Raw genomic sequence first — 72089 nt, forward strand, 5'->3', positions numbered from 1 at the left:
TGACACTGGTATAACTTAGATATTCCATATTTCATTTGAACTCCTCAGATGTCCTTAAGTTGATTTATGCGTAATCTGTTTTCCAGTATTTATGCAATTTAGGCTCCTCCATACATCAGGGTTTGATTAATAAAGTCTTTATGACCATATAAGCATGCTCCTCTGGGAAAGGGGTGATACATACTCCCCATGGGGACTCACAGTATCTTTTATTTTTTCTTTTCAAATAAAAGGCACTTCAAAACTTTCAGGATCACAAAACCTCAGTAAACATTGGGAGGCCCACACAGGGAGAGGATTCTATAATGACATATATGTATTCTTTGGAATTCCTGTTTTGTTTTTCCCGACAGTCCACTAATACTGTAAACACCACAATACTGTACTGAATTATATTGTGGTACATTTTCTGCAAGAATGCAGGGTTAATATGGGATAGACTAGCTGCCATATGAAATACAAGACATTAGTGTACAAATGGCAAGAGTGAAAAACCCTGTTTCTCTGCTTTAGCTGTATGACAAAAGTCCCTAGACATTTCATATTACATTGCCACAGCTATGTAATCAGCATATCATATTACATTGAAGCAGGATTACCACTTCGTACCCCGATCTTGTCGATCACAGAGGTTAAGCAAGGATGGGCCTGGTAAATGCTTGGAGGGGGAGACCCCCCATCCAGAAAAAAACAAAAAAACTTTGCATCTGCCAGTGGTGGTGCTCTTTCCTCTGGGCAAGAATGTCCAAATCAGTGCCCTGTTCTGGTCACTGCGGTGCTGTAGGAGGTGCTGTCCTACTGTATATTTGAGTTGTTAAACTGAAGTTTTGACTGTTTTATGAAGTCATTTAAGATCCCATAGCATGTTTTGGGAGAGTAGGGGTGTTAATCCCGGTGTCATGGTGAAACTCATGTTGAAAGTTCCTCCTTCTTTCCTTTCATGAAGGCCATGTATGCTGTCTCATGGGGCTACATGTGTATAATAGCTATAGTACATCATCCCCTATGAGTGACAGTTCTACAGTACCATGGACATCATGTACGACGGGCTTAAGTCCCATTGAACCTTTGTGAGATGAGATGAGTAGTGTCTAGGGCTCAGTGAGAGGAATGGCACAGAATCCCACAAGGCTATATCTGCAACCAGCTATTTCCTTTTCTCTCTTCTTGGTTTATTTGTCAATTCTGAGAAGAGCAACATCTCACTTTCTTCTTTTCTTCTTACACATCGTTATGTTTTTGTCAGCAAGACCGTCGATTTTCAATCTTCTTTTTAATCTATTTTTAATGGATGGAGAATTGTCCCTTGGCTCTTCCATTTTTATCACACAGGATGTTTATAAATCCCTCATATTGTTTTAATACTCCTCAGCTGCTGATTGTGGCAGCACATCATCCGTCAGAAGAAAAACATCAATGTCTCTGTCAAATGATAATATAGTCCTCAAGAATGACCTCACATAATGAATGAACCAAAAAGGAGCAGGAAACACAAACTGAAACCAGTCAGAGAAAGTTGGATTTCTGTATGTTGTGCGTGTTCCTATCAAGTATGCTGCAGTAGACAGGGCTGGTGCTTGTAAAGGTGAACTTTTAGCCAGAGAGACTCAGCCTGGACATTTCCCGCTTCTAAACTAATCAGGGTGTTTTGAAGTTATATTTGTAGACAGAATAAGTTCTCATATTCTTACCTTTCACCATCTGTGATGTTATGAGGGCTTATCAGACTAGAAAATCACAAATATTTTAAAAGAGTGGCATGTGTACTAATGATATCCCTTTTAATGGGTAGATGATCTTGAATGCGCCTTTAAGTAAAAATAATTTGTCACACCTGAAATTTGTCTTTAGAGGGAAAATGAATTTTTACGGTATAGAAATTATAGTAAATGGATACAGTAGATTTGAGACTGTATAATTTCTTTATGCAACACGTAAAGTAAAAAATACAATAAAACAGGTTTTGTAAAGAAATGCTGGAAGCCTAAATGTAACAGCTGTCACAGAATCAGCTATAGCTACAGAAAGTTTGGATAAAGCCCTTTAAACACCATTGTTTCAGTACCTTGGGTCATATTTAAAGTACCTGTGAGTATTTTGTTGTTGTTTTTTTTTACTGTATCCATAATAAAACCATCATAGCGTTCTTTCACCAGCACTCCCACAGTCTGTACAATTTTATTTACTGTTGCAACATATGACTTCACTCTTTCATTGCTTTCTTCAAGATGTTTTGCCTGTTGTGTAATGAACTTCCTCAATACAGACTGTCACCGCAGAAATTGACATGGCAGTAACCCAAAGCCACAGAAACCATAAGTGGTAGGAGTCAGTATCTCTCCAATTTACACTATATACAGATGCCCCCCCCCATATTAGCAGGTATTGGCATGCCTTGTTCTAAAAAATAATGTAATTCAGCCTTCTTTTATTTCTCGTGTTTAGACTAACAGTTTTGGGTTACTCTAGAGACAGAAGCTGAAGCCATTTAGTTGCTTTGTTCATTTCAGAAGACTACAATTAAGATATGCCAATTTATGATTAGTTAAAAAAAGCCCTCCTTCACAAACACACACTCGTATTTCAATGTTTTGGGGGAGAATTCCCATTTATTCACGTTCTTTTCTCAATTCTTTTTCTTTTTCTCCCTAAATGCAACTCCACGGGGATTAATAACAGAGAAACAAATGTTTTGGACACCTTTAGATTTAAAAGACAATGTCACTTGGTTTTAAAAAGAAATCGGTTATTCCATGGGGAGTTTGTAAGGTCTTTCTATCTCTAGGTTGACATTGTCTCAAGCTTTGTACCCAAATTAATAGATACACAAGCCTATACACATACAAGTTGTACATTGCATCCCTAAATATAGTTAAGTGTTATCTGTATGGTACACAAATAAAGCTTCTATTGTATACACCTGTTACAAGCTGCCATGGGGTCTTCACACAGCAGGCAGAAGCACTACATGTGAGGATTTCCTGTGCCACATTAATTTGAGCCTCTAAAAGCAGCTAGAACAGCCTGGTCCTGACATGACATGCATTCAAGAGGACTTTGAAATATTTTCATCCCCAGTTTCATCCTTTTCATCTCTCACCCACTCACCACTCCCATCACGTTCTCATCTTCCAATAAGGATCTGAGGGCAGTGATGTGGGGGGTTGAGCTGCACTTTTATCCAATCCATCAGCTTTCAATAGTTCACGGTAGGTGATGGATATCTGAGCTATTTTCTCAAGTCATTTGTGGATTGCCTGCCACGTAGATGGTCTATTTGATTGACGGGAGGTGTGTGTGGGAAGTCATTATAATTTAAGCACTGAGTCGTTTGCGTCGTGTATTTTGAGTATGTTGTTACAAGTGGGTGAGAATGCTTGCTGTCATTTTTCAAGCATTTTCTCATGAAGTCACATCCGTTGCATCCTGACATGACCTTTCGTTTTCTCCACGCTGTGCTTGGAAGGGGCTCCTGCTTCAACATTGACTTTGTGTCTACTGACAGCAATTTATAGCAATGTCGACCAAGTAATCACACTAAATGGAACAACTATATTATTAAAATCTGATTCATTCAGATCTACAAAGAATAGGCAGCCATCTTGTTGGAACATGTCTTCTGGGAATCGATAGATTGATATTGTCTGTTTTCTCCCAGATTGCCTTTACTACAAATGACTTACCCCATGCCATGTCATACACTGCTTAAGCAGCACGTTAAACCTGCCTGTTGTTTTTCTGGAAGACACGCTTAATATTCTTTTTCTTTGATTCTGAAGTAGATATGGCAGATAGTGTATTTTAGATTTAGGAAGGCAGTGTCAGCACCTACTGTATGGAGTGTTACATACTACATGTGGAATATATTGTACTTTTATTATTAAATTTTGAATTATTTTATGCAATTTTATGTAATTTTGTATCTCAAGAAAAAAATTGACAGATTAAAGGTGAGTGGTCCTTTTCTCAGCTTTTGCATTTGATTTTACTAAATCAAGAGTTTTCTATTCTTTTTGAAGGGTAATCAGTGCTTGGCCATACTGTTGCAGGTATGATCTAATGGAATTGTCTCCTTTTTCCTTTTCTTCCCGTCTTTGCTGACATCTGAATCCGAATGTGGCCATGTTTTCATTGGAAAGGATCTAAACTTCTGGTCAGGTTCCTTAAATCGGAATCAGATCCACATATTTAACATTTTCCAGAATTCCTTTCAGGCTCACGTGCCAAGGAAGTCGAAACATAAAACTTTAAGATGTCGTTATTTCCCCAGTAGAAAACATGCATCTATGTGCTTAACAAAGACACACAGATGTTTTTTTTTCCTTTTGCTTTTAGTCACGGTTTGAACCGTGAATGAAACGTAAAACCTGAAATTATTTCAGTCTGGAGCTTTGGGATTGAAACACCCACAGAACATATTTAAATATTAATGAGACGTCAATGGAAACAATCTCTGCATATACTGTAAGTTTTCTGTAAAGAGTTTTTTTATTTTTGAGGTGAGTTATTTTCTACCTCTCTTTTCAGGTTTAGTATGTTAATGCTAAACCGGAGATGTTTTGTTTTATTTATAATCCCATTAAAATCAGTTATTGTCTTTACTCTTTAAACATGACAATAGTAATAGTAGTATAATAGTATAATAAATATTATATAATTAATATATAATAGTATATATACAGTGTATATATTATATGTACAGTATATATTATATATACAGCATATATTATATTATATAGTACATTATGTAATAGTCTCTATATTAGACCCCTGGGAAGCAGGCTGACCTGAACCACTCAGCTGGTCAATGTGATGCCGTGAGGGCTGTTGATAGGCTAAATGTCAGGATCCATCAATGAAGAGAACGTTCTGTGGCATGGCGGCGGTGAGTCAAGAGAACCCTGTGAGCAAATGTTTGTAGCTACAGAAGCCACATATGCGAGGAGAGTGTTAGGCCAGGAAGCCCGCGCTCTCCTCTGTAGCATGTGCGCCTGAGGCCTGCGCAGACCACAATAATGGCCCACAAAGCCTGGCAGAGAGCGGACCTCACTGACGCTGCACAACAATGCTACAGTATGTTTGTTTATCTGCCATCCTGCCCCATCCCACGCCCTCTACAGCTGGACCTCTGTTCTCCCTGTCATCGTCCCAGGGAGAGCCGCGTCTGATCGGCGGGGCCGCACTACGCCCTCCCTGTGCTATTTCAGTCGAGCCCAGTCTTCCTGTGGCTCTGATTTGGCCGTCTTCAGCCGCAGGATGGTTTTGTCATTTAATGAAAGCTTGTCGTTTCTCATCTCGTCCGGTGTTCAGCACTCTCAGAATGCTGAATGGGCTTGTCTTCCTTTTCGGTGGAAAAGCAGATGAGGTAATTGATGGAGGCAGAATGCACTACAAGGAGAAGTTGAGATAAGAACACCAAAGCTGAACAAAACAACAACGACGTTCTTCAGCTGAGCAATCTGAGCCCATATATAATGTAATGTTATCACTTCAGACGGTGGTCCAAGAAAAAACAAATTGCCATGCTGTTCCACACCTGAAATGCATTAATTTATCCTCTCGGTCTTTTATTTGCTGGAGCTCAAATTACACAATTCCATTTTTGAAAAGCGATATTAGAAGCTTTTGAGATGCATTCTATTTTTATTGTGATGTGATTGTTCAGTCACAGACCATAATGGCTCGCAATAAGGTTACAATAATAAAATTGACATTTACAACAATTAGAAGTACTGTAGTGGGCGCATCATAGTTTGGGTTACACTATGCTTACTTTGGATTCCCCTTTCAGATCATGCTATTTTTAAAAAATGATTTCAAGTAGCCAACTTTAAGACATAGTCTTTGGTACGAGTTGGCAGTATCAAAAAAATAAGGTTGCTTGTATAAACTGGTTGTCTCTTTCAACTAATTTCAGTGCTATAATTTCATTCCACATGTAGCTGCATGGTACATGACATCATGCCTGGGTCCTTTGTTCACTGAAACAGAATGATCTATTATTGATCTGCACTCGAAACATTACCAGGCACAAACATGTGGAAAATGTGAAAATCCTAATCATTTTCTCATGTTTTTCTTGGGGAAGAAGTCGCTTTTCGATGTTGAAAATGTCTTGGAGGTTATATTAATGCCATTTTGAATTGTCTGATCCTGCAATGAACTAATGCAGTGAAAATAAAACCTAAACAGTGGTTTTCGTGATACATTATCTTGACACTCCAACATATGAAAAGCATATGACTATTTTTGCCAGTGATTTGCTATCACTGCCATTAAGATTTTTTCCTCAAGTGATCAGGATGCATCAGCATTAGTGTTTTTGGCTTGGGCAATTAAGAAGTTGGCTGAGGCTTTTTTTTTCTTTCTGTTCTGGATTAAGTGGCCAGAACATGAAAGCCACAGGCTCAAACATTGTTCAGTGATTGTAATTCAAATTATTCCAACAATAAATTAATAGCAGTTGGGTGTTTGAAATATGGATGATAAATGCAGTTAAGCCAGACAAAGAATGTAATGTCCAGTCAAGGCGCTGCTTAAATGATCTTAGAAGTGACATGGTTTCATTAAAAATAAAAAGTCAGAGTGAATTGGTCTTCTAAGATACATATACATTTTCTCTTTAAGTTGTTTGCTTCTGTAAGTAGTTATTTTTTATTTTTAGAGTTTAGAGTTTCCTTTTGTTATTAAAATCTTCTCAAATGTTTCACTTAAATGGATTAAACTATATTTTTTTGTATTTCATAGTAAAAATGCTGCTGCCTTGTATTATTATATTATAAAACTACAGGCTTCTCTTGAAACGGTTGGAACAAATGAATGTCATGTTGAAACTTTCCGAATCTGCTGTTGTAGTGGACCAGGATTAACACCCTCTAGTGTCAAAAGTGGGAGTCAGAAACCTAGAACGAAGACAGAAGTCAAACTAGGTCCTTTTCCACACTGGTGCGCAATTTCATTAAAGGAGGTTTCTCCTGGGGTCCTGGCCATATCCAATGAATGTTTCAAAATCTGAAATTTTCAAAAACCTCAGTACTTTGATTTCGATTAAATGATCTGTTCCCCTCCCTCTTTGAGCTCCAATGTATTTAATAATTATTTGGCGGAAGTGGCCTGGCTGACGGTCTAGAGGGACAAGGCTGTCTTGATACTTCCCCAATTCACATGACAGGGAATGAGCCTGGGAGCTGCTGCAAGGGTGAAGATGGGGTGCAAGAAAAGAAGCCCAAGAGGTACTCAGGTGAGACATTTATACTTAGGAGAGTGCAAGTGGGCATTAGAAGGGTGTCGACCTCCTCCTGCACTTAAACTGCCTATAATTTGCAAATTACTTGAGGTCCTAGCCACTAACAGTATCCAAATTACTTGAGTTTTCTCAATAGGAGTTTAGGAGAGGACTAGTTCTTTAAAATTAGAAAGGCAATGCTTTCCCCTGAGAAAGGGGTGTTTTAGTTAGATTAATTAAAATGGATTTGCTGTCTAAGGACTTTGTTCCGTTTCATTTTTCTTTTCTCTGGAGCTGAGTGTGCAGTCTTTTGTGCTTAAATTCTTTGCTGACACTCCTTCTCCTTTTCGCTTTTACAAACCTGAGGTCAGCGTTTCGAAGTGGCAACAAATCACCAAACACTCTCCCTTAGCTTGGCCGTTCTCCTGAAAGTGCATGCTGGGATATCCGTCTGTGCCTTCTATCATTTATCTCACAGCTGATCTCTGTATATTTCTGTGTCTGCCTGGATTTTAATCTGTCTGTCCTCCCACATTAATGGTAATGAGCATTTGAATAATGGAAATCTACTTATTTAGAAACAGTAGAACTTTTGTTAGCATGGAAAGTGCTTTAGATTACAGCAGGAGCCCCTGAGCAGTAGGTGCACGATAAACATAAAGTGCAAAATATTTGTTTATAGGCATTTTGGGCTTCTTTATTCCATAATCTTTTCACTTTGGATTTTGCTTTTATTTCTTTCTATCTACTTTCAATTAAACCTCCCAACACAGAATTATGTGCCCAAAAATGCCCATGAAAATCATATAAACTCTTTTTCATAACTCTTAATGCAACACACATAGGGGAACATTATTTTTAGTACTTGAATATTTGTTTTGTTCTGTTTTTATTCTTGCAGATGTGTTCTTTTAAGAGGAAAACACTTGTTCATGTTTATTGTTCACCATGTTTGGTGGCCAATTTATGAGAAAAATAAAGCAGACATCAAGCACATGCTTTTGTAGTACTGTATTTTTCCAATACTGTTTTTAAGAAAAGTTAAATAGAATAAATACTACGTCGATCTTCACCCTAATTTGAATCTCATAAGGATTGTATATGGATATGAAATGTGTATTTCATTTGCAAAGTGTAATTTCACTTGGCTTTCAAAATCATTAATATCTTTTATAAGTAGCATTTGTAAAACATGGATACAGTGGTTCATTATTTTATTATTGCAAATGCACAGTTTAGCTTTATTTAAATAATATTCACCTTTATGATCTCATGTTCATAGACTGAAATTATCCCTGCTTTAAATGTTTTATATGATTGAATGACGTCCGTAAAAGAACTGCAGTCTTTCCTCTCAAAGTGCAGAGAGCTGTATTTTGCCTTCATAAAAATAGTGCCCTTGTGACCTTGTGTTCATTCAGAACATTAGCTTCTTTTTGCACATTCTCCTTAAACATTTCAACAGGTTACATACTTTGACAAAACCCATAATTAAAAACTCCACTAAAGGTGATTTAGTGACATTTTAACAAACCATAAAATATTACCTAAAATATGTAACCATTTTTGGTTAATTACAAGGTGTGCTGGTGCACATTGGTGTGGTTTTATTTTTCCTGTTTCATTACAGAACCTCCATCTGCAGTCGATCCAGGGGAGATACAGTATATTATTAATCTATCCATGATCAGAAAGCTGCCTGTTACTTGAGCAGCATCCCAGTGCACATCACAGAACACAAGGAGGGTCCATCACAGAGCTCACACACGCACAAGGGGACTTAGAACATGGAGAGACTGTTTAATTTAGCCCGCATGTTTTCGGAATGTGGAGGGACACTGAACCACCTGGAAACCCTCATGAGCACAGAAAGAGCAAGGAAACACCACACAGAAGGGCCATTCTAGTCCAGAGCCAAATTCAAACCCCAAGTGTTCTTAGATAGCAGTGCTAGTTGCCTCATCCATGTGCCACCGGATTTTTTTTTAAGTAATACATATTGTGAAATGGAAATTAGATGAGCATCTTCAATTTTCTTTCTGCAGGCTAACACCACATTTCTTGGATTCTGTGAGCACCAGTTATATTTTATGCACTGCATTTTCTTCTAGCGCAGCTCAGTCCAATAATTCACACAGATTTCAAAGATGAGGACAAAATTTGAATGCATGACAGGTTTAGATAAAGAGTTTTAAGGGAAGCACTGATCACTGGCTATTCTTGTTTCTTCCCACCTCCCTGAGTAATGGTGGATAGATGTGATTGGCTGTTCTCTACTGTCCCTTTCTCTGTAGGCTTGCAGTGGTTGTGTGTTCTTTATGCTACTTTGCTTTACTATTTTCCATAACTAAAATCCCTACCAGAAGAAGCGATAAGTTTGAAAAGGTTAAAAAAAGGTTGATAAGGTTAAAAAACAAGGTTTGCAATTATTTAATTTGGTCTAGTGTGTGTAATGTACTCCATCAATCTGGTTATTAATGGTATTTTATTTTTTTCCCTCTTCAGCTGATATAAGTGCTCCATGCTTGATTTGCCTGCGTTATGTACACTAACCAAAACTAAAGCCATCCATCAAGTGTGTTTACTCCCAGATTTAATTTTCAGTTAACAATGACAATCTTTAAAAATGCTGTTATTGTTCTTAATTGAATTGGGTGATGCAAACATTCATAAATCACACATTCGGAAATGTGTTTTAATTTGCGTGGTGTTTCCGTGTTAGTTTCTTTACAATGTACTGTATGTGGCATCAGAGGTTCAGTTCATGGGTCTCATCATTGTCACAGTGCCTTTGAGAAATAACCAGCCCACTAAAGCAGCGGTTTGAGTGAAGTCAGGTTTTGACAGCCATTCAGTTTCCAGAGAAAGGATTCTCAGCTCTGGGCTCTGGACAGGGTCAGCCTGTGAGCAGCTACTTCTTTGTAAAGGTCAGGGAGAGAGACAGACATCATGGCACAATTGCTGTGCTTCGGTGTGGGATGGGATTTTTTTTAAGTTTCAAATAGCTGATGTGATGAGTGCGTTGCAGAGGTGCAGATGCCAGTAGTTTTTCTACATTCAACAGAATTTTTAGTTTCCGATAGATTCGTTTTTTCTCTAATGGTATAGCAGTTTCGAAGCAACTAGCTTTAGTGAAATACGAATGACCGCATAACTTACTTACTCATAATCCAAGAAAGATGTGGGAATGATGTACTGTATGTATTCGCATTATCAGAAAGTTTGAGAGTCATTCTGTGTGGAATGATTGTGATGATGCACAAAAATACTTTACAGTGTGGCTGATCTTCTGGAAGATTCTTTATGGCAATTTTGTATTCGCAAATATTTATGGTTCTTTCCTGCTCTGCCCACACTTATTTGCTCAGCAGACATGCTTATTTAAATTTGTGCAGCGGTTAGCAATGTTAAATGATTAATAAATTGGTGAAATGCACCAGCTCAATTTGAAAACAGTTTCAAGTAAATTGACTAATCAGTAGCAAATAAATAAAATGGAAAGCAATATGTAAAGCATACTGTATAGTGCAATACATATGCTACAGTGACAGACTGAAAGAAGTACAGGTATGAATTTATTTAATCTCCCTTCCTGACAGTATATTCCTTTGACCTCATTATCACTGAAATGTGTTTTTCTATATCGATTTCCTTGACTACTGAAAGCTCAAATATCAAATTTTACACCGTAGCCTCCTGTCTATGATAGTTTTTTTTTTCCTGGCAAAGGAAATCCAGAACAGTGAATCCCTTTCTGAATTAGGGACATGAAACTTTACAGGATTCTGCTCTTAGTCAGATGTTGCCAAAAGTTGCCTGACTGTTATTGCTAATTATTCCCGGAGTCGTCCGCTTATTGTTGACGATGTTGCTGTAGCCGCAGTCCAGCCAGAGCGAAGCTGGGGCATTCTCCCCTTCCCCACACAAAACACACCTTTTTGACAATCGAGCTAAAATGTAGAGAAGGGGGCAGGAATAAAGAATTGGGTTTATAGGTCAGTTACTTTCAACAGGAAATATAAGGGCATACTGGTGAGTAGGATTTTCCCTGTGCTGAAGAATTCCATTTCCCTTCCATCTTGTCATTAGCTGGCCAGAGACTCCAGCAGACTTTTTGGCTCTGAGATTCGTATCCAGTTGTCTGTGTGTGACCCAATAAAAAAGTGAGTTAGGAATAGCAGGATCAGGATGAGAGGACATACACTGTATAGTTCCACGGGACCCAAAGCCACATCTTTGACGTTACCCCAATGTGCAGTGAGTCGCAATAAACCTAGGAGCAGCCTGTATTCTCATCACAATGAAGCTGGATTAACTGGCATGATGTGTTTGGTCTGTGACTAATTTTCCAGGGTATTTAAATGGCTAATTCAGCTAAATTCTAAAGTCTATCATCAAATTCTATCAGCTCTCTGGTATCATACTCTTGATATATATAACCCATTGGGAGGCAGATAAGCAGGCATGTTGTGGCAAAGATGTTAAGCCCTTGCTTTTGCGTGAGTAAGGTCAAGAGTTCAAACCCTAGTGGGAAACAGACAGCATTAGCTCAGCTATCTAACCTTATTCGCATAGAGGGTGTGTGAAGATCGGGCAGCCATGCTTAGGTCATGTTGTCTACTCAAAATAAAATGGAGACATAAACTGCTTTTTCCACATGACTTTCATGAATCCCTCCAGAAAGTTCTACCTAACACGTTTTTAAAGCTTTTCAGGTGAATTAACTTGAAAGTTTTGTATTTTTAGAATGCTAAACAAAAAGGTTCTAAGATGCCTTCACTGTACTTTACCATGATCCATATCTCTAAAAAAATGACCAGCAAAAGTTGACCTGGGTTGACTCATGTACTTACATCCATCAAGGAGAAAAAGCACAGTAAAGGCATGTCTAACCACTGGGAATCACTGCAAAGGAAATGTAAAACCTTAGCGAATGTTTGAAAATATTATGAGAAATTCAAGAAATATTCATAAGGGAGTTTACTGCTATGCGTGCAGGACTGTCTTTCTCATCTAGCCATTAAAGGGTTTAGCAGTTTTGAGATTTGGGGTTTAGCTTTACTGGGAGCATGGGTGTTTCTCATCTCAGCTGTGCCTATTATAAAAGGGTGTGCTGGTCAGAGAACCAGGCTCAGGATGTGAAGGAGGAACAGGGACAGAAAATAAATCTACCTTTCAGGTCTTCTACGAAGTTAAGACAGTGTTTCCCAGCAAACAGTTTGTTCCTCCTGAACCTGTAAGCATCGGTGTACTTTTATCCTGAGATAAACTTAAAATGTGTGAACTGTAAAATGCATGGGATGCCAAAAGACATGGTCTTTGCTGTTTGTGAATGTTAAACATTCATCACACTGAAGACTATTAGTGTTTAACACTGTGAGCCTTCAGTGTAACGGACATGTTATTTCATGAAACCTATTGAGACTACTCCAATGACCGGGCTCATTTATAGTAATTGTCTTTTTGTATCATAATAAAACAATAAAAAGTTTCGGTTTGAAGTTAGGTTACATAAACACATTCATCCATCAATTTGTTAACTGCTTTATCCAATACAGGGTTGTGGGAGAGCCAGATCCTTTTCTGCAAATATCAGGGGCAAGGCAGGGTACACCCTGGGTGTAACACCAGTGTTCATTTTCCCAGAAGCCAATTAACGTTTTTGCGCCGAGCAAAAACCCAAGTGAGCATGGGGAGAACATACAAACTCTACAGAGATAGAAGCCCAGGAATTGCACTCAGGGCCTCAGTGCTGCAAGGCAACAATGTCAGCCACTGTGCCACAGTGCTACTGTATTTCCAAATTTGATTATGAACCCAGGTGAATGGATATGCCTTGATACACAGTGCGACACAGGGAGGGAAACAAATGCCATTCGTTAATAGTTCTGATATATGTCCTAAATTAAGGGGATTCGTGATGTAACCATTTATTTCCTTTGTACTTCTATCTGCATGACCTGTATTAAATGAACACACATCAAAGGTTCTGTTAGTCTCTTTCACTGTAAGAATACAGTTGCACTGCAAAAACACAGCGTAGTGTCTGCTGACACAGGAGTAAAAGGAAAAATCCCTAATAGGACATTGCAGCCTGGAGAGAGATTCCTTTGCCTTATATTTGAAATATATCCAGAGAGATTTGATTGGAATGCTTGATTTTTTTCCACAAATAATCTCGTCTCAATATGTGGTGGATAATGAGCCAAAAATAGGGTTGAGCTGATGGGCAGTTACTCCCTTCAGATTAGGTTCTTTTTGGATCCCGTTTGTCATTGTTTTTTTAAATCTGAATCTGCAGCAGCAGCAGTTTTTATGAAGTATCCACCCAATTTGAAATCACTAATTGTTTTCTGACTTGGCTGTCTAGCAGTGACTCCTGTACATATTTGGGAAATCACGAGAATATGGACAATCCCCACTGGCACACCACAGACGCCCTGACACATGAGTTAGTGCCAGTTGTAGGGAGGGCTTATTATACTATAACACAGATTTAACTAAAATTTCTGTTTAAAACAGATAGGTTAATAACGATGCATCTTTCAAAATCAATCTATTTGTTTTAAATGTCTGCAGCTACACCCAGCTAACTCAAAGTAAGAACTTTCCCTGGGTATTTCTCCATCTCACTTCCCAACTGCCTGCTCAGTTTTCTCTCTGAAATTATGCTGGATCCTTATGCTGAAACTTGGAATGATAACCCAAGCAATTGATAATTTAAGACTGTGGCTGTCACTAGATATATTTTTGATATATCACTGATATATTTTTACCCAGTTTGTCAGAGATGGTGAATAAGGATATTTTCTCATGCTGTGTGTTTGGCTATTCCAACTTCTTTTGGCATGAAAAAGGCCATACATTAATTTTCTGCCTGGAGGAAACACCCTTTTGTCAAGCAATATGAAACTTCCTTATATCACCTGACTAATTTAGCTGCAGTTCAGGATTCTGGTGATTTTAGACCAATATATGGATGAATAATTATTTTATTAATCACTTAAAGCTCCATGAGAACCTTAATTTCAGGGCTAAAGAAAACAAGTTCTATTTTTTTCAGTATTATAGACCAATAACAGGTGGCTTGTTTTATAGCGACCGAAAAATCTGTGCTTCGGTGCAAGATTTTCAGTATGCCGAGCGTGCTAACAAAAATTCCTGCTTCTCCCAGGAAAAGAGTCAATTGCCAAAACCACTCCAATTTTGATGATTTCATTATTCTTGACATTTCAATGTTGAATACACTCAGTTAAGGTGTTCATAGAACTTGTGTGCCTGGTTGGGAGTTACTGAGAATGTCATTTAATGACCATGGTAAAGACATAAAACAAATGCTGTATGATAATGTGTCCTGCAATGGATGTAGTATTTACATAAATATGAAACATGACCATTTAAATTTATTGTTAAGTTCACAATTGCTATTTCACATCAAATGGCATACCTGGAATATACCTGTGGCATTGAACTGCTTACAGAAATAGATTCCCTACAGAAATACTGTATTTATTTGCAGTGCCAATATTAAATTCCTGTGGTAGCTGTATGTGACATGGTATGTGAGGATATTTAAAATATTTTTGATCGTCCTTCTACGAATCAGCTTTTTTCATGTTTAAAAACCAACATTACTTTGAATGCAAAAAAGGCTTCAAAGTGTTTTTTCATTTCTAAATGAACTTTCACTTATTCATGATTTCATAGATGTCTAAATGTGGAGCAAGGCAGGTTCCAAAAAAGAATTTCTAAATGATTTTATTTTGAATAAATACTTGGAAATGTCACAGACAATTCAAAACGTCGACTGTAAACTAAAACTTCTTTTTACATTATTTTATTGGTGCACTGCTGAATGGATGTATACATAGTATACAGAGCAGCCAGTACAAAAGGTGTAAAGTCTTTTGCTGTACAATGTGCAAAAGAAAACAAAATTACAAGTAATAAAGGAACCATCTTTTAGATGGAAGATGTGGTCCCCTCGAACCAAAAAAAACAAAACAGCAAAAATATGTGGTTTAATGGAATACAGGATTCTCATTTAAAATAGTTATAAAAAACTCAGCACATACAGTGGGAGAAACTACATGTCAGATTTGAGGATGCGCATTGACCAAAACTAGGCCTTTAACCGATTTGTTGTTTGAAATAATTTACGTTTTTGACGGCAACTGTACCAGACAGGGCTTGACATTAGCAGCTGCACTGCTGGCAAGGAACAGAAAGGATAAGGACCAACTAAAGCAGTATCTGCCAAAATCCTAAAGTTCAACAACTGCAAGAAAACCAGGTAGAGGAGTAAATCCGAGACAGGGACTGTTCTCAGTGAGCGTGCAGTCATCGTCAGGTGTCTCTGTGTCTAACTGCCTTTTTTCCTTTTATCCCTCTGATTATCATTCGACATGGTACAGTATATAACCATCCTGCAAACCTCAGCCAAACTACGCATGGACAAGTAATGTGGAGGAGACCCAATATTACTGTCTGCATATATTCCTTTTTGTCCGTGTCCCATGACTTTTTTTGTTGTAAGGCCCTGGTTAATATTCCTCAGATTATTTCCATTCATTTAACTTTTGATTACCTTTCTGTGCAGGTTGTTTTGCTGAAAAAGTTACTTTGTGAGGTGAATTGAACCATGATGAGAAGCACCTTTGTTTAATCACACCAAGTGCTTCAACTGAAGAAGGCATTTTGTAAAGAAGAAATGGCTTAATGCATCAGTCCTTTATGCTTTTGCTAAGGGGACTTCAAGCAGTGATAAAGTGACTGAGTAGAGTGAGCTCCTTGCAGTACATAGGCATTTTATAACCTTACACACATATATCTACACTGAGAGGGAAGAAAAGGAAAGCTGAATCAATACAGCTTTTTCAAGACACAGTTGACCACACCAGGTAAGAAAGCATTAGTACAGCAATACAATTTTTTTCAAGAAAAGAAATATATGTATGATACAGTACATACTTTCATTCTGTATTGCATTGGTAACATTTGAGTCCCTAAAATAAAAGACAAAAAAGTGTTACTTTCTGCATACACAAACCTATATATGTAATCTATAAATAATTTAATGCACATTTTATCCATGCATTGTTCCAGGGTTTGACAGGCATTTATTAATACCTCTGTTTTAAGTCATATTTTTAAAATTTGTTGTTTTTGTGTACACTTTCATTTCCTTATAGGAAGGACTTTTGCTTTCATGTTTCAAAGTACAGCGTTCTTCATATACAGAATTCTAATCACATGTATAATTTGTTTTATACAAAACACTAAATTTTATCAGTCTAATAAACTGGACACTTAATTTTCATTAGGCATGCACATCAGTAAAGGGATAATCCCATTTTGCATTGAGCATTGGGATTTGTACATTTGTGATACAGAAACATTATTTGTAACATTATGAAAATGGTGAATAAATTAAACTTTTAAGCAACACATTTATACATTTAGGAAATATATATCTTTGGATTTTTTCTGTATTTTTTAATGTTTTGTGCAAGAAGAATGGTTTAGAAAAATATATAAAGAATTGTATTTACACTGATGCGGGCATTTCAAATTTCAAAATTATTTTGGTAGGGTTCATTTTTTTTCAGAGTGAATTTAAATTTTGAGAATCTAATATTGTGTGATTATACTAATACACTGCTAAAAATAAATCTTGTAAACGACATTTATTTAGAGATATTTACCTTATGCATTTAGGACTTCAAAGAAGTGCTTGAATCAAAATTTGGTTGCTTTTCAAGTATAGGCTTGTATTCAATCACCCATAACAATTAGTATGTTTATCGACACTTGTCACTCCAATCTCTACTTTTAAAAGTTTTGGGGGTCAAAACATTGAGGGGTGTGTCAGTTTCATTATTTAATCCTAGACGTAGTCACAGTACACACATTTTATGCAGCATCCCTTTCTGTGGATCTTAGCAGAAAACAACAAGAAGAGATATAACTGTTTTTCTTTTGCAGAAAAATTGTTAAAAAACATTTGCTTATTTGAAGTGAGGGGAAGTCAAGACCTTATGTGGAACAATATATGCTTTCCTAAAATTCCAGTGATTCTTAATTCATTTCATGTACTTTCTTTGGCATCTTATCGGTTTCTAAAAGACTGAATCCCAAAAACACTGTCAGTGTCCAAATCACAATATTTTTTTTTCTTTATTAGAGGTAGACTTCTGTGTGTAACTCCCACTCTGTGTCATTTGAATCGATGGCCTACAGTTCGTACCTCTCTCGATTTACTGCTCCTCTCAGCAAGTTTTGCCCCCGTATAAGCCGATGCACCAGAGCACATCGGTCTGGATCATTGACTTTTGTGCCGAATGCGTTTGACAGATCCTGTAAGCGATGGGCCTGGCGGCTGGGGTTCATTAACATGGCCGCAACGTGCAGAAGTCAAGTTCCTGCGGTTTCTTCTTGCTGTTACAGTGGTCTCGGGGTAGGAGCAGGCCGGTCTGAGTCATGCAGCGTAAAACCCGCCTTTTGAACCCTTTCCCGCATGTTTTGGAGCAGGGGGACCACTCTCCTATGCTCCACACGGGACACGGGTCGCCGCACAAACGGATGTCGTTGGGCTTCTGCGCAGTGTCGCAGTCGGTCACTAATTTCCCATCGGTGTCAAGGCACTCCACTGACCTTTTCTGCAAACCATTGCCGCAGGTCACAGAGCAGTCCTCCCAGCTGCCCACTGCCCATTTGTACATCGGCCTTATGTACTCCGGCTTACTCCCTTCTATCTTGTTGGTGTCCACCAGGACACTGTTGTGCGAATGGTCATTCCCGTCCTTTTTGTACACCATCTTTTCTTCCTTGTTTTCCTTGGGTAAGTAGTAGGAGTATCGGACCCGCGGCGGGGTCATTTTCCCGACCGAGAGGACCTCCACCGTCAGGGGCTCCTGCAGGGGCTTGAAGGCCTGGAGCATCTCCACCGCCGTAGCCGTCCCGCTGTAACGGAGCAGGCTGCCTTTCACCATGATGTCCCTCTCCACCGCCGACACCACATAGTTCCCATTCAGCAGGTACTTCCCCTGGCTGTTCTTCACAGCCAGATAGTTGTCGTCGTTCACCATCCCCCTGTAGCCGCGCTGTCGGATGTCAATGTTGGAAGCTCCCACTGGCAGCATCACAACAAAGTTGTAACCGTGGCTGCAAAACATCAAATAGTAGGGCGGCGTTTCATATTAGCTGTGTATCTTGGCACCACAGTGGAAGAGAGAGATCAAAGTAGGATGCCTAGCTGGTGAGAGACATGTTACAACTGTACAAGCATTAGCTGCTAAGAAGCTATTCCCACACCCTGCTCTTCTTTGATACATTTATAACACTTTCTTAATATACCAGGAATTCTTAAAATGCAGTAGATTAACTCATGTAGCTGTTAATCCCATCCTCACAGTTTCGGGGAGCTATCTTTCCTAATTAAAAGACCTGTCCTTAACGCAACAGGCCCACTGCACACTTACATGGGTTTCGTAAATAGTCCTGAGACCTTTTTGCAGCTCTTGTTGTCTCCGCCACACACGCCGCACTTGTCAAACTTTTTCTTTGAGCTCAGTTTCCCATCACACCCGGCTTTGATGCACTTTCCCTGCACACAAACTGACGAGGAGTCGGGAGTGCAAGGGGTCCCATCCACGACCTGGGCAAAAATCGGGCTATTATTACAAAAATTGGTTGGACCGTTAGCTAATAGAAAAGCGTTGCCTACAAAGCCTGTTCGTCATAAAAAGAAGTCTTCACTTACAAGGAAAGATTACAAAATCTCTGCGGGAGGTTTCATTTCATCTGGACAGCAATATATTTCTGAACATAAGTGCTCTTTTTTGACCTGGGATTGAAGGACTTAGTGGTAGCTATTTTCTCAGTTTCAGACATCAGATTGCAGGCACTCGGCTCATACAATGTGTGCTTCTTGAGTTTTTTAGAAGATTTCAATGTCTCCATTACATACTTGAATCCCTCCCATACCGACATGGCTATTTTAAATGTGCTTTACTGTGTTTGCTGTTCACTTTTCATGTTTAACTAATTTTCCAGTTTTATAGTTAATTTCAACTATTGCTTTGTAGCTTGACTGTCATTTTCTTTTAGCATTCACTGAGAGCTTTCCAATTGCATGAAGGCTAATTCATTCTTTATATCACATTTTACGGCATAATGCCTTGGTATTGTTGAATTTACAGAAACAGATTATTTATTTTAAAGATGACCTCGAGTTTTATCTGGCCCTTATCTTAAATGCTAGAGTGTTTAGCAATGTCCTGAGTCTGTCTAAGTCTATATCAGCCAATGTCTATATCCAAGTACATCACCCTGAAGAAAGGTGGGAAGAAAATGCAGAAACCAACAAAATTATTTATGGGCAGTTCATTTTAGACATCTAGAAAAGTACTTATTTATTTTAAAACTATTTTTACTTATTCCCTTTGCAAGTCTTTTGCGATTTGAATTTTTTGCAAAGATCGAATGATCTTGCCCTTCTGTACCCAACCACAAAGAAAATCATGAGTACCGTATAGGCAAGGGTGGAGATAAAAAGCCAGCACTAAGAGTGATTTAAAGGGGTGTTTCTGTTTCTGTTGAATAAACTGCTGCTGCTGATGCTGTGCAGCTGTGAGAGGTAGCTGTTCTCAATGGGTCTCTTTCCATTCTCTCCCACAACGACAGACCTGCACTCCTTAATCTGACACCCTTCACTCCACACTTGGATATCTTCAAGAGATAAGCTCTCCTGCATTCCTTTTAAGGCAATATAATCGTTTTTCTTCTTTTCTTTTAACGGTAGTGAAGTACAGTACTGGCTCTTCTGTGTCAGCATGCCATTAGGAGCAGGCATGAAGGACAATTATATAGTGAACAGTACCGGGAGGCTGCAGTGGTTTTCTCCTTGTTCAGTTAGTAGTAGGCCATCTTGTTGTTTGTTTTCCTGTATTTATCCACTACCTTTGCATGTTCAATATACACATGCATGCATACAGTACATTTTTAGAACACCATTTCATTATTCCTTACACATCTTCCCCAAAGAAGCATACATATAAAACCAAATAGAACCATTAAGTTCATGCAAATATATTAAAAGCATGACAACTGATAGCCATGTGAGCCATGTGATACAATGTTTTTTTGTAATGTTGGTTCTGACATTTAAGTCTTGACTGTTGTATCTACTTTCCTCTTTTAACATTACTTCAGTTTTTCTGATTTGATTTATACAGATTTTTTTCTGATGCAATTTTTTCCATAAAACTAGCAGAGGTTTTCTGGACTCATTGGGAACCTCTGCTGTGCTCACATGTTAGTGCCTGATATGGTACCGGACGAACAGGCCAATTGATTCAGAGGGAGACTGACAAGGGAGGAGAGATGCAGGGAGATGATTATTATGGAAAATAAAGTACTTTCCATTCATCCATTCTAATACAGGGTCCAGGAAGGAGCTGGATCCAATCCCGGCAAGCATCTTGTGCGAGGCAGGATACATGCTGGATGGGACACCAGTTCATCGCAGGTTACATACACTCACAACAGGGCCAATTTTCCCAGAAGCGAATTAACCTGCAGATGTGTCTTAGGACTGTGGTAGGAAACCTGAGTACCCAATGGAAACCCAGGAGAGCATAGCGAGAACATACAAACTCCACAATTCAGTACTTTTCGATGTTTAATCAAATGTTTTTTTGTATATTCTTGTAGTGCAACACATTGCAATATATTATATTACATAACTTGTTTAATCATATTTAATTACTGACCTTAGGGGCGAGAACGTAGAAGTAGCCTGTGCCATTTGCTCTGCAGATGAGCTTGCATTTGTCCTTGGGCGATACCCCAGAGTATTTGGGGACCCACACTACTGATGGGGTCAGCCTGTTCGTGTTGAGACTGAAGCCATTGAAAGCTTCACACTGCTCCTCGCGGAAACTTTTACCTTTTGGAAGCAAATCAAAATAAAAACAGGCTGTTAGGATTTCATCAGTAAGACGCATACTGGAAATGGAACAGCGAATCACAGAATCACAAAGTGTGCTGACAAATCACATGGTTGAATTTGAAACTTTCTGCTGAAAGCAACACAAATTGTTGGGTCTCTGTGAACTTTAGTAGATTGCAAAAAAGAGCATATTTCTAACAAACTGGACATAAATAAATAGCTTAATTAGGAGAGCTCTTGAAGAATTCCATTGAAGGTAACAATCATATAATTTGTTAACTTTTTTGCTTGTACTGAAAAGGAAGGCCTTTGCATAACACCAGAAATCTTTCAATTATCTTTTTGTCTAAAAATGAATTAACATTTTAGGGGGGATTTTGACTTCAGATGCCTTCAGTCATTGTCCCACAGATGGTAGCTCTCCACTAATGGTTCCTCAGCCAAGCAATGACTCAAGATGACTGTGGTTCCCTTTTGTTCATTAAGGCCTTCGTAAAGTGCAGCAAATACTCTAGTGTGCTACCAGCTCACATGCCGTCCAGGAGAAACACTACACCTTACCTGTGTCAGGACAGGGGTCCAGGTTGCAGGAACGGTACCTGACGCGCACACCTTGGCAGTATTTGCCACCATTGGCTGGCACAGGGTTGTTACACTCCCTCTTAGCCAGCTGGACTCCCCCACCACATGTCCGAGAGCAGGTGCCGAATGGGCCCCATGTTCCCCACCGGCCGTCCACCTGTTAGAGGAGCAAACACAACTGAAGCGCCGCACACTGTCCAGAGACAAAACCTCGTCCAGAAACAAGTGTCCTCTCATTCACTTTTCAGTAGACTCTTAGAAACCTCTGTTAACTGCTGGAAACATGTGGCAGTTTGGAGTTATAAGGCTATCCCATAAACCTGAACCTAGAGTCAGCAAATATTCCCTGCTTTGTTGGATAAATGAAAAAATGAGAAAAGGCCATTACATTTAAAAATTAATGGCTTTGTATTTCCCATGTGTGTAATACAGTATATACACTTTATACCCTCCCACCCATGAGCTGCAATAATGTTCAGTTGGAATGATTCGGTGCACCTACTAAACACTAGACAAAACCAGTCATTTTTTGCTCTCAGACAAGCTTGCTTTGCAAGAAAGTGAAGACCTTCAATCTAAAATTGCTAACCGCAGTAGGAATAGTCATATGCCCACACCACAGCAGAACCAGGCTGGGAGGGCTCAGAGCTGCTGACCTTGCTTCTGGTCAGGTTGTGTCTTTCGGTGCAGACGCCCCTCAGGCACGACTTCCCATCCCCACAGCTGGTACCGTCGGCCCAGGGGAAGTGCCTGGTCTGGCAGACCAGCTGCCCTCGGGCCTTGCCGGTACACCACAGCTTAGTACAGGACTGCATGTAGGGGCAGGGCTTGGACCCGATGCCAAATGCAAGCTCACACTGGCGGTTCAGGCTGTAGCTGGTCCCAGGGAGCACCTCTGGCAGGGCAAGGAGCTTCTGTGGCTGATCGAGCAGACAGTCACCTGCAGAACAAGACAAAGGCCCTTGAAGAGCATGCTCTCTCCGCCCCTCCCCCCCCCTCCAACCTTTCTGAAGACGAGGGAATTCTCTGTGTTATTTTGCACTTCTCATTTCTTTCTGCTCTGTCATGAGGAAAACTCCAATGCAAGCTGAGGAGGTCTTGGATGATTATCGTCTCAGTACGCCTGGAAAAAGCTTTGCTTAATCTTCCAAACTCTGCCTCTGACGCAAGTTTTTTTTACAACAACAGGAACAAAGTTTTGTGTTTTCTCCTGTATGGTCATATAAACTCTCAAGCAATTAAAAATAATACAATTAACTGCTTTTCTTACACTGCAACTACTGTTCATAAACCCCACTTCTACTACTATTCATAATAATACTAATAAAATGTATTTTAAAAGCTACTGCAAATTAAACCTGCAAAATCTTGCTTATGGGTGAATACATAATGACTGTATTTGTTCTTCCCCAAAAAAATTCAGTTCCCCTGGGAGAGTTAAGCTGGCGCACACCTGGTTGAAATATATCATTAAAACAACTGGCGCAAGATGTGATTCAGCAAGGCCCCTGGCCATTTAAAATACAGCTTTATTTTCTGTTCACCGGATTCATCTAAGGATGTTTATTTTAATCAAAAGTTTTGAGTTTAAACCAAATGAGGCAATCACTACCTGTGTAAATAACTGTGAACAATCTTCAGGCCGTTTTAAACTGTAATGTAAGCATACAGTTTTGTCAGTGTTTTGTTTGGTGATCAAATGAACTTAGCAGTTAGCAACGTGTAATGTGAGTCATGCTTTAGCACAGACATTCTGTACTATTGGTTTAGCTGCACTAATCTGCTCTGAGGTCAGCAGAGAAGTTCAAACTGCTGCATGCTTTGTATTTAAAAGCGCTGTGGTCATTATGGAGTGCGCCTTCTAGCAATCACCCCTGTGTGACCTTTTAACGTGCTTCGATGACACAGTGCTTGAGAAATTCTGATGGCCCATGACGGAGAGCTGCTAAAAGACACTTCCCTGCCGAGAAAGCAGATATACGACTCTGCACCACATACTGTCCAGAGACAAAATCTCGTCCAGAAACAAGTGTGCTCTCGTTAACCTTTTAGTAGGCTCTTAGAAACCCCTGTTAACTGCTTGAAACATGTGGCAGTTTGGAGCCATAAGGGTCTCCCATAAACCTGAACCTAAAGTCAGTACATATTTTCTGCTTTGTTGGATGAATGAAAAAATATGAAAAGCCCATCTTGTTTAAAAATCAATGGCTTTGGATTTTCCAGGCGTGTAAAATATACATTATATACCCCCCACCCATGAGCTTCAGTAATGTTCAGTGGAGTGATTCTGTGCACCCACTAAACACTAGACAAAAACCTGACAAAAGTCTTCTGATCTCTGATGGCATTTTTTCTTAGATTTGTTACTACCAGGTAACTTTGGGCGTTACAGCATCTTGCTCAAAAACTTAATCAATCTGGAAGATGGTTAAAAGAGGGGAGCTAGCATATTTCTTTCCACAGAAGACTGATCTTTTATTAACACTATATTTACATGGCATTCATGTGCAGTTGTGCTTGACAAAGACTCTTAGCATCCAGCTGTGAGCCTTGTTTATTGTTGGTGTATTCACTGTGGTATTTTCAACTTCAGCTGTTTTTTTTAATAAGACTGGTCCCGGTATCTTTCAGAGTTCCCACATAAAAGCTATTGTAATTGTACACGTAATCAGTGACTGCATGTAGTAAACAGTATTTCTAACATAATTTCAAAAGAGGCAAGGCACTATCAAAACAATCATGTTTAAAACTACAACAGGGAAATTGTAAATACTAATTCAACTCTTTGTACTGCCTGTCTGGGACAACCAGCAGTGAAGTAACATCGAGAAACTAAACTGAAACCCCACAAACCACAGAAATTACACGTTATGATCATTAAATAATAGCAGGTACACCATGAACACTGTGAAAAGCTGGGTCATAAACAGAAATGAAGTCAAAGATGCAGTGGATCAAAGGAAACTAATTACCTTCAACTGCAAGAAATCCACAAACTTTTTATCGGGAAACGATTAAATTCTTATTGGGAGCAGGTGCACTGGCTGTCTATTGAACCGGCAGATTTATCTATAATCAGTGCGGTTAATCAACAATGACCTTGAAAGTCACCACCTGACACTCCTGCTTTACACCAGTATATCTTCTGGGATTCTGTCCTTTTCCTCAGTTCTTCAAATGATCAATTAATCAAAATTATGCAAAGCTTATTAAATCTTTATCCAAAATTCATATGCTCTATTTTTCTAAAATGTACATGCATAAACAGAATGGAAGGTATGTGTTAATGCTCTCTGTTTAAGAATGTGAAACCAGAGATTCCAGGAAATCCCTGGTTAAAATATTTAGGGAATCTTTGAAATCTCTGCTCTTACAGTAATTCACGTGTGGCAAATCTATGCCCTCTAAAACTTCCTGCATTTCACATTTTATTGCAAATTAAGTGCTGCAGTTGTAAAACGGTTCTGTGTGTGCGGTTGTAATCTTCCCAGAATCCCTGAAGTCTCGCACCTCTGAGAGGAAAGAAAAAAAACATGGCATTGTTGTGTTACAACAGGAGAACTTCTGTTCTTGTACAACGGAAGAAATAAGATGTCTCCCCTCTTTAATCAGGTATTCAGACGCAAGCTGAGTAATCCGGTCAAAGTGTTTAATTGAAGTGAGGAAAAAACCTCAAAAGGTGTGTGTGGAGTGGGAGAGGGGTTACTGCTGTTAACTGTATTCTCACACATGTGTGAACCACTTCAAAGTGCTAGCTATGTTCCTTCTTGGCAGCCTTGGTAAAGCTAGTCCAACATTCTCATCCTGGTATAAGAAAACCATGTACTCCTATTTTTATTCACAAGGATCTGTAAATATACTACAGTGCCAAAACCAAAGCATTGCTGGTAGTTATAAAGCTTCCCTTCTACTTTCGTCCAATTGGTTAGATTACAGCTATTTAAATTTGTTGTTTCCCCATGAACCCTGCATCCCAGCCTTCTGCAGATGGATGGGGTGATTTATCTCATTTGGACCAGCTTGACCACCTTTTGAAAAGCTTAGGAAGCTATGCATGTAACGGGGCATGTATTTTATGTTAGTGTTTTTTGAATGAGTTTTCAACAGAACCATTTGTCTCAGTGAGGTGTAATTAAACTCTCCTTATGTACTGTATATAATGTGATGGGTTCCCTAAAGATCAAGATTGTTTAGGAAGATTTTCAAAAGACTATAAAATCCATCTCCAAGGACTGTACTTTCTTAGCATTGCTTATTTCACATTAGTTAATTTTAAGCAGTTTAATGTTAATACCTTAACATAAACAAAACTGTTTAAGCATTTTTTTAATAAATGAATAACATTTAAAGATGGCATAGAGGTTGTGCTTCTGGAAAATAAATGTTATGTTGTTTTCCCAGGTCTGAAGTGTGTCCTCATATTAAATTGTTCATGGAATTAAAATCTGTAGGCTCAAAGTGTTCACTACAAGAGGAATTAAATGGAACTCCCATCCTTCATGTTCAGGAAACCTTACCTCTTTCCACAAGTTGCTAAAAAGATCGTGGTCAGTATCATGAGATAGTTACCGGACCACAATAAAAGTTAGAGGGAAACATTTGTTTTTAAGAGTGTGAAATGGCCGTTGTTAGGGGTGGAGCTTACCGTGGCCGCTGTCCAGGAAGTCGGTAACGATGGCCGCACTACAGGCGGACCAGGGGTTGGAGCGGTCAATCTGAATGAGCGTGGGAGACATCATGTGATTGTCCTTTAGCTTTCCGAACACTTCCTCACAGGCCTTCACGTTGTCGTGTGGCATATTGAAGACATGTCCTGAACGACAAGCAAACCAGCGCTGCTGTTACATCCCTCCACTGCACAAATTCCAGTTGAACAACACAACATAAGACAGGTCTCCAATGACATTGAGGCCATTCAGTCGTTCTAACTCGTTTATTAGTCAGTAGATAATTGATTTGAGGATCTCATCCAGTCGTTTCATGAAAGAAGCCAGGGTATTGAATTTGACATCAGGCCTGGGTGGCTTGTTTTATATATTTTAGCCCTTTGTGTACTGTAGATTGTTTCTGTTCTTGGTTTTAAACATGTCTTCATAGTTTCATAGGTAAAAAGGCTTTGATTTAATCTGTTGGAAAACTATAGGTAAATATACTGTACATACAAGTCACATCATGTATTTTTAGCAGTTTAGTAACCCACAGCCATTAAGTGTACTGAGAGATATGGAAACCTATTAACATCACAGAGAAATAGTACTGTGTTTTTATTGCAATTAAACACAATAATTATTGTTTTTAAATGCAATCACATTGTGTTTACACAATTGTGTCTAATATCAGAATATATCGTAATATATATGCATTAATATTTTCGAAGACAAGTTGAACAACCTGTCATTGAGCAATCCTGGATTAAAGATGTCATTTTCACAATTTTTGTGAAAAGCATAAAAAGGACAACTTTACAAATTTATTATATTCTTCTTGTGAAACTGCTGAAACATTTAGATAGGTTGTTGCCTAGACTTTTAACAATGAACTTCGAATGAATCTTTAAACAATTAACAGAATACATTTACAATGACTGAACAGTACTGTAAGATTTAAACTGTAGCTACTGTTGGTTTACTGTTACCATTAGTCGATTGTTGAGTATTTAAGCATTAAAACCCCAAAAGCTTACATGCTATGCTTACCTCAACTACATCTGAATATGAAATTACACAGCCCATGACAAGAAATGTGTCATGTGAAGGGAGAAGAAGCAGCGTTTCAGTGTCGGATTGCACAGACATGAATATAATGAAATATGGGAATGCAAGAAAAAAGAATCCAGCATTGTGCACAGAATTCTGCCATAGCCAACAGGGTCATGCATTTATGAAGAGAGTCCTGTTGCTGGTGGTGATGTGTTAGCATCCCGTATCTCGAAATAATGCAAAATTATCTTGTTTAGATGCAATTTTATTTCATTTATACACAATAAGTATTGCATTTAAATGCAATGCTATCTTGTTTAAACACAGTATTATCTTGTTTAAATGCAATTTGTTTTTATTTATGGCACTAATAGGCTTCCATAGAGAACCATTAAAACACAACAAACGCCTTTAGTTCTAATAGTTATTTGTTGATTGTTCATTCATGCCACATCTGCTCAGATTCCAATCAGCTTTCACATATTACCAATATGGAACGTTTTTCTTTGTAGGATGCATAATTGTGCTAGTGTAGTAAAATGAAAACTTAATAAATAACATATGTCTTATAATCATTGCAGTAATTTTTGTTTCACATTGTCAGGGAGGAAAATGTAGTTTGCCTGTTAAAATAAGATTGTGATCAAATGTGTCAGCACTATATCTCCCTCGTTTGCTCCCTTAGCTTCTGGACCAAAGGGATTACAGATCAACCTGTAAATCAGCTTTGGATAAAACTGTCTGCCAAATGAATATAAATATAATATCACCTACAGTAGTACTAAGGGGTTTTTGATGGGTATTCAGATTTTCTCATGCATGTACCATTAAAAACATAAAAGTATAGGTTAATTGTGCACTGAAATGTAGAGAGAAAGAAAAAATGTGTTGTCAGTTGAGTTTTCTTTAAATATTCTTTGGATTAAAACAGCATCTGTTCTTTTTTTCTCTTTTTTAGGGTGGGATTAACCTCTACTTCTCTCTTCATGGCCAACATGAAGCAACCAAGCTTTCCACATGGAAAAACAGCATTGACTCAACGCAGCACTAGTCCTTAAATGAATTTACAATGTTGCCACCTTCTCCAGAAATCCTTTTGCTTCACGTATTTGTATTTTTTTTCACAATTCAGTTATACATCATAGTGAGATCATTCACCTAGAGACCCCTAAGCTTTAATAGTATTATTAACTATTATTACTGTTGTGCTGTCAATGAACCTTGTGCTCTTATTATCATTGTATATACTTAAAGAAATTAAAACTCAACAAATGCTTTCGATTCTAACACTCTTTCATTGTGTTTTTCATACCCCTCACTACAGCTCGCATCTTGCAAGGAATCGGATGTGATTCTTCTGACTGGGATTTTTTTTTTACATCTGGAACTACTTCAGCATCTGTTGTGAGTGGTAATTCTTTTTCGAGCTCTTTGATAACACATTTAACAAGCCTAATAGCAACTGTCACTTTAGGGCTTGAAGCCTGTCATGCATAATGCTAGCTTGGACCGAAGGAGCCTTGTGGCAAGTACTATTTACTGAACAGTGCAGCCCAGATGACTCATTTCTTTTGATCAGACAAATGTGAGAAACACCATTTACCAGTGGTCAAAATCACTTTTGTTCGTGTCTAAAATAGTGCCGTAGGTGTTATGTTAAGAAGTGCTAATGCACATGCATGAGGTAATGACAGCTTCCCTGGTGGCTGTCTTGAGTTCCTCATACAACCATGTGGGTGTGCTTTGCCAGTGTTAATGGCTGTTGCTGCTGCTTTTGCCCTGGGCTGTATGTTCCTAGCTTCAGTGCGCTGCATTTACTGTAGGATGTATTTGGAATAATGGAAAAAAAATGAAACACTGTGGAAATGAACATGCCGTAGCTAGTTTGGGCTTCAAAGTATACGAAGTGAAATATGCTGCTTTCTGTACCAGTTAAGTGCATTCGAGAGATGGGCTGGACAATGCTAAAATAAGGTGTAAACCGGATTTTGTAATATGTGCAAGCTTTCCATGCTCTGGTAATTCAGAATTCTGATCACAGAGCAGTCGTTAAGGTTTGTTATTTTTGGGAATCCTAAAATTATCTTCAGAGGTGGCCGGTGCCCACAACTTGCTCTAGTTCCTGCAAAATCCTCTTCTGGCCCTTTGAAACCTTAGCCTGTTTCATCCTGATCCTGACTCACCCAGCTTTGTTAGATTGCCAGTCTCAGTCTTTGCATTGAACTCCCCGATTCTCCAATTGACTAAATTGGCCCATCTGCTACAGGTCTCAGCATCTCTTAGCCACACTGAAGGAGCACCTGCTGGATCCTGGATCCCAGATCCTCTCCCACCATCCGCTCCGATGGGAGTCTTCCCTGTGACCATGCTCAGGCATGGCGCCTCAGTGACGGGTTGTGCACGAAGGACTCACCCAGCTCGTGTGCGGTAGTGAAAGCTGAAGGCAGGCCGTCATCCTCAATAACCGAACAGCTTCTCTTTGAGTCACACATCGTCCCCACGTCTGCCATCCCCAGCGTATCACACGTCGTGGCTCCACACAGGTCCTGCAGGCCATCAGAACAAGACAGAGCCCACCGTGTTATAAAGCAATGTAGAGCTAGCTTTTTTATTAAAAAAAGTTTATTTTAAAGTCTCCTGGACTAAAAGAGATTACAGAACCTAACCACATACAGTTAGGTATACAGCTTTAAACACAGTGCTAACAAAGCTGTCAATACTATCAGCATGGAACAACTGGCTTCCGAAGACTAGAAATACTGTTTTTCACAGCTTTTTTTGTAGTTTAACAGTTTCATTTGATACTCGAAACTTTTTTTCTTTGCAGTTCTATTCCTCCTTTGTACTCTTCTCCTTGCACAGTAAGTTGTCTTTTAGAAGATAATGGCTGAGGCACAGGGGAATGTGAAAATAAGTGTGGTCTTCCCACCAAAATGGGATAATTACACCTTATGACCCAAGAGAATAATTTACTTTCTATAAATTTGAGCCCAAAAGTATTTTCTCTAGCCCACTAACCCTCGTATGGCACTGTTATAAGTACGTCAGAGCAGCGCCAAAGCTGAGAAACACCACTTCAGGCCTGTAAAAATACCAAACATTACAGCATAACATCCTAACACTCAAGTGTTCATGTTTCCACCGGTCGGTCCAGCATCTCACTGGCTGCAAATTTTAGTAACCGTGACCCCGAATTTTGACAGATGTCTGTTGGGATATACAGTCATCCTCAAAACCTTCTGTATTCCAGTTTTCTTATGCATCGATATGTTCTAGGGATGAAACAAGTCAGGTTTTAGCTTTTACTGTGTAGCAAAAGTATAAGAATATTATTAGAATACATATGAAGCTGGCTATACAGTATTACATTGAATTCATTGTACTTCATTCATTCAATACATTGAATTGCCTATGTTAGAATGAACAGAGTGAATGTACAAAATAGTCCTCTAACCCTTAAAAAAATATTCTGTTAGTTCAGCTTAAGATACAGAACACAGAATTCTACTCCCAGTGTACCATATGTGTTTATCTGGTAGCCATATTATGACTTAACCATATGATTAAAATACACATGCTCACAGTTATAAAAGCATTCATTAAGGGCAGTTGAATGTTTTTCATAATAACATGTTTTCTTTGTGTCTGTAAGATGCTATAATCAGATTGAAAATGTAACTGTGCTGTTCCATTTGTTTTGTTCAGAGAAGGCTAGTTGTGCCCAGATCACTAAACTCACACAAACAGCAAGCAACATACTCCCCTCTGAACTTTTATTACAATACAGAAGTTTAACAGAAACTCAGTAAATTCCAAAAAGCATCAACATTTACTAACAAGTTAAAAATGTTAGCAAATGCAATCTTTGATCTAAAAATCTTAAAGTACCCCCAGTTAAACCCTAAGATTCTTTAACAAATTGTTTATTACCACATTGTAAGCAATACAAAACGTAATCCAGATGTTAGAGTTGTTTTGTGTGTATGTGGAGGAGTATGTCGTAATTGAAATAAAATGAAGCAAAATGAGCTCAAATGTCATTTTGATTCTGCAAGAGCGTACTTATATTTCACATTGCAAATGAGGTATACAAGAAAAAAACATTAATAGAAATGAACACTTTTTGAGTCTTTCCTCTCTGCCAAAACATGTAGCTTTTGTAAATGGACTGGGCTTCCTTTTCAAGAAACATTTGGCTAAATTACATTAAAGGTTAGTTGTCAGATGTGGTGATAACTATGATAGCTACAGTTGCTGAAAGTCTTTTACAAATACAGACACCATATTCTCATGGTAAAAGGATTTCAGGACTTTCTTTTTGCACACTGCTCTGTCAGTCTGGGTGTGCTGTGGCGTGGCATCATTTGAGCTCTGCTTTGGATTCAGCTTTCTGTTTCATTAGTCCAGGAAACTGTTGAATGGTTATTCTACAGAAAATGACAACACACTGTATGATGGTAATCTCGAAACAACATTTTGTCCGTCTGGAAAAAATTAGTTTGTCTGTTTTCTTCTGATGTCTTTCGTGGATGTACAGTACTGCGCAGTGTGCAGTCACTCAGATTTATCTCTCTCAGGGGGAAATATTAACTTTGAAAGGTTCATTGGAATTCATTACTTAATCTCTTGGAAAACCTTTTTTGTTGCTTATATGAAAAGATGTGAGCTTTGTACTCAAAGTTGTTCACGGAGCAATTTATTATTTATTGATATTCAGCTGTAGATATCTCACATTAGATGGGGTTCAATGAACTAGATGCATGCAAAACTATCATTACAATATGCTACATTTTGGATAATCTTTGACAGTGGGAGAACGTTTTAAACTGCACATAATCCAGTCATGGGGTGCCGCAGTCGTGCAGTGGTTACAGCCACACAACACTGGGGCCCCGAGTTCAATTCCTGACCTGGGGTGTGGAATTTGTATGTTCTTATCGTCTTTGTGTGGGTTTCCTCAGTGTGCTATGGTTTTCTCCCACAGTTCAATAACACAGCAGAAGGTTAATTGACTTCTGGAAAATTGGACCTGCTGTGAGTGTCTCTGTTTGTTTTCTTTGTGTCCACCCAGTGATGGACTAGCATCTCATCCAGGGGGTACCCCGCTCTGCTCCCACTGAATGCTGGGATAGGCGATGGCTTCCCCTCGACGCTGAATTGGAACAAGTGGTTAGAAAATGGATGGATAATCCTGTAACTGTGGCTTGAGATCTCTGCAATGGGGAGGACTGAATACACATAGCAGTTTTGCAACAAAGTGATTAAGCATCATTCAACTACAATAACCCTATTGTGTGCTTATAAATGCTTACCGAAGGCAGTCTATGTCAGTTGCATGCATTATATTCAGAAGTTCTAAGAACAAGATCTGACTTCTGTAGCAACCTACCCTTTATCCCAACTCCACAAACTCTAGTCTCTTATCAACAGTTTATAAAGCAGTTGACCTATTTGGCACTAATCAAAGTGGCCACGAGATTTCCCTCATGCTGTGGGTGATGGTTCATTCTTTTTTTTGTCCGAAATCGACCTCATCTTATGGAGAGACAACACTAATTCAAGCAAACATTTTCTGGTATTTTTATGCATAGGCTAAAAGACATTAGCATGACTGAGAAACAAAGATGCTGAATAAAAGAGACTCTGAAAGTCTAAATGATCAACAAAAAACACATCCATCCATTGATTTCTCTTCCTGACCAGAAGGCAGAAGCTAAATAAGACCTTGGGCCTCAGACTACGTTGGTGGGAATATACAGTATGATGTATACTTTGGCTAAAATCGAATCTTTTCAGATATGCAAGCTCAAAGACAGCTGAAACCAAGTAACTGTTCTTTCAGTGATTCTGTGGTACAGCAATGTGAATGAGATATGAACAGAATTTTTCTGATGTCCATTAGAAATGCCAAAGTTTTTAATAGAAATAACTACTATTACTATAAGGTCATTAAAGGCACTGTAGATACACACTATCCCATTCACACAGTATGTGCCTCCCTTCAGAAATATGACAGCAAGTCCTGAAGAAGCATTTTGTCAGTCTGGGAAGAATTAGCTTGTCTAGCTACAGGTGTACATTAGTGAGCTTTTCCTGAAGCATTACAGGAAGTATTTCTCTGCGAGCTCAGTGTTGTCTGGCTGTTCCACCACTGATTCATTTCATTGACCATTTTCAATTTAGGAACAGGTATTAGGTTTATTCCATGCTGAAACGAGAAGAAAGAAAACACTATGTTCCTTTGCAGCCTATGCATGCTGACGCAGCTACCCACCTGAACTACATTTCAAATTTAACCCATTATGTTTTTTAGTTTCTCAAAAGCTTCACCAGTTTACCTAGACAGTAATCCCCTGAACATGGAAATAACTCCTGTCACAAAGAAAAGCCTAAAATGAATGTCCTTGCTTTTCAGTGCTTTTCACCTTTTGAGCTTGAAGTTGATTCCGAGTCATCAGGATCCTCTGATACCATTTTGAGAGATTATATGCTGAAAAGAAGAGCATTAGACCAGTTTTAAGAGAATCTGAAAACTTCTAAGCCAGACTGTGTACAGTCCAAGAGACTGCAGGAGTGGCCTAGACTGATTCCAACATGTTTGATGACTGAGATGTTGTAGTTTAGCATTTCTCAACGGAAGTGGCCTCATGACATTTGTGAAAGGAATACTGACATGCCTTTCCTGAAATGAATTCCTATCGAAACACGCACACCATGTTTTGTAAACCATACTGTCACTAGAAAGCTGAAATCAGAACAGGGAATAAAGCTTTGAGTGTTTAATAAATGTCACCACTGCTAGCTCCTATTTTAATTTCTCACTGTGCCAAAAAAGCAGATTGGATGGAATTGATTCGGACTAATCATATGCTCCTTTTTTTAAACCAGGACCATTGTAGTTTTGCTTACATTCTAGGGTCTTACAATTACAAATTAAATGTTGTACAAAATGCAACTCTTTTACAAGGGCCATGAACTTGCTTTCTGCAAAGAATACCGTTTTTTCATGTAACACAGCCACAGAGAGATAATATTCTTCTTTGACTGGGAAAGTCACTACACCATTTTTTTTTACCCATCTGGTTTTCTCTCTCCTATTGTCAGAAGCAGACAATCCAGTTGTGAAATAGTGCTTGAGCTTAAGTAATTGTAGCCTTTGTAATTACAGGTCTCTTTTAAGATTTTAACACCAGTAGATACAGCAATCCTTAAAATAATCGTAAGAAGAGAGATGTAAAAATTTGATAAATCATCCTAGATAAGGGGTACTGTCTTGATTATGTCAGTGAAAAAGGCTTTAGCATTAAGAGCATTAAGATCGGAATTGATTTTATATTACGGTATTTCATCCAACATTATCTTGCATCTTGCTCTAAAAACTTTTTGCAAAAAAGAGAAATTTCTCCTTTATGTATATGCTTTGATTGTGGTAACATTTCTCTCAAGCCTAGTTCTGTCTTCTTAAAGAGATCTTAAAGAAAAACCCTTTCTGAACCAGTTCTTGCTTGTAATTATTGTATGTGAAGACAGTAATCTCACAGTGTAGGATGTACTTAGATGTCAGTTCTGTTAGCTAAATTTGAGGCACAAGGGAGATATTAAATTGGAGGAGGGATTAAAATATTGGGCTTTTCAGTGCAAAGCTGTTATACCCTATGCCATATAATATATCCATTCTTTAAAAATAGAAACGATTTCTACTGTGGCTAAATTCACCAAAGTTTAAATATTGATTTGGAAGTATCAAGGCCTTGGTCCAAAAGTGGTCAAACATGCTGAACCATCTGATATTCATATGATTTCTCCCTTCATTTTATTATAAAATGTGGACAGAAAGGCTAATCTGGAATTTCCTTCATTAATTCACTATCTGGTCATCATTAGCTCCATTCTGCTGTTAATAATAATAATAGAAACATTCATTCCTTATGATGGAGTAACAGTAAATAAAAAAAGTCAACATTAACATAGTTTTGACTTGGCCTACTAATTGCCAATTAGTAAATTATGATTGAATTAATTAGATTGCACATGTAATCCTTTTGTCCTTTCCATATTTTATTTTAATTTTTCTCCAGATGTGGTGCAACACAATCTCTAGTAACCTCAACTGAGCATTATTTCAATTTAATAAAACCTTCCTCACTAACTGAAATGACATAAAACTATCAACATATGGTGCCCATTACTGCCTGGTGAAACCTGAAGAAAAATGAGTTGACCACTTTTCTGGGACCTTGAGTCCTTAGATTTTTTTATTCAAACTGCCAAGCAGTAATCGTGAGAAAGCCAGAGAATAACTTTACTTCTTGCCATTTAGCTGAATAATAATCCTTAGAAGACCACACATACTCATAATACTTGATGTGGTGCTTTTAAAAGAAACCAAACGAAAGCCGAATGTTCCTGTAAGTCAATGATTCACCACTTGTTCTTTAGTTTGCCTAGTCTGGAGCAACAGGCTCAAACCAAAGCCACTCTGCAACTCTAGGACCCTTTCTGAAGTGCGGTGCAGCTTCTGAGATACCGTATCACCCTCAAATGAATAAAGTCGGTAGGGTAACACAACATGTAGGAATGTTTAGGCTGGGTTTCCACGACTGCAACTAGGACAGCTTTTTGTGCGTCACGAAACTCCATCGACTATAGCCAGTTCTCAATTTGGGTTCTTTTGTAGCCTCAAATGTAATTGAGACAGGTCATATGCCCCTTATCTAGTGAGAAGCAAACTGTCTTAAACTGGGAAAGCTGTGAGCCCTAAATAATTGTAATACACCCTTATACTTATCTATTCCCTTTTATTACTGTGTGTATGTATATAATGAACACCAAAATAAACTTGTCACGCCATAACACATGAATTTGAATAGAAAATAATGTATACATATTTAAGTGTATAGAGATTAAATGATTTTGGTTAATTGATTATTAATGACTGAAGGGTTCACACTTGTGTGGCTTTGACAAGCATATAAGCACTAAATCGCCTCATTAGTGAAAGAATTGATAGGGCATGGGTGAGGAGGTGATTTAACCTATTGAATGTCAAACCTGCTGAAAATCAATGAAGAAAAATGCAGAAAGCTGTGAACCCACCCCATTTATCTCAATGCTTTTCTGCCCTTGGAATGTGGGAGGCTGCACTCAGTCAATATCATGCTTGTCACTCTCGATTCCTAAGCGGACGTGACATTACAGCCAAACACAGTCCATCAATGATAAGCCTCAATTGGAGAGTCCAGGAGTCACGATAGCTCATCAAGATCAATGCGATCCAAGTGGGCTGGCCTGTGCTAGGAAAGCTACAGACCTCCTCGTGCAGTGATTGCTGTAAACCTGCCTGCAGGGTGCTGTATTGATCAAGTCCTGGCACCTCATTTGCTGAAACTTCAGATAATGCTCAACTTCATGCTGCGTGTATAACATCTCCTTCCTTCCAAAATGAGACGTTATCCCACTTGAATATGTGGAAGATGAGCTCAAACTAGACGTAGCATTTACATTTCAGAGACAAGTGAACATTGCCATGGAAGTGGGACAGAATCAAATGACAACCTGGTGCAAAGTGTGCTTCACAGATGTACAGCTTGTATTACACCCACAGGTGATCACACACCGCTAACCAACTAGCAACAACCCTGAGCTTTTCATGACACATGTTAATAAGTATAATGACGCTACCAATGTTCACTCCAATTTTACCAGTCTGATCAATCACCTGTTACTGGTCCTGTTACAAAAACGATTTTGGCATTTTCATGATGATAAGGAAAGAAGGTGATTCATTTCATAAACTTTTTTTTTAAACTTTAAATACATTATTTCATACATTATTTTGATTAAAATGTGCCTGCTAGCAACAGATTTCTTATAGAGAAGGAAAGTGATCATATAATGCAAGCTCTTCATGAAGTCATCTTCCTTCTGTCACCCTCGCCCTATCCTACAACAAAAATATACGCACACTTAAACCCCAACACATGTTGAAATGTATTACTTGAAAGAGGATCACCAAAGAGATAACTTGTAATCTAAACTTTAATTTCTTACGTTCGACAACATTTCTGAACAGATTCCTTGTTACCTGATCTAGTGAGATCTGTAACCACCTGAATTCCGCCTTGTATATCACCTCTAAAGTCTTCTCTAACATAAGTCCTTTCAAAACATGGTGTAATCCTTCGTTTCTGAGAATTCAGTGGAACATTTCCTTGGCTTTCTGCTCACACTTCTTTTCACTTCTGCTGAAAGAACTTGAGGAAGGAATGTTTAAAGTACAAGATCTGTAGAACTGACAACTTACTGTATGTTCTCCATGCTTTCAATAGATTGCTCTTTAACAAGTATTTTCTAAGTGATTCATTTTTCTCTCCTGTTTTCTGTTTGTTTGTTTTTTCGTGTGACAAAATGCAGTTAATTTTACAGTCATTACAAGAAGGGATAGACCTATAAGAAAAAAAAAATTTGGAACTGAACTGAAATTCTAAATTACATTCAAACACAGGTTTGCACCTACAGAAAACAAAGCAAAGAAACTTTGACTTGGAATACAAGTCACAAGTTCATTTTCTCGATACTACCTTATGTCTTTTTAACAATAAACATTTCCTTTTTAAAAAAGAAATTGCCTGCTGACATTCTTAAATGCCGCTGTGTAACGTTCTCTAAATACTATAAATCCCTTAAGGCCCAATATAAACATTTTGTTTATGATCCTTAATTACAACATTTTCTGGCTCACTAACTCCCTCTTACAGCTTTTTATTTAGTGGTTTTGCTTTAACTTACAGCTGGCAATAGAAGGCCACTTACAGTATATGGTTTCTAACAAGTTTGCTTCATGTTGGTTTTTAAAACCTGTTTCTCTGTTCTTGTTGTGAACTGCCAACCACTCTGCTTGGTAATGCCAGCATTTATAATACTTCCTTTAATGAACACATCTCTGTTGTAGGTTTACCATTTCATAAATGAATAAAAATGTATATAAAAACATGATGAAGCCCTAATAAACTACATAAGGAATTTAAATCAGGTCCATGTGTAAAGAGAAAAACTGGATTACATGATTTTCTTGACTCCTAAAGGTTGATGTTAAAGTGTATTAAACCTAAATGCAAGGAAGCCCTTTGAAAAGGGTCACACCATTTATTTTTTATAGTCCCGAAAAGTCGGTGTGGCATCTTTTTCTCACTCTATAATGCTAATTTTCTCCATCTTTAGAATCCATAGCTTTTTACCAAATAAAATCTGTCAAAAAGATGCTGAACAAATAGCAATGCGGTTATTAATCGCTTGCTGAAAGGTAAAGTAAGAGTTAGGCACAGAGTAAGAAGAACAAAATGCCTATGTATATCTTGTAAATTAAACTATGTGATTGGAGAATGTTTTTGTCACGACGACTCTTTAAATTTCCTTCTTCCAAAGAACTGAAAATAGAGGCCACTCTGTTGAGTTCCATAATTAAGCAGATGGAGAAAATGTTATGTTCCTTTATGACTCCCTGATTGGAAAAATAACATGAGGATGGGGTTTGAAGGTACATTATTCAAGAAATCTGTTTTACATGTACGCTTGGATCACAAATGCGCGATGCAGCCTGTGGTGAGTATGAGTGCCATCAGTAGATTTTATTGTGTCTGACAAGTTGCAGATCTTTGCCCAACACCTGGAGCTGACACACTGCACTGTCTTCTGTTCTCTATTTGAGTACTGGAAAAAAAAAACCTACAATCTTTTACAGCAAAAGGCACTAAATTTTCTGGAACTACAGCTTGACTTCATAGAGTGCCTTTCATGCCAGGTGATGTGCACAAATGAAAGTTCAGGATTTCCACTGATGATAAGGGTTTTTTAGAGGTGTTCTTCTTTTGGAGAAGGGAGGTGGTGGTACAGTATCTGAGGTGTCAGGTTCCTAGAAACTAATGTGTCTAATTTTCTCTTTCTCATTATGCAGCACTTTGTGATGGAATGACCTGAAAAGGGCTTATCAATGCTGTGTGTAGAGTGTTCATTTCAATGGAGCTTGGAAACCTAATTTCAGGAGAGGAAACAGCCTGCCAGCTCAAGCCACTTATGTAACTTCCTACTCCCTGTATTTCTCCCCAGCATTCATCACTTTCAATCCCTTCACACAGCCGATCTATCACCCTGCAGCTCACAACTGGCTGCCCACTGACCATTGCGCCTGGTCAGTATCTGGATGGGAGAGCTCCTGGAAAAGCTAAGGTTTCTGCTGAAGATAGAGGGACCAGTGGGGGGGTGCTCTCCCTATGGTCTGTATGGGTCCTAATTGCAGATGAGACAAATAGGACTAATTAAAGACTAATAGGTGCGGTCCTTCTTATGAGACATAGAACCAAGGTCTGACTCTCTGTGGGTCATTAAAAATCCCAGGGTGTTTCTTGAAAAAAGTAGGGGTGTTAAAAAAAGTAGGGATGGCCTGTGTCCTGGCCAAATTTCCCCCTGGCCTTTACCAATCATGGCCTCCTGATAGTCCCCATCTATGAATTCTTCTTCTCATTATTATTATTATTATTATTCACACCCTCCAATACTGCTTTTGCATTGAATTATTGTCTGTTTACACAGGAAAGGGTATTATTACCCTTCAGCCAAGTGAGTTTTGCTTTAACATCAGAACAGTATAGAGAAACCTAGAATTCCATACATATCCAAGCACTGATTTGTGTAGTGTTGCCTGAGGTTCCTATAGTGCATTACATAAATTGAGAGTTCTGAATAGCAGCCGGTCTTGCTGGCCAAGGGATAACGTGGGGTCTGTTGACAGACAAGATGTAACGATGTTACCAGAAAGGCTGGACAGTGGGAGACAGCCAGAAATGTGGCAGCTGCGAAAGATTAAGAAGGAGTAGTCTCATCTGCAATCTATAAAACAAGGGAAGATTTGGCTCAGATTGGCTGATACTACTGTTCTTAACCAAGACAGTGCGACACTATCTCTGACCCAAATAGGAAGTGGTTGTTTGAAACTGCAAGATAACAGATAATGGCAGCTAATTCCTTCTCAATACCCACACCGGGGCAAATTCTGCCACATGTACAGTACTCTATTCCATATTTCCTGAGTGTTGCACAGGAATTATGTGAGTTTCATACTTCATGTAATGAAAAAGGTTCACTCCTGGTGATATTGCAAAACGGTGTCTGAAAAGTATTTCTTGATCTATTTCTCAAAACTAAGAGGTAAATAATTTCCTCTCGGAAAAACAGAGTGAACTGCTTGTTGTGCGAACAGAGTCTTTTATGCTACATTTATGTTCTGTTTGGACTCACTACCTTGATATCATCCAGACTTGCTGAAGTCAATGCAAGAAACTGTGGAATTAAGCCACACAGAGGGCCAGTCAGAGGTGTCTACTCCCCTGTGTTTGAAGTTTGAGAAAGAAGGCAGAGAAAGAGTTGGTTTATCATAGAGTACTACTGTATGTTATTCTAGCCAGGAGCCTCAATACTTATTTATAACTAATTATAAGATAAGCTACACAAGCAATATTACTAAATGAAATTCAATACATGAGCTGGGGTCCATGTATTGAAAAGAATGCATGAAAATTACATTCTTAGAAGAAGAACTGGAGAGTAAAACCTTTACAACTCACGCTTAAGCTAAATTCTGAAATTGACCACATTTTGTTGTTTTTTTCAAAGGGCACTGATCTAAATATTAATATTCACTATTATTGTCCTTATAATTAATTACAATCTTAATGAAAACTGATATAAAATAAATAAACTTTAACATTACTTTATTAACCCTTTACAATTTCTTGCATTAGGAATTATCTTTTTGCATACCCCAGCTTGCTCTCCATGAGACACACAGACACACAAACAGGAAGAGAACCTTGGGTCAGGATCCAAAATTACAAAACAGTGAGGGGAAATTCAAACCTCTAGTCACTTGGACATATACGCCCACCATACAACTTTATAAAATTACTGGGGTCCTTTGCATTAATCAGCATTAAAAAAAATGTTCATGGAAGTCATGTGGTGTTTTGTTTTATGGTTAAAATTCCTGTTGCTACAAAAAGCGTGCAATGCTGGGTTTTTGATTGCTCATGCCTCAAGTAGAGAATGTCTGGGTTCGCTGTGGTTTTTGCCCAGCAATAGCATGGCACACATTTCAGTTTTTTATTAAGTGGATGTGATCACTGCAGTCAAATCTCTTCTCTGACCACAGATGGAGAATTACAAGAATGTTGCATGTAGTACTGCAGTGAACAAGCAGGTGGGCCAGCCTTTTGGGTTTCTTACACTGTATACCAATTCCTTTCCATACAGCTCAGAAAGGCTTAATAGAAAACAGATCCAGTCTTAGCCTGGGGATCATACTCTGGGCTCACAGCTGGAAATGGGAAGATCTTGGAGAAATGTATACTTCCCATTGCGACCTGCAAGTGTTAAACCTTTGACCTACAAGCCTGTGGTACTGACGAGCCTATAAAAAAAACAAGCAAAATTGAATTGCCAGAGCTGAACCAAGTTATTCTAAGCAAGTAGGTACAAATTGCATCTCGGTTTCAAGTCAGCCGGACATGAACCATGGCAGTACTGTCATGTTTTGTGAGGTAAAAGCTCAGTTTGAAAAACATAACTAGTGCAGCATGGACTGCTTTATGTGTAGCGTTCTCTGGTCATTTCTGTGTAGTAATACTGAAGTTGGCATAGTTTCTGTTCCATTTTAGCACCAAATGCCATTATTTAATAAGCTGAGATGGCACAAAGGTTTCTGGAACAGAGTCACCCTGTAGTCCTTTATCCAGTCATTGTATACTAATGAAATTGGCACAATGTGTAGAACAGCCCCGCCTCAAAACAGAAACAGACACTCCAAAATTGTCACAAGAGGGGGAGATTACATACCAGCACAGTGATGTGAGCAGGTAGACAGGTGAATTGCATTCTCTTGTTTGTGTTGCTCCTCCTAACAAACTGCTGCTCGCAGCACAAAAGCAGTGATGCAGCACCAAAAGGCTCAACTACCTGAGTGCACATGGCTTTTAGACACATTGGTTAGATGTGAATTCTGTGGTTTCTCTCCATCTTTTGCTGATTGACGTTTCGTAACTGCTATATATGTGCACGAGATTCCACAGTGTTTCACCTCAAGTTACTGCATTTATTGGTTGTAATGTCAGTATTTGGTGCATATTTTGTTGCACAGCACAAAGTTAAAGTACTATTCAATTTTACTAGCAGGCGTAAGTCCTGAATGTAAAATGCAGGCTCATCCTGGCCTGCGTCCACCTGAAATGGAAGGGCAAGGATGGAAGTCATGGGTTATCCAGTAAGCACACAGAGCTCTTTATCAGCAGTGTAATAATCGTGGAATTTAGGGAGTGATGCCGAATTTGGCATATGGAGCAGATCTCTGAATAAGCAGGGAAAGGAGGGGTAAAGATCAGACGTTTTTTCACCAGAATTATTATTTTCCTAATGAACGTTGACAAGCAGTTCATCATGCCATTAAATATGTTCACCTTGCCCTCCTGAGAGCCTTGATTCACACACTGCAGAAAAAAACACACATCCTGGCTTGAAGTGAGAGATGTGCAGTGCATAGCACCAGAGTTAACAGAAGAACAGACATGCTTACAGTAGAAGGTGCTCAGTTAGGAGCTCGTTAAGCATTTGAGTGGAAACACATAATTTGGATTAAAAACAAGAAGTGTCCTTTGTTGTTATAGTACAAACAAACAGCACAATAGGTACTATTAACTGGATTATTTTAGAGACAAAGTTTTGCTAATTAACAGTTTAAAATAACATATTGGCCATCATTAATACATTATTTAACAATACACAGAAGAAAAATTTGAATCACAGTTACAGAACCTGAACACGGAGTGACTCACTTCCAACTTGCTCATTCAAAATTAATTCACACATCGTACTATTGCAGTAAGCTTATTTCTACTGTCTGTGTTAACTAATGTAGCTAAATCCAAAAACAGCTCTAGAGTTGATCGGACACAGATCAACATTTTTCTGGCTTGACTTTTACTTGCCTGTTGGAATTCTGTCACAGCTATAGCCATGCTTATACAGTATTCAGTTAGAGGGAAGTTGTCAGTTGTGTTAAACTTAAATGACCCTTAAGACAGTTTACCATGGAAAATATACTACAGGATTTGCACACGTACGGTATAAAAGGGCCTTACACAGTTAAAATAGAATCACTCACTTTCAAATCGCTTCAGCATGGAATTAATTAGAGCACTGTAAAACCCTTGCTGATAAAGTAATAGGTCTGCATATTCCATCATGCGGAGCTTTTTCGGCTGCTACTGTGACAGGTGATTTACTGTATCTGACCTAGTTACTGCACATCTGAAATTCCACAGCGATCCGTCACCTTTAGACAATACACATTATAATAAGTATTCATGACCCATTTAAAAAACATCCCACTGAATTCCCCGCCCCCCCCAAAAAACAACATTTTAATCACTTGTCAAATATTGTAGAAATGATTGCACCCCCCCTCCTTACCTGTTTAGTAAAGAGGATTGCTGTATCCCAGTACTCGGGGTGTTTGTCGTTGTTTTTGTTTAACTTTTTCTGCCAGGTGCAGAAATTACGCAAAGTCAAGGCTGCGTTACCAGAGACCTTGGGTCCTTTGTCAGCTTCATTTATCACCATAAACTTCACCACTGCGATGTTGATGGAGTTGAGAATGCTCGGGTGCTTGTAAAGTCTAGCAGCGACGGACATGAGGGTCAGGAGGTAGTGCTTAAGGTCGTCACCGTGGAATTTAACCATCGATTCGTCGGCAACAATTAGGGTCTCCACGTATCTGGGGATAGAGGCAAATCGTTTGGATCTGCTCAGTGTTCTTAACATAGTTTCGGTCAGGTTGTCTTTGTTATGTCCTTTTATGTTTTTATATTTTCCCAAAGCTTCTAAAATACCCCGGTTTAAGTCGGATCCTACCCCACACCTGGAAGTAAAATTGCCGGCTTGGAGACGAGTGCTGCGGCGGTGCACAACGTGCGCTCTTTCTGTGCCTCTGGTGTTTCCGGCTGCCGTGTCATTGTCAATGGGATTTATGAAGTATTCTGACCCTCTGTACCCAAATGCGCCTTGCAAGCCTTTGCACACACTGAGAGCTGCATAGGACCCTTCGTCGGAATTGACTTCACCTGAATAAAAGCAGCGACTCAGGTCTGGGTTTGTAGCCGGATTGGGAGCTACACCAGCGCTGTGCGCGTTCACGGAAGGCGCAAGGAAATTTGAATCTGGCGACAGACTGAGATAAAAATCCTGCTTGAACGCGGTAATTTTAAAGACAACCCGTTGCTCGCTTGACTCTTCTTCGTCGCTAAAGAAATTGTGCTTTGCAGAATTGTGATGATCCAGTCTAAGAGGGATAACAATTTCACTTTCCGTGGAACGGCTAATTTTGACGAATAGCATCAGAAGACCCCCCAAAATAATAAGGGTTCTTATAAACATTAACATGGTTAGTTCTGAAATGGGTGTTCTGATAAAAAAACCGTTAAATTCTGTTATTTTGCAGGCTAGGTATTCTACTGTTGAAAAAAGATCTTGATGCATGCAATATAAATAATCCAAGGTACTGTGCAGGTCTGTAGCTGTGCGTCCTTTCAGCGTAAAATCCTGTATTTCCCCAGTATACGATCCATTTCCATCTTCTACCTGTCTGTTGAAATGAGTCTCTCTTTCTGCGGGTTTTATGCTTTTGCGTCATGTGTAAACATTGAGGAATTGTAATCAGAGTTTTTGGGAGGTGCTGGAGAAGCTCATTGGACATGCCTCTTGGTTTGTGTTTAGGACCTCAGCCACTTGTAGCTCTCCAAATATTATTATCACTTTGCAGCACGTTGTACAAGACAATCGGTTTCCTCCCACTACTGGGACAGACGGTTTAAAGTGCCAGGGAAGCAAATTCAAAAGGGACCGCTAAATGACTTAACACTTTGTGTCTGTGTTTAAAGAGATACAGTAGCAAGGTATTTCCCTTAATTAAAATATCTCAACCCCAAACCCCATATTCCACCCCAAGCTAATGATAGCCCAAACACGCTTTGCTCTTTCTGTGAAACAAGTTGACGTTTTTTTTTTCTCCTGTTTGTGTTATGAGGGAGAGTATTGAGGGCGCAAAAAAACTTATGTAAAATTATGTAAAACTTGTGATGTTTCAATTCAAAGGAAAAGGGACTTTGTGAGAATTCTTAGATTATTTAGAGAATTATTGAATGATTGTGTTTCTGATTTGTGTCACAACGCGGTTTGATGTGGTATATTATCACTATCATCTCTTCAAGATAAATTGAAATCGACACACCAATGACCTTATTATGCAGAGTAATACTCGGCTTCCCACATCCGTTTATGTGAACTGTTTACAGAACAAAGTAGCAGAAACCTGTTGTTGAAACATTTGCCCAGGTGTGTAAAATATTTAATTTCTGCCATAGTTAAGGACCTTTTAGCACAATTGAGCACACTTTAGCACAATTAAGGATTTTTTGTTCATGTCTCTCTGGCATTCTGGCTCATTTCTAGACAGATTTCACGTGTTTTTACTTACTTAATGTATTGGTTCATTTAATTCCCTAGAGATCTATTGAATGTATCACATATCTAAAAAAATTGTTTCAGACTTGTGTAACACGTTAGTCACTGAAAATACGTCAATGCAACTGCTTTAAAGGCTGTTTTCGGTATATTTTTTCGCACAGTGTTTAACTGTCATCAGATTTCATATGAGACAACTGAGAATATTGAAGTAATTTCTGAAGAATTCGCATCTTTTTATAATGCTAGAACTTGTGACATCATATTATTTTCAATATTTGCGAATTTAACCATAGAAAATAGTAACCACTTACAAGCGCACTTCACCAAACTGTAAAAATCAGGGGGCGGAATATTGTTTTTATGTTACCAACTGTAAATTTAAAGGATAACATTTCAAGTTATTAAACTCGAACAGTACTAAAACGTTTTCAGTCCTCATAGGATAAGGTTTTTTGTGAAAAGCCTCTTTCACCCGTTTCTTTCACAAATTCGTTTTTTTAAAATCTGTGCGTTCTTTGATCTCTGTTGTGTTGAATAAGAATGATTGCCTTAAATTATCGTAGCCTTGTAAGTATTTAGCGAATTTTGATGATAGTGAGATCAAGGATGATGGTAAAAACGCTTCATGTTGAATCTACACTACAGGTTTTAGTACCCTGATGAATGAACATTTAGAGATTAAACGAAAGCGCCCTCTTTAATTCAGAGAAATCAACAAACGTTCTTGATGCTTAAAGGAACACTGAAACCAATCTAGTAAGCTGCATTCGCCAGACAGAGCTTTTTTGACTGTATTTCAAGAAAAAAAGATTTTGCTGTTAATTGTATAAGTGAAACACGACTAGCCAAATATTCACTTTCTCTAATTGCTTATACAGCTGCTGTTGTTACGTTTTAAGGAAATGGTGATATCAATATAAAATGAAAACCGACCATATGATAGATAATAAGAAACTTTATTATTATTTAGTGAGCCAGCAGTCACCCTACAGCTCTCAACTGGCAGCCCCACTGAAGCTCAGCAGGGTTGAGCCTGGTCAGAACCTGGATGGGAAACCTCTTGGGAAGCTATGGTTGCTGCTGGAAGTGGTGTTAGTGGGACCAATGGTGGGTGCCCACCCTGTGGTCTGTGTGGGTCCTAATGCCCCAGTATAATGGTGGGGACACTATGCTGTAGCGGGTATCATCTTTTGGATGAGACGTTAAACTGATGTCCTGACTCTCGGTGGTCATTAAAGATCCCTGGGCATTTCTCGATAAGAGCAGGGAGTTATCCTGGTGTCTGGGACAAATTGCCCCCCTCAGCCTTTACTGTGGCCTCCAAGTTCTCCCCATGTATGATGGGTTTGCACCTGCCCTGCGATGGACTGGCGTCCCGTCCAGGGTGTACCCTGCCTTGCGCTCGTAGCTTGCCGGGTAGGCTCCAGCTTCCCGTGACACCATATGGTATAAAGTGGTTTGGCAAATGACATGACATTACATTTTTATATAGTGCCTTTTAGAAGTGCTTCACAGAACAACAACAAAAGAAAAATAAGCTCATTGACAAATGATAGTACAATAAAATGGGGTATACAGTGGGAAAGCCAAAGGGAACACAAAACCAGTTAAATGAAAGCCCTTCTAAACAAGAAGGATTTGAGTCTATATTTGAAAGGGCTCAGGGAAGGTGACTCTCTGATATCCTTGGGGAGAGAGTTCTAGAGCTCTGGGGTGCAGCAGGAGAAGACCCATTGAGTGCAGACAGGCTTGGTGGACAGACAGGAGACCAGAATTAGAAGAGCGAAGGTTGCGAGGTGGGGAGCAGGATGATAGTAAGTCAGACAGGGTCAAGCCTCAATCAAATATCACTCCCACGTTCTTCAATATTGATTGAATCTCAAGTACAGTACCATCGTCAAATAGTACCATCGTTAAAACAGCTGTTTTAAACAGCTGACGGGAGCTGCCAAGAAACATTCAGATTCAGATGAAGGAAATATTGAGTCATTCATGTCTTATTTTACATCAGAGATGTACTGGAATTAGCGAGAGCAGAGACTCCCACATTAATGTGAGGCTTGGTACGTAGATTTGAGAATCGTCGGCATAGAAATTATCATTAAGACCATATGATATTAATAATGAGTGAGTGCCCCCTGCTGGCTCCACTAGCACCTGTTCCAGTAGCAACCTTAGTTTTTCCCAGGAGGTCTCCCAGCCAGGTACTGACCAGGCTCACACCTGCTTAGCATTAGTAGGTTGCTAGTTGTGAGTTGCGGAGTGATATGGCTGTTGGCTATATACTAGCTAATCAAGTGGGAACATGTAAATGAAAAGTATGGGGGCCAGTATCAAGCCCTGGGGAACACCAGATTTACTGAGTCCAATTTCAGACCTAAAGCCACCAAGAGGGAAAACGTGACAGCAATCAGTGAGGTAGGACTTGAACCAGTAACCCCAAACACAGTCTTAAGACGAGAAAGTAAGATATCATGGTCAACAGTGTCAAAAGCAGCACTAAAGTCAAGACACAGAACCAGAATCAGCATCCAGAAGATCATTAATGATATATATGCACAGAAAAAGCCTAGTAAGAAATGGTAGCACTGAAGATGCAAAGCATTTACGAGCGGTAAATACTTCATATGACTTAAGTGTAATATTTGAATTACCTGACAACCACTTTGCAGTTCATCTGATTATGTTAATCTGACTATAAAATAATTTTGCATTACCTGCTGGTGATAAGGCTGCAATTTTCTTTTCACCGCTGAATGTATTTTATTACATCATCGAGTTGATTTTAATGTTTTTTTTTCCGAAAAATTTAAAATCTGAAGAAATGTCTCCCTCTGGTGTAAGAAAAAACAGTATTGCGCCTTCTTTTACAAAAACGTCGGAAGACGCTTTGTTTTGCTGTGTGCTTTCTCACTGTCCAAGATCGGCACCTGGTGGTGAAACATCGGCAATAGCCAGTTGTCGAAAAATTATCCAGAGATGTAGTTCCTACTGATCTGTGGATAAAAGCTTACTTTTACACCACAAAGATACGTTTTAATCCTTCTGATGCCGTCTTTTGAAACCTTATAAATTATGACATACAACCACAGTTTTCTTGCATCGACAAATTGGGATTTTACCTTGCAAAAACCTGGTTATAAATATCTCTTTTTTATTAACTTGTTATGATTGTGTTTATTATTTTGTGCCTAGCAATATTTTGCAAACAATATGCAATGGGCCCTTAGTATCACTTAATGTCATTGTTGCGTTGTTGTAATTTTCTGCTTCTTACAGCTGGTAGCTGCATCGTCTATCCTCACAGTTGTTTGGATGGTTCTTGGACGGCTTATACTACAGAATTTATAAATGCCTGAACAGCATCGACACCTTGTGGACATAAGAGGATTTAGATACACCCGCTGGTCAAAATTCGTAAAATAACAGCACAAAATATTATTAAGAAGAATAACAAGAACGTCATTAAAGCACAATACTATGAATGTGTTTCCTAATTGTCTTACGAGTTCAGAGAATACATTGTGACCAAGATGGTGTGCATACTGTAGTTTGGTTTTATTTCTTTTCAGGATTTTTTTCTTTCACTGTATTATGTGAAACATATCGTACGTGTATTGTGTTTAACAGAAACTACAGAATTATTTGAAGTACCTCTAATGTACTTAAACTGAATGCCAGCAGCAAAACGGCGCACATTGTAACGACTAGTACAGCATTTTCTAAAGCATAAACATCGGGTCTATGATTTTTTAAATATTTTTTTCTCCCCAGATTATAATGAAAACCTTTAGTTGTTTTTTTTTGTCGGTTTCTTTTCAAATCCAATTAGTTTCTTCTGTGATTTGCGCATCAGGCGCAGCAACAATGTCAAGCTGACGGACGAAATTCTTCCACTTTTACACCGCAGTGACAGTGTTGGTAAAGATCCCAGAATTCTAGCTTGATACATTTTCGAGACTGATGGTGACGCTTCTCGTTTCCTTTTTTATTAAGGCGATAGAGAAGAGCGTCTGTTACCTTAAACAGCACTAGCACCGATTTTCTAATTGAACATGTCCCGACAATGCCCTAACAGTACAAATAAAGCCTACAGCACTTTCTATAATACGTGCTAATCATAATTAGGTTTTGATTTACTGGTTTACGCAAGAAAAAGACAGAGTGTTCCAGCCCTGAGCGCTCTGCCGATAGACTCTAGCCGGACACTTGTTGCGCATAAGGCGTCATTGTAATGGGTTTTAATAGGTTATATACAAATTAAATACATGTGTACTGTGCAAACAAACCCGCCTTATTCCCATTTTTTATATGTATTTTATTTGATATCCATTGCAGTTGTTTTCTCTATATTAGAATACCAGAAGTTAATTCCAATTCCATTCATAAAACGCGACTTGCATCCCAAGCACACTGCCACACATATGGGGGAATCGCAACCTCGTGTTTTTGGCATCGCAAAATCATGTTTTTAAAAATCTCTTCTTCAACAAGTTTCTCTGTCCAGCTGCCGCTGAGGTTTTATTGCCTTGCCGGGCAATAAATTCAGATTTGCGCCCCTGTTGTAAATGCCAGTGGGCTGCGGTTTCGCGAGCAATTACGGTGTCACTTTCGTGAGCTTCAGTTGAAAGCCTGCGAAAGCTTTCCTTAACGCAGAAAGCAGACCCGAGTGGAATTATTGAGCAACAGCGCTGGCTTCGCTTCCTTCTTTATTTTCAATTATAGTTCATGTGCAAAGCTTTCAGAAAACACTACTGTTTTTGTTATACGATCACTATCCGTCGCGTAAGAGGAGAATGTGCCACTCGAGAGAATACTCAAATTAATTGCGTGATTTAATCCAATTTCCTTCCTTTTCTTCCGTCCCTCCATACCTAGGCACCGTACGTTAATAGGGTAAAGCGTTTCCTTTGAAATGGCTTTACGGTGGTTTAACAGGAAGAGGTGGCGTATTTGCAGCTCAAAGAGAAGTAGTGCGCAAATATTTACTTTAATTCCATAGGCAGCAGCCCGTATCTCAGCCCATAGTCCTTGCCTGAACGTTTATAGAGCATCTACACTTTTTATGTAGGCATCTAAAACTACTACAGTTGTTACTACTAATAATGAGTCAATGTCAGTGAAATTATTTCAAGACGTCCTGCGGTGCGTGGGTCCTGACTGTGGTCTGAGCGCTCGTGATTACTACGGAGTGTCTGTGGGAATTTATGCAGGGGGAAGGGGGGGTATACTAGCCGTGGATAGCCTGCAGCACCCTACCAGCAGAGCTGTATACTGAGTTAATAATAGCCATCTGGAAGTCAAATTCGAGCTATTAAAGAAGGGGGTGTGTCTGTCCGTTCTCATTGGATCAGTTTGATCCAAAAGTTTTTCATGAAGTGCAAAGGGGGAGGAGAGAGCGGGCCGGCAAGGGATATCAAAAATAAACCTCTTAAGTCTAAGAAGGGCAAGAAAGTATAAATACCACCGCCGCTAGCAGCCTTCTCTGGAGGTGCGGAGTGAAATGAGCAGGATTTAGCTCTTATATTGGAATAGCTTTAAGGCAACTGCAATATAACGTTAGAACACTCGAGACCAAGACTGGTTTTACAGCACTGATAGATTAGTATTTTCGCTGGATCGATTAACTTAGCATTTCAAATTTCTAGTTTGTCTGTTGAAGTGAAGAACAGTCTAGTGCCAAGATACCAACCTCCCTTAACGAAAAAGAGAATTCTTAAACAGTAATATATACCTTTTCACAGTGTCTGTATGCAGACATATTTTAATAGCTATATCAATCTTTGTTTTAATAAGAAAGCTGCTTGCTTCATTAACTCGCAAAATATTTCTAAAAAAAACTGTAGTTTCACTTTTACTATCCCGTGCAGTGATTTTTTTACTATCTTATAAAATGCGTTTGTGGGTGCATTTAGCTTTGTTAATATTTGCTGTAACGAATTCTGCACTTTCTGCTGAACTGTTCGAATCGGAGGAGGTTGTACCTGTCAGGATAAGCGGAAGAAACAGCGGTCGCTTTTGGAAAAGGAGCGAAGATCTTCCAAGTTACAAACTTGTCGCTTTTGGCAAAGACTTTGTGCTGAATCTCACCCCGGATGATAGCTTTTTAGCCCCGACTATTAAGATTCTCCGAATCAAAGCCAAATATCTTCATGTGCTTTCTGACCTTGACGCTCCAAGTGCTGAAGCTGAGAAACTAAGAAACATAAACGAAACAGAAGACGGTGAAGATCTGAGAAGATGTTTCTACTCGGGGACCGTGGGCTTCAACCAAGACTCCGTGGTGGCCGTTAGCCTGTGCAACGGCATCCGAGGATCATTTATAACAGAAGGGGACGAATATCTGATTGAGCCGAAAGTCTCCGGCAAAGGAGCGTCTGAGAAATCGGCCACGCAGTTACATGTGATCAAAAGAAGGGTGCTGGCCAGCACAAAAGGCGAGTCAAAGGTCACATTCGACCAAATGGAAGATGAAAAGCAGGAGAACCCAGGGGGGAGCATTTTATTCAAGAGAGCGGCGGAGGCCAGGAGGATGGCGAGAAAGAAGCGCTTTGTTTCTGCAGCCCGATATGTTGAAACTTTGTTGGTGGCAGACCCGTCAATGGCTCAGTTTTATGGGGAAGAGATAAAGGTACTGTACATATTCACATTTCGCGTCTCTTTCTTTACGTGTATTGGAGGCAAGGTTCATATTATTTGAATGAATATTAATGTGGAATTAATAGTATGTGAACGTTTAACAAAGGGCCTTTATAAAATTGCCTCTTCTTTACAGTGAGTACTGAGTAGCTGCACACTACTGGGTGGGATGCTTATGCGTATAAAACTATCAGTGAACGTCTGGCGTTTTAATGACCTTGAACACTCGGGCTTTATGGAAGTCTGTGTCTTCAGATTAGATTTCAGGTGATAGGCAAGGTAGATACAGTAAGTGACCAGATGTCGGCTCTACATTTTAACACCGCACGTCAAGATGCCAGTTTAGAAGTTCCAGTACAAATGAACAGCTCGAGTATTATTAATGGAACGAAAACTAGGTGATGCGTGTTCTAATTATCAAGTACCCGCAACACGTGGAATTATACATTGGAAGAGTTCATCTAAGAGCATTTAGGAAATCACCCGAGATTAAGAAGTAAAACATTTGAAGTCGCTCTTGTACATCTCAAAATAGATGTAAATAGAAGGGATGTTACTGGGTCTGGCACTTTTAACATGTTAACATTTACAAGTTCCAGGGTACGCGTTTTTCAACAGTTTAATTTGGAAACTGACAGCTTCAAAGCAACCATGCCAAATTGCTTCGTCACGGGTCGTTAAAATGAAACGTTTCACCTCACTGAATCCTAACAGTTTAACAGGCAGCTTATTTAATTATCCATTTTATTATTTCATGGATATATTAAAGTACATCTCGTTCCACTTATGTGTGTACCTGTATATGTAATAATGCTGGGTATATACAGTACGTACCGATATACATGATATCCTGACCCTAGACAATTATGATTTAGAATAAAACGCTTTAAAATTGGTGAACTGTTTTTTTATGAGCTGTAATTAAAATCGTAAAGACAGCATTCATCATCGTAGTTTAGAAATGTCATTACAAAACAAGATTAATTTTGACACTTTTTTAAACATGCATTTTGTGTGCGTTGGCATACAGTTCGAGGTCTGATTTTGCATGACACCACATTTGTCTGTTTTCGAGCTCCTTGGTGCTTTTGACGCGCGCAACAGCAGAATATTAGTAATTCGTTCCGAAAATAATGATCTCATCTGTTATCCTTCACCTAAGGAGGAGGCTGTTCCTTTGACCTTGAAGTGCTTAACGCATCATGCGAACTATGTGTGCAAGTGGGCGTCTGTAGGGATCGCATCAGTCTTTTATGCAGGACTCCAAACGGGACTGACCGACTGGCTCCGGTTAACATCGACTATGTACTTAGGAACGCCGCGCACGTCTCTTCTAGCTGCACGACTTAACACAGAGTCGACAAACTAAGAAACCACAAATAACAGTTGTATCTAGACGCTCAGGTCTGGGGGCAAACAGCTTTGTTCTTGAATCTTAAGCTGAACTGGGGCAGAGCGGAGAGACTTCTGTGCGTTACGCGAGTGGTTACGCACTGTGTGGATCGAGAGCAGAACAGTCCGGACACACAAAGAACAAACTAGAACAGAACAGAACAGAACAGTACACAGAAAAATCGTATCACACATATGAGTATAAATATCGATGTAAATATAGATATAGATATGGCATCCTCATGTAATGGCACCAAAGAATGGGTGACAAAAAGCTACTGTAGTTCTATGGAAGGTGCACAGATGAAGAGAGAGATAAGGAAATGCAATTCTGTAAAGGGCTGGCCATCCTCTAACCTCAACCAGTCCCTGCAAAGAGCAAAGGTTTTTCTCAGAACCTCGTTGTAGGAAATCATGTTATTGAAATCAACAGAGGGAATGGTGTAAAAAATCATAATAATTCATTGCACTTACAGTATATTGTGCTTTTCAGCCCAAAGAATCCTGAAGAGTTTTACATAGAGGATGGGACCTAGTAATATTGAAGTACTGCCCTCAACTGGGTGACACCACATGATCCAATTGCCCTTACACAGCAAATCAGGAAGGGAAATGAGACATTGGCCCACCAACTGAATTAAGGGGGAACTTTAGAAAGGTCAGACTGGACCAGACCAGAGCTAAATTTTGCCAGGACCTTGGGTTTAACACCCCTGCACTTATGAGCAGTGCCATGCAATCTTTAGTGACCAAATAGTCAGGACCTACCTTGGTTTAAAATCCCGTTCAAAGAGTGGCATCTCCTACAGCACTATGTCTATGGCAACCATACTGGGGCATTGGTTTCTCTGCTGGATTCTGGTGCAGAGATAAGAGCACCCCCTACAGGTCCACCAACATGACTTACAGCTGTGACCAATTTTTCTTGGAGGTCTCCCAAGTCAGTTTGACCATGTCCATCTTTGCTTAGCTGCTGATGTCTGACAAGAAGGATAACAACGTGATAACACTGCTTCATGCATGCCTAAGACTGAGCACGCCAGAAGATACTCCTTAACTGGAACTTCTGTCTACAGGTTATTCTGTGGTTATTAGCATTCATCTTTATCTGGTAGAGCCTATATGTGCTTTCAGCATACAGAGTAAAGGAGTGGCTCTCAAAACTCAAAGTAGTGTAAAATGTGTACAAAACACTAACACACATAAGCAAGACTGCTTTTGCCACTACTGTAAGTTGTAAAAACTGCAGTCAATATATTTTTGCTGTCATATCCACAGGGGCAAAATCAATGTAGACTTTAGGTACTATCTTGCTGGCAATATGCCTTGACTTGTAAGTGCATCCTTTTAGCCTACTTTGTGAACTGCCACAATTGGAGATAATGTTACAGTGCAACAGCCAGATATACATTCTATTTACTCTACTCAAATACTTCACTTCTCTAAAAAATAGCTACAATTTGGCCATTATGAAATCAAAACCTCGCTACACTTGCTTGTTAAAACTGAGCTTTTCGTTTCGACTGTGGGAGGGACAGAGTTCTCATTTTGTCATGTTTTTTTTTATTTTAGACTTATTGTGCAATATTATACTTGAAATACTTCAAAGCTGATTGAGAAACATGATGTTCTTCACAAGCTAGATACATAATCCTGGTACTTTCACTACAGCTGCAACACTTTTATCATGCAAAAACATAGTCATAATTTGAAATAGTGAGGAGTGTTTTAGTGATAGATTAAAGTAGCTCTGTGTGGTACTCAGATAACGTCATATCATACCTAAACACAATGTTGAAATATATTTTATTAAAATGAGATCGGTTGTTTGTTTAACAATACCCTGCCCAGTATCAGTATGTAGATAAAAACAGACCAAATAGCTTCTGGAATGAATTCAAATGTTTTTTTTTTGTTACATTCAAATGCTTGTGCTTTGAAATTTGAACAGTATGTATAAATAATGTCCACATGTTTGTAAACTGACTACATTACAAGGAGATAAAGAACAGTTGTGTTACAAACCCCTGACATGTAAGGTGTCTCTCTCCAAAGGGTCACAGGAATTGCTGCTGCTTCAGCGTCTCAAAGGATGATTGTCAACCACCCCGTTCAGTGCTATAGAAAATGGCTCATGTGGGTTATAGTTAAACTGTCAGACAAGACTATCATTTACATGAGCTGAGAATCTATCCCCAAACAAGAAAAAATGAAGAAACGTTTGAAGAAAATAGTAAACACCAAGACTAGATTAAAACAATTTCTGCAATTTATCCTTTTCTGCCCTTTAGAAAGCAATGGTAGGTCTCATTATCTTCTGTTGCTGCAGGTGTACAAATACACTTTTGATTTCCATGCCCCAGCATGTCCTATTACATTTTCTACCTCTTTATACATGGCAGTCTTGTATTAATGGCAGAAAACCTTGAACAATTGTTTTTATTTTTCTCCTATGGATTGTAAACAGACATATTCTCACAAGAGACCACCAGCTTTTGCCATTTCATTTTGGAGTCATTATTACAAAATAATGACACAAGTTCTTGGGCAGAGGCTTGGGCTGTTGTGTCCTTCAGGAGTCTGAAAGGGAACGACGAGAAGTTATTTTGTGACTCTTCTTTCTTCCTCAACCTGAATATCGCTGTCTTAATTTGGACTTTGTATTTCCTGCTTTCCCCCTGGTTTGATTTACAAGAAGCAACATTCATATCTTTTGCCAAGAAACTATTTTTGCAGATTGTTAAAAGCCATCTGTGATGTCTTACTTTCCAAAGAATTTGTCCAAGACTGAGGCAGTATTTGCGTTGCCCTTAGGAGACAAGTGGGCGACATTTATGTCTCAGATATTTTTCCTTTCGACTTTCTGGCCCATTTTCTATTAAGTCAACGAATGAGAAAATATTTTTGCCATGATGTAACAGAGCAAAATCACCAAATGTGTTTGGAATTTAAAGCTATGGAACAATAACGTTGATAGGATGAAGGCAAAAGCACAAATGCTCTTGTCTAAAGATTTCAAGCTCTGAATTTGACTGAACTATACTGCTCCAAAAGCCCAAAAGATAAAAATCATATGATTCCGTCAGATTGCCAGAGTTCTAGAGTGCACTAAAAAAATCACAGCAAAATGAATCAAATATTTTAAGGGACCCACGTAAAAAAATATTACAGTAATTCAGAAACTTCCAGTTTTTGCTATCCAGAACCCGGTTTCTTTTCTTACCCCATTCTCTGCTTTCTTATTTTGTAGTATTTCACTTGACCTAGATCATAGCAATAATTACACCAGTAATTACAGCAATTTAACCTTTTTGTTTTCTGCTGGTTAACTAACATTACCCAGTAGTCACAAACTACTGTACATGGGTAATTAGTTGTGTACAAACATACTGTACTTTCCATGTAGTCTTTAATTGCTTCCTCTGGATTTTGTAAAGCGCAAAAAAGAGCACAAATTCACATTTACAGGCCTTCTGGAGATTAAGTACGCTACATCTGGAAATAAAGAAGCAGACCAGCTGTTTGTTTTTGTGGTTCTTTTTATGATTTAATTGGGGAAAAAAAACAAATGTGTTTAAATGTCAGAATCTCCCTGGCTTACAGTTTTAGGTCAATATAGATGCTTCCTTTCTGTTAACCAAATGAATATCAGCAAAGGAACTTCATGTGATGCCTGTAGGCCCAATACAGCATACCATGTCTTGTCACAACACTAACCTTGAACACCAGCATGGAATAGTTGAATGGGTGATTGACCTCTTTCTATTATTATGCATCACCCAACAAGAAAGTAGAAATAGCTATTCAGTGTGATGACACATTTGCTTTCCTTTGATACTGAGATTCAGATGTTCACGTGTTACAGAACACCATCAATTCACATAAAATTTCTTGGTTTGCCTGTGATGAGTACCTGTGAATCCATAACATATTGCATATTGTTATGGTGCCAGCTGAAGAAAGTTCAGGCAGCCAGTGGAAAAAGAAAGGCCTGCTGCTCTGTATTAATAGACCTCATGATTGATGTCTCCACAGCACTACATACTGACCCTGATCTCCGTGGCAGCTCAGATTTACAAACACCCCAGCATCAAGAATTCGGTCAACATGGTGGTGGTCAAGGTGTTGATTGTAGAGGATGAGGAGGTAGGGCCCTCCGTGTCCAGCAATGGAGGCCTGACTCTTCGCAATTTCTGCTCCTGGCAGCGACATTTCAACCCGTCCAGTCAACGGCACCCAGAGCACTACGACACAGCCCTCCTCTTCACCAGACAGGTCAGTGTCTTGCCGGCGTGAAAACTCCGCTCTAGGCCCACAGTGACAGCAGAGAGGCAACCAGACATCTCTCTGATCCTTTCAGCCATATCCCAAAAGCTTAAGAAAAAGTCACTTGGAGCCGTGTGACGGTTTCATGACGGTTTCAGTCAGGATTTATTCTAAAGTGGTCTGCGGCCCGTTTCCACAAACTAGCTACTTCATCAGTGGCCACAAAACATGAACCCAGTGTAGGAATGGTGTCACACCACAAGTATGCTAAACCAGGACCTGTGCCCCAGAGAATCTGTAGTAATGGCTAGAAGCTGAAACACACTTTGGACGTTGATAAGCAAAGCATGGTCAATGGCACTTTGGCAGAGGGAAGTGGCCTGCTGTGTTTATCGGTGAGATTAACACCACCCGCCGTCTCAATAAAGCCCAATCCATCATTCAGGATCCCAACCAACCCAGCCACAAACTGTACTCCCAACTGTGCTCTTCCAAGTAGTACCACACTATGAAAGACGGACCACTAGGCTTAAGAACAGCTTCTACCGTACAGCAGTGTACATCCTTAACAGCTAACTATGCAATGCCTCTGCACTACGCACTTTTGCCTACCATGTTTTTTTTTCCACTACCACATATTTATTGTTCTCTACAGCATACTTAACTTTCTGGTTGTTACTATGAAGTACCATTTTGTAATGTACTGTCTGCATGTGTGGTGTCATCTGTCGTACTGTGTCATCGGCTGTACTGTGCACATCCTGGGAGATCGGCACGATGTACATGTACATATGCCAATAAACTCCTCTACCGCTCTGCCTTTAAATCTCTTCTTTTTTTCCTGAAAACATAAGAACAATATAAAGATTCCGAATGAGAGGAGGCCATTCGGCACACTTAGCGCTTTGGGAAGTTAGTTGCAAATTGATCCTACAGGCGTAATCTGAGAATCTTTTGCTTCAGGTGAGGTTAATGTGATATGGTGGTGTTATTGTTGTACCCAGTGGACACTGGTTTCAGGTTCGATCAAAGAAAACCAGCATAAAGAGTGAACATTTGGAGGAACTGAGGGAACCAGTCACCTTCGAAGTTGGGGGGGCTCCTCCAAGGCAGTGGCTGAAAGCAGTGGGGTGGGACATCGTCTTGTCACACCGCGCAGTAGCTGTGTCAGCAGGATATGAGTGTATAGGGTCTTTCTTTTGCAAATGGCTATTGTTACAGTCTGAAGAGAACATGAAAATAAGTTCTGATGACAAAGTGAACAAAAGTGAACAAAAATCAAGTACAATGTGCCAATCAAAATCAAGCAGTAGTTAAAGGACAAATTATATGGATGAAGGCAATTATTATGCCATGTGGCTAATGATTTTGAGCAAATTAAAGCTGGTGTGAAAGGTCATTTAGTGACTGTAAGTTAGACAAGGGACTTTAAAAGTAAATAAAGTACAAGAACAAAATGCAACAAATGTCTATTCCTACCTTTTTTACATATGTACTGTATTTCTAAGAAGAAAAATGTTAAATTGGACCGAATCAAAAAGAAATGCATTAGAAACTTGTAGAAAATTCTAATAATACTTATTTAGTATAATACGTATTTAAAAAAAAATGAAATTTTCTTGTTGGGTTTTGTCATTTATGAATATGTATTTGTAAATGCTACCGTACATGCATGTAGTCTTGAGAAGAATGTCATTAACTTGGTATAAATTTCATTATTTAGTGGATCATACGAAGGGCGTTTCCTGTGTGGCTTGCAAATGTTTGTAAAACTTTCTCAGACATACTACAGACTCCCCAGTGTTAATCCTAGATTACAAATCTCTGCCAGGAATATTTGTTTGCTTTGGTACATGAAAGAAATGTAGATACAAAACATGGTTTGCTCTCAAGAGCTAGGTAGAAGAATAAACTGCAGTACCAAAACACTGAAGATGTTTGTGTCTTACCTGTAGCAGGACTGCATTGTTCCAGGTTTCAAACATACAGTATGTGGCCCTTTCTGTCTTGCAGGATATCTGTGGTCACCAAAGCTGTGACACCCTGGGAGTAGCTGATGTAGGAACCATGTGTGATCCAACTAGAAGCTGCTCAGTCATTGAGGACAATGGCCTCCAGGCCGCATTCACTGCTGCCCATGAACTAGGTAGGGCTTCCAGACTTGCTGATAGACTGCCCATTTTCTCTCCCTATAATAATGTCATCACTCAACACATGCTCATTCCTTTGAATACAATTTCCTTTGAAAAAAACCGGAGAGGGTTCACTTTTTTTTATAAACAGAGAAAAGAAAATGTGTTTTAGGATATACGGTAATTTATATAATTGCATTTTTTTTCTTTTCCTTTCCTTTAGCCCCAGAGATATTTCTTTTTATTTGGGAACGAATGTAATTAAACAGCAGCTGTAAAGATTTATTGCTTGTAATCTTTGCTTATTTTCCCTTCAATTTTGCCAATGATTCAACTGCATAAAAGAGCCCTTAAGCCTCACTGTACGAGTCCTAACAAATTTTACTACAGCGGCATTATCACGAAAGCTGCCACAGAAATGTCAAAACTCATGATGGTGCATGAAAGAGGAGGCAGTGATGTTTCCGGGGTCTCCATCAGGCTTTTGCTATTGAGCATATTCAATTCATTTTCTGATGACTTTGCCAAAGAGTCGTCTTTCTTTAGTAGGACATTAACCATTCAGTGCATTAAAAAAAACACAAAATGTTTTCCATGAAAGCTTAAGTAAGAAAATGTGGGAGAGAAATGTCCTCTCCCAGCAGTGTACCGCTTTTTATTAGAAAGATTTAACCAAAACTGCAAGAACCTCAGCTAAGAGAAACTCTAAAGAAAAGGCTTCTGAGCAGACAAAGGAAGAAAGACAAACCACCACACTAGGGGAAAGAAAATACAAGCACACTTAAGTTGTCACACATGTCTCTTAGATTTAATATCAAGCCCTGTCCCAGTAAAACATCCCAACATGTTAAAGCACTTAAAAAGGAAATCTGCCCCCGATCATCCAAACAATACTTTTATTGTGTCTTTTTTTCATTCAAGGCCATGTGCTCAGCATGCCACATGATGACTCCAGGAACTGTGAAAGGCTTTTTGGGGACCTAGGGGAGCATCACATCATGGCTCCTGTGTTTATCCACCTGAATAAGACCCTGCCTTGGTCCCCCTGCAGTGCACTCTACATCACAGAGTTCTTTGACAATGGGCACGGTGAGGAAGGACAATCCCATCTCAACTACAGTTGTCCCACAATGCATTCTCCTAACCAATACTGTATGTTTGTGCTGTGTGGCACACAGGTCTTGCCTGCAATCAATATGCGACTGACCCACTGTTAATGTAAACTTCCTTCTCAAACATTATTTTTTCCTGGCAAGAGAGTTAGCTGGTTTCGCTTAGGTTTCCAAAGTAAAATAAATGTACTTGAGCTATGTTTTCTAAGATTATGCATTTCTCTCTCTTACACCAACTTTGACTTGCTCTCCTATACCAACTTTTACTGATTTTGACTTTTTTTTATTTAAAAATGAAATATTTTCTCCTCAGTGTTTCTTGATTCTGTTGGGAGCGCTGTTATTGACAGGAGTAGTAGCTGTGTATATGATCGTTTCTCGTGTTCAAGCTACTACACTGTTTGTCTAACAGTGAGGAAACCAAAATAACAGTAATAAGCTTAATCTTCAGGGAGCTGACATACTGTACACAAATGGCACCCAAATGCTTCACATAGCCAGCCAGGGGAGAAATGTTCACTTTGTCAGAGTAGGTCAGGCGCAGAAAGATATAATGGCTCATCATACGCACTAGGGTTAAGACTGCTTTGTGGTCATGTGTCTGAAAAGGACACACCCAGAATAAAATAGCTAAAGCAACATTGCTGAATAGCCAAGATTGTTTTTTGTCTCTCACACTGCTGGTCAATATATCAATCTGTCTTCACTTCTAGTGTGTCCTTCCCTTGAGCTGACTTTTGAGAATTCCAGGTATCCCCTCACACTGTGAGAGCAACAATATTTAAGTTACTCCTCTAAAACAGAAAACATAAAAGCCATAGGCAACCATAAATGCTGTTCCGCCAGTAGATGCTAAATAGTGAAACAGGGTCTTATTAACATGTCAGGCAGAATTTATGATACCCTCTGCCACCATGTCCTGTGTGTCCTTCCCTCATGTTACCCAGCGTTTTGCCCGCGGAGCTCTAAAAGATCGTTCCAATTTCAGGGGACTGCCTGCTGGACGCCCCTGAGAAAGCTATTCCCTTGCCCACCGACCTCCCTGGGTTGGCTTATGGCCTGGATCGGCAATGCCAGCAGATTTTCGGCGAGGAGTTCATGCACTGTCCCAACACGTCCGAGGCCGACGTCTGTAGCCAGCTCTGGTGCCGGGTCGAGGGCCAGCCGCACTGCACGACCAAAAACGGGAGCCTCCCTTGGGCCGACGGCACGGCCTGCAGCGCAAACAGGTCCTGCCTGGACGGCGAGTGCCGGGAGACGGAGGAGATCCTGAAGCCGAAGGTGAGGCAGCTGATTTATGGATTTCTGCCTGGAATCGCCGCGCAGCAGCTCGGGAAGCTTTAGCCTGGCTTTTTTTTCGCCTTCGGGTTTTGCACACGCTTTTAAACACAAAGAGCCCGAACAACTTTCACAGCGGCGTTGTCCTGTAAGCTGCCACACTGCAGCGCAATCTTTTTTATACCCTTGATACTTCTCAAAAGAAAAAACAGTGATGGGCTTGGAGTCTCCATCAAGCTCTTAGCAGCTTAAAATAATTATGATATTCCGAGGGAATTTGCCAGATACCCAGCTGTCTTTTACTTGGAACATATCCGTGCAGTGCCAAAAAAAACAAACAAACAAGAAAAGTCTCCCACGCAAGCTTAAATAAGAAGTAGGCAAGATCTCGGCTACACGGGCAGCCTCAAGTCACAGTTCCGCCCTCAGGTTAAACTCCTGCAGCACCGTGGCGAGAGCGTGTGCTAACTGTGAAGCTGATGTAAAATATAACAGATTTTGCAAGACGTGACACACAGTCAAGGAATGCACCAGAGCCCGAGCAGGAGCAAGTCCAAAACAAATCCACCCAAGTTAGAGCAAGCCGCAGGAGTATAACTCGATTAAGCCCATTAATATAACACGATATAATATAATATAAGGTGGCACATTGGCACAGTGGTTAGCATTTCTGCCTCAGTGTGTCGTTCTGCTTTGATGAATGATGCACTGGCATCCTGTCCAGGGTGTACCCTACCTTGTACCCGTTACTTGTCAGAGCGGTCTCCCGCGGATGAAACGGACACACACCGATGTTTTGAACAAGAAATCAGCAGCACATGAAAACGCACCCAATTCCACCTGCCTGTGTCTAAATGCCAACACCTCTTGCTCATTCCCTCGCCTTTTTTCTTCTTTGCAGCCCTGCCCTGACCTCAACTTCACCCTTGCAGCCATTCTCTGCTTCCTCCTTCTTTTAAAACTCGGGGCCAGATTCGCCCTGTCCGTACGGATGAGCTGTCGTTCCCCTCAGCCAATTGTGTTACCCCATTAAAACTCACTGTTCGAATCTCGCCTCTTAATTAGGGATGACTGAAAATACTGAAATTGTTTATTCAGTTATTGTCCCTCCTTGCGTCCCGCAGGCTGCTGTCGATGGAAACTGGGGGGCATGGGGACCGTGGGGGCAGTGCTCCAGGACTTGTGGAGGGGGAGTGGAGTTCTCCTACAGAGAGTGTACAGACCCCGAGCCCCAACATGGGGGAAAGTACTGCGAAGGACAAAGAGTCAAGTACCAGTCCTGCAATATCCAGCCCTGCGAGGACAACAACGGTAATCCGCAGCTACCTCTGTAACAGTACGGGGTTTTCGTCAAAGGGCAGCGGTATGGTTTGGTCTCTGAACACAAAACTGGAAGGTTGTGAGTTAGTGTCCCAGGTGGGGCATTGCTATGTCCCCTGGTGCAAGGCTCCTCACTGAAATTGCCCCAGTTTGTCACTGTTAATGTGAATTTGTTCTCATTTTATACTGTATATCATGAACAGTTACATGGCAATATAAAGCAATGAGCTTTAACGTACAGTGTCCAGGCAGAATAAGACTAGATCCCATGAGTGACAGTTCACAACACAAGGTTTTTCTCTGGGCAAATTCAAGTTAGATGTAGTTTTCTCATTAGCTTTCTCACGTAGGCTTTAACAGAGCGGGTGATTTTGTTTCAGAATATACCTATACATGTAATGACCAAACCCTACCAGGAGGGTAAATTGAGACATGAATGACGTTTCTTGAGTAACCTGTCAGACATAATCTATCTTGCTTGCTGGCCAGCAGCCCAAACAGGTATCTTCATTAAATTCTGCCAGGTCATACAAACAGTTGTCTGTGAAATCACTCCTTGTGTTACTCCAAATTTGTTAACTCAGTGAGGTAGGGTTTGTGATATGCGGTACTGGAAAGTTCTCACGTTTTTTATGAGAATTCTGTACTGGTCAGTTTCAAAATAGAGAAAGGATATTGTGAAAAGAGATATACCACTATAATATGAGCATGTTTCAAAGGGAATGACATTTAGAAGGTCAGTCTTCAGCAGGTCAGGTCAGTCTTCAGCAGGTCAGTCTTCAGCAGGTCAGTCTTCAGCACAATGCTCACAAAGACAACATCCTTTTGTGTTAAAACTAAAAAGCTGTCTTTGCCAAAGAAGGCCGACAGAGAAGCACAATATTTCTTCAAAAAAAATGTCCTACTTAGGGGTACAAATTCAGGCCACTTTGGAAGAAGCATAGGCCACATACTGTAAATGAGTGATGAATTAAATAAGAATAGTGTTCCCTGTCTGTTGTTTCAGGAAAGAGCTTCAGAGAGGAGCAGTGTGAGAAATACAACAGCTTCAATTACGTTGACATTCATGGAAATGTCAAACAGTGGATCCCAAAATATGCTGGGGTGTCGCCCAGGGACAGGTGCAAACTGTTTTGCAGAGCGAGAGGCAGCAGTGAATTCAAAGTGTTTGAAGCCAAGGTACAGCCTTCTCAAATGAACACGAAAAAGAATATAATAAAATCAGTGAGTGCTGATCAACTTACTTACATGTACTGTCGATCACAGGCTGCACAGATGTCAGGCCTACTAGCAGAAATTTTGAAATTAGAAAAGCAGATCAGAAACAGTCTTAAACCCATTGTTTCGTAGCAGAAATTTAATATCATGCATGGATATTTATGCTTTTTAAAATATGAACCAATTGCTTAATTGTCTCTAGGGAAATATGTTTGTAACAATTGTATGTCAGTTTCATTTAGGATCAGGAATAGCTTAGTCAGTGCACCACATTGAGTGACTTCTTCTTATATCTCATATATTAACTTGTATGTTATAGAATAATATTCATATGAAATGACTGTCATATAACTACATACAGTATAGCAGTTAATCAGCTTTAAGAGTGGCTGCTGTTGTGGTTCTGTCATGAGTGATTCGGGCACTGATCTGGAGTTATTCGCTCTGCAGGTGATTGATGGCACGCCCTGTGGTCCCGACACCACATCTATCTGTGTCCAAGGGCAGTGCATCAAGGCAGGATGTGATCAAGTGATTGGATCTAACAAGAAACTGGACAAGTGTGGAATGTGTGGTGGGAATGGCTCTAGCTGCAGGAAAATCACTGGCTCCTTGAATAAGGCTGTGTAAGTGTGGAATGGATTTCCTTGGACATTGTTTACAAGTGCATTACTGCTTCTCATGGTCCAACCTGTACAACAGAGCGTCTCAATGAAAGTCATACTACATCAGGTGACACCACTGTGCACACAGGCATTTCGTCACCGCAACCTTTTCCCAACTACACATCCACAGAGAAAGTTAGGAATTCATGAGGAAAAGCCCCCACTTCCGCTACTCATGATGAGCGTAGTGAACCAGTTTACCAGCACGTCTCGCGTCTCAACCAGAGCGCCCAGAGACAGTTTGCTTGAACACAGGGGAAGAGCAACTCCACACAGAAGAACCGACCCCAGTTCTGCCCACTCTCAAATTGTCGGAAAGGACTTGGATTATCGCCGTGCTTGCTGCGACCCAGGTTCATTTTCCGTCCTTTCTTCCAGGTATGGATACAACGACATCGTGACAATCCCGGCTGGAGCCACCAATATCGACGTCAAACAGCGGAGCCACAGAGGGATCAAGCACGACGGGAATTATCTGGCCGTGAGAGCCGAGGAAGGGGAGTACATCCTGAATGGCAACTTCTCGGTGTCCACGGTGGAGCAGGACATACCGGTCAGTGGGGCGGTGCTCAGGTACAGTGGCTCCTCCACCACTCTGGAGCGCCTGCAGAGCTTCCACAGGCTCCGAGAGCCCATCACCGTGCAGCTCCTGGCCACCGCCGGGGAGGTGTCCCCTCCCAAGGTCAAGTACACCTTCTTCATCCCCAAGGACGTCTCCTTCACCAAAGTGAAAGGGAAGAAGGCCTCCCCGCATGTCATCCAGCCCATCGGGATGTCCCAGTGGAGCCTGGGGGAGTGGTCGGAATGCTCGAAGACCTGCGGCTCGGGCTGGTCGAGGAGGAACGTGGACTGCCGGGACGGTCACGGGCAGCTCTCGGGCCTTTGCGACGGCGATCTCAAGCCGGCGGACATCAGGCCCTGCGGCGACATCCCCTGCCCCATCTGGCAGATGGGCCCCTGGTCCTCCTGCTCGCGAACTTGTGGCCAGGGAGAGCGCCGGCGCAGCATTTTCTGCATTGACTACGCGGGGAAAACAGTGGAGCCCGAGAACTGTGACCTGGCGAAGCAGCCCAATCCAGTGTCGGGCGAATGCTTCTACCAGGAGTGCTGAGGCAGGGACGAAGGGAAGGAAGGAAGGAAAGCGAAAGGAAAAGAAGAAGGCGATAGAATAGAGAACTACTAACGACCCCTGACCGTGCTTCTGAAAAAAGCAGGGAAATTACATAGGTGGAAACTGAAAAAGTGCACTAACTGACCTGAGCGGGTCTGGTTTTGGCCTGTTTGAAAGACTAACTTGACTTTTTTTTTCTTGTTTTCATTGTTTGTTGCTTTTGTTTCTGTTGTTTTTTTTTTATAACCACTATTGAAGTTTTTACCCAATAGAAATCTACCTCAGAGGTTGTAAAATTGTTGCCTTCTATATATTAGATGAAGATACTGTATTCATATTACTGTTTCAGCAAAGGAAAGACACCTTTGTGTGAGACCAGACACCATTGGACTGTAAAATACCTCCACACACCCATCAGAAAGCTCTGCAGTTTAGGCTAAAGACTGAATTGCACATGGATTTTGAGTTCTGTAAAATTGCTTTTAACAGCTGGACCATTCCTGGTGTTTCCAAAGTTACCTTGTGAAAATATCGTTGCACGAAACTGTCACTTCCTTCAGCTGCAAGAGATTGATCTGTAATGCTAATTTTTATGTAGTATGGTTTGAAAGAAAGCAAGAAAAGATACCCTCCATTTATTTAAAGCTGTAATTCTTGAGCTATCTAAATGCTGTGAATTATTATCTCCTTAGAAGCTTTCAGAAATGCGGTATTGATGCAACTTTCAAACATTCAATCACAATTTAATTTTTTTAGCTTATTAAACCATTTTCTATCACTGTAGATGCAAAATTAGACTTAATATCCTCATAATGCACAGCTGTATCAGCTGCACAATTTAGAACTATGTAATTCTGCAAAAGGGCTTATGTTGATATTGGCACTTTTTTAAGCTCTTAAATCAGCCACACAAGAAGCATGTTACTGCACTTGGTAAGTAAAAGTAAATGGTTCTTTTCCCGTGAAATATGATGCAAATCACTTCCCTTAAAAATAACATTTAATTGGCACCACCATCTCACAGATCTGGAGTAACCAACCAGACGGTACATTTTGAGTGGATACACACTCTGTTTTGTTGTTTTCCACCCAAAACATACAGTATCAGAAAAATACACCTGAATATTAAATGACAGTGTAAACGTATGGCGTGCTACAACATACATAATCCTTTATGGAACCAAGTTCATTAAAATAACTTTAATAATAAGTTCATTCTCATTAATAATCCTTTAACGGGTAATACACTTTAATATGGATTCAACGTGTTTTTGCTTCCATCTGGAATATAAGAGATTTGTACCTAACCAGTTGATCCTGAATGATTGCATTGACGTTGCAGGTCTTTAATACTGTAGCGCATTCGCCTGGCGCTGCTGCAGAAGAGATTACAATACAAACTAGTACTGTTTATGGTAATGGGGCATATAACACCGGTAAGCCCATTACTTTAAGGTATGCCTATTACTTTGTAGCTGCTATGTCATTGTTCTACCCTGCTAGCAAAAACAAAATGCCTTTTTGGTTCCTACATACACGTGATCTTGGAATTGCAATTTTTAATTTATTTTTCCATGAATTTATTTCTTTTTATTTTGAGCTTTTGGAGAACCCATCTATGTTTTTCTCTCCCCCCCCATTGTGTCCCTGTGGATAAACTTGATGTTTGCAAACCTAAAACACACCTGCATTCTCTCACCTAACAAACCAGCCAGCATTGTGAATCCTGACATTTTAACATGGTAGTGAACGTGCCTATGAAACGTGCAGCATTGTGTGAACTTTTGTCATCATTTATGGGCAACAGACAAAACAAAATGTTAAGCTTGTCATATTTACAACCTAGGCACTGTTGCAAAATTTTCAGTGTGTGTGGAAAATCATTAGTAATAGTCTTTGATTATCAATTTTCGTAGTGAATCAGGAAACTGATTTGTATGCATTTAATGTTGATTTTTACTGCATTAGTCTAGGATTATTTACACTTATGAAGTGTAAAAGTTCCAGTAACTTAGAGAATGACTTGCTCCTTACAGTATCTGTCAGGAGTCTGATCTAATTCAACCCAGTGGAACAGGGTCGGTGAATTATTTCACCTTTTCATCTGTTTGGTAGAGATTACTAACCCATTGCATTAGTGTATTTAAAGGTTATTCTTACGATTAGAAGAAAACTGCAAAAGATGAGGGTAAAGTTTCATTAAATAGCTACCAAAGACCTTTAGCGCAATTTAAAGACAGGTATGTGTCTACACTGTGATAGGTTCCTGAGGACCCTATCCTCCCAAATATTGAAGGTAATGTATTGCTACTTTAATTGGATGTATTAAGTGAATTCAATTTGCGTCCGTTAATAAAGCTGGGTATTTGACTGGAGGTACTTTGTGAGGTATCTTGCTCATAACAACAGAGTCTCACTTGGGATTTGAACCCACGACCTTCCAGTTACAAAAGCCTTAACCACTGATCTCGTCCTTAGACTTGACAGTAGGATCTGCTTAAGACAGGGAAGATGTTAACTACACAGCCCCGCTCTTTAAATTACATGCTTTTGTTTGTTCAGAGAATTCTGTTAAATTGTGTGATGTGGCATTCCGGAAGTGAACATAACATTAAGGCATTATTTCCCTTCAGTGAAGGACCTTATTATTTTATTATTGCAGCTTCCTTTTAAAGCTATTTATTTTTGTACAGTTTCTACATTTTGACATCGATGTATAACAGTATGGGTTTTTTTTTAGATGCTGCTGTCTTCCAGAATAATAAATAGTTGAATAAATAAATAAAGATGCCTTGATGACCTAAACTGCTCTGTTGTGGCACTTCGTTGTGGTTTCTGCAAGCTTGAGTAGAAATGTAACAGGAAATGAGGTTATTCATAAAGGAACTATCAAGGAATAAGCTAAACCTTCTGGTTCTGTTGTTCTTCCTGATTCATTTCTACCTGTAGCCTTTTCTATCTTTTAAATTATACCATAGAAGAAAAAATGCAGAATGCCTTAGGTAATAACTGTATACAGAATTCCTCTTATAATGACCTACAGTATATACTTTTTGCACCATACAACTGTTACAGCAAACCTTTTTCTATTTAATTGCATAGACTAACTGCACAGAATTAGATTCTAAAACTTTAGTGTATTACTTTAGTATAATACTCCTGATAAGCTTTTAAAAAGACTTCTACGGTAATAACAGACTATATATTCTTCACTTTAAAATAACATCAAGTTTAAGATGGTGTCCACTACACAAGAGCACTGTGCAAAAACTGCCGGCATTTTAGTGAATGTTCAATACGTTTACTTTTAAGGAATTTGGAAGATTATGCAGCCATAGCATAACATGTACTAGGGGATCAATAAACCAACGTGTAGGGTAATTTAGACCAATCATTAGCCAAGCAAAAGAAAAATGCCAACAATAGAGGGGTTTTCTTGTATTAAGATGCCTGATGCCTACACATCCTCAGCAGTTATGGCGGAAGATGGGTCATTCACGTTTTGCCCGGCCCGAAGCAGCAAATTCAATGCTATGGAGTCGATTTAATCACAACAATCCTATGGAATACCTGTTTTGAAAGATTTATTTCTAAACCAAGTACCACAAAAAGAAAGCCTTCTTCAGTACTGGTTTCTCAGTCAAGAAGCAACACTCTGAAACCACAGAGGAAGATTTGAAGATCTGCCAGACCACAGATTTGTCCTCTCTCCTACGTTTTATATTGAGCAAACTAACACCCCAAGTCGGACGCTGGATGTCAGATCTGGAGCATGGCTATGTGGAGAGGAGAGGTAGGAACTGAGTTACCTGATTAGAGAGACTCTCTGCTTCTTGATAGCATATTTGCCAAGAGTATTTTTCCCTTTTAATTAGGTGGGCGAGTCCAGTACTTTGTTTTTTCTGTATTAAGTGTTGTCTATTACTTCATATGAACGTGAGGGCTAAACCAGCCATACTGCAGTGCCAAATGGGAGAGACGTTCTTGGGGTTTTTTACTTTTCTTTTTTAATTAATAGTACGAAATAATGGTGGTAGTCCTGGTATCAATTCACATAATCAGTTCAGTGCTGTGCAGACCTTCTGCAGCCTCTTTTAATGATCAAAAGTATTATCTGACAGAGGATTCCAAACTCCTGTCACTACCAACAATAACAACACAAATGAGGGAGCTCAGCTGTGCCTGGAAATTTACGGCTAATTGTACGAGTTATATGAGAACTTAACAATAAAACTTACTTTCTTTAATTTTCCTCTGCCGTGTCCAAATCTTCTCTCCTTTGGCTGAAATCTAAACTCTACTCTTGTACCAATTTTATTTCATACATAGTTTATTAATTACATAGACCCCCAGGAGGCATGACGCAAGAGATTCAAAGTGAATATAAACTTTTGGAATTGAAACATTCTTGTTTTAAGCAGTGTGTTGATGAGTCTGAATAATCTGCACTGTGTCTGTGTTGGCCTCGTGCTGAAACGTTTTAGACCCCTCGCAGTGTATGTAAACTAAATTGAAGCCTGGTTATTATTCTTCAAGGAGCAATCATCTGAAACGCTTGAGTTCACATAGTTGAAAATCTTGTTGACAAGATTATGATGTGGGAAAGTTTTTTTTTTTCTTTATTCTTCCAAACAAGTATAAATCGAAGAAAATGATATCTTACAGTTGAACTCATGCGTGTTCTTTACTTTTTAATTTATAGGTTATTATAAGCATTTTGACTTTTCTTTTTCCCTTTTATATACTTTGAACTAGTTCATACATGTTTATTTATTCAGTCTGCAACTGAACATCTTTCAAAAGACCACTGGAACAAGAGTATGCTTTCATTTGGTGAAATATTATGGAAGGTCCTTTATACTGTAGGTAATATATTTCAATACCAGTTTCTCCGTTGTGGAATGGAAAGCAGAAGAATTAACAAAATTGTTG

The 72089-nt window shown here is 39.5% G+C and overlaps 2 protein-coding genes across 3 annotated transcripts; one reads left to right on the forward strand and one right to left on the reverse strand.

Annotated features, from left to right (window-relative positions):
* Positions 1 to 15046: 15046 nt before the first annotated feature.
* Positions 15047 to 45290, reverse strand: LOC102695625 (A disintegrin and metalloproteinase with thrombospondin motifs 15). The gene is made up of 8 exons (XM_006642261.3): positions 43973 to 45290; positions 29871 to 30003; positions 26404 to 26571; positions 22415 to 22698; positions 21738 to 21915; positions 20998 to 21173; positions 18706 to 18881; positions 15047 to 18388 (listed from the first exon to the last, which is right to left on the reverse strand). Exons 1-8 carry the CDS (start codon positions 45035 to 45037, stop codon positions 17614 to 17616), a joined length of 2955 nt encoding a protein of 984 aa, XP_006642324.3. The 5' UTR covers positions 45038 to 45290; the 3' UTR covers positions 15047 to 17613.
* Positions 45291 to 51491: 6201 nt separating this feature from the next.
* Positions 51492 to 69962, forward strand: LOC102682273 (A disintegrin and metalloproteinase with thrombospondin motifs 8). Of its 2 annotated transcripts, none has more exons than XM_069182618.1 (9): positions 51492 to 52655; positions 58091 to 58330; positions 60335 to 60467; positions 61375 to 61542; positions 62554 to 62846; positions 63968 to 64154; positions 65170 to 65387; positions 65832 to 66007; positions 66425 to 69962. In XM_069182618.1, exons 1-9 carry the CDS (start codon positions 51918 to 51920, stop codon positions 67155 to 67157), a joined length of 2886 nt encoding a protein of 961 aa, XP_069038719.1. In that variant the 5' UTR covers positions 51492 to 51917; the 3' UTR covers positions 67158 to 69962. The 2 variants fall into 2 exon arrangements, with proteins under 2 accessions (XP_069038719.1, XP_006642343.2); XM_006642280.3 differs by having other exon boundaries at positions 51493 to 52655; positions 65170 to 65342.
* The last annotated feature ends 2127 nt before the right edge of the window (positions 69963 to 72089 follow it).

Source organism: Lepisosteus oculatus, chromosome 23, assembly GCF_040954835.1.
Source record: "Lepisosteus oculatus isolate fLepOcu1 chromosome 23, fLepOcu1.hap2, whole genome shotgun sequence".
Lineage (NCBI taxonomy): Eukaryota > Metazoa > Chordata > Actinopteri > Semionotiformes > Lepisosteidae > Lepisosteus > Lepisosteus oculatus.

What these genes read in the sequence shown, in the direction of transcription:
- LOC102682273 (XM_069182618.1), top strand. Translation starts at nt 51,918, where the DNA reads ATGCGTTTGTGGGTGCATTTAGCTTTGTTAATATTTGCTGTAACGAAT. An exon ending in AGGAGATCCTGAAGCCGAAG is followed by an intron (nt 62,847 to 63,967) that starts GTGAGGCAGCTG and finishes TGCGTCCCGCAG; the next exon opens with GCTGCTGTCGATGGAAACTG. An exon ending in AAAAGAATATAATAAAATCA is followed by an intron (nt 65,388 to 65,831) that starts GTGAGTGCTGAT and finishes TTCGCTCTGCAG; the next exon opens with GTGATTGATGGCACGCCCTG.
- LOC102695625 (XM_006642261.3), bottom strand. Translation starts at nt 45,037, where the DNA reads ATGCATCAAGATCTTTTTTCAACAGTAGAATACCTAGCCTGCAAAATA. An exon ending in CACTACCGCACACGAGCTGG is followed by an intron (nt 26,572 to 29,870) that starts GTGAGTCCTTCG and finishes CTTGTCGTTCAG; the next exon opens with GACATGTCTTCAATATGCCA. An exon ending in GGACCCCTGTCCTGACACAG is followed by an intron (nt 21,174 to 21,737) that starts GTAAGGTGTAGT and finishes TGCTTCCAAAAG; the next exon opens with GTAAAAGTTTCCGCGAGGAG.